The sequence below is a fragment of the Heptranchias perlo genome, unplaced genomic scaffold, assembly GCF_035084215.1.
Source record: "Heptranchias perlo isolate sHepPer1 unplaced genomic scaffold, sHepPer1.hap1 HAP1_SCAFFOLD_934, whole genome shotgun sequence".
NCBI classification, from domain to species: domain Eukaryota; kingdom Metazoa; phylum Chordata; class Chondrichthyes; order Hexanchiformes; family Hexanchidae; genus Heptranchias; species Heptranchias perlo.
In genome coordinates, this window is record NW_027139975.1 from 108 (window position 1) to 71,110 (window position 71,003).

General features: G+C 57.6%; 1 protein-coding gene across 2 annotated transcripts; it reads left to right on the plus strand.

Annotated features, from left to right (window-relative positions):
- Positions 1-31,821: 31,821 nt before the first annotated feature.
- Positions 31,822-43,772, plus strand: LOC137319933 (gametocyte-specific factor 1-like). 2 transcript variants are annotated; one of them, XM_067981809.1, is made up of 6 exons: positions 31,822-33,002; positions 34,982-35,089; positions 36,379-36,517; positions 38,617-38,703; positions 39,737-39,809; positions 43,069-43,772. In XM_067981809.1, exons 2-5 carry the CDS (start codon positions 34,997-34,999, stop codon positions 39,802-39,804), a joined length of 387 nt encoding a protein of 128 aa, XP_067837910.1. In that variant the 5' UTR covers positions 31,822-33,002; positions 34,982-34,996; the 3' UTR covers positions 39,805-39,809; positions 43,069-43,772. The 2 variants fall into 2 exon arrangements, with proteins under 2 accessions (XP_067837910.1, XP_067837909.1); XM_067981808.1 differs by lacking the exon at positions 31,822-33,002 and adding an exon at positions 33,015-33,644.
- Positions 43,773-71,003: the final 27,231 nt, after the last annotated feature.

Genomic DNA, 71,003 nt, shown 5'->3' on the forward strand with positions numbered 1-71,003 from the left:
ATTGGTAGAGGGGGATGCGGTGGTGAGAGGGGTACAGATTGGGAGAGGGGGATGGCTGGTGAGAGGTGCACAGATTGGTAGAGGGGGATGGGCTGGTGAGAGGGTCACAGATTGGTAGAGGGGGATGGGCTGGTGAGAGGGTCACAGATTGGGAGAGGGGGATGGGCTGGTGAGAGGGTCACAGATTGGGAGAGGGGGATGGGCTGGTGAGAGGGGCACAGATTGGGAGAGGGGGATGGGCTGGTGAGAGGGTCACAGATTGGTAGAGGGGGATGGGCTGGTGAGAGGGGTACAGATTGGGAGAGGGGGATGGGCTGGTGAGAGGGTCACAGATTGGGTAGAGGGGGATGGGCTGGTGAGAGGGGTACAGATTGGGAGAGGGGGATGGGCTGGTGAGAGGGTCACAGATTGGTAGAGGGGGATGGGCTGGTGAGAGGGTCACAGATTGGGAGAGGGGGATGGGCTGGTGAGAGGGGCACAGATTGGGAGAGGGGGATGGGCTGGTGAGAGGGTCACAGATTGGAGAGGGGGATGGGCTGGTGAGAGGGGCACAGATTGGGAGAGGGGGATGGGCTGGTGAGAGGGTCACAGATTGGTAGAGGGGGATGGGCTGGTGAGAGGGTCACAGATTGGGAGAGGGGGATGGGCTGGTGAGAGGGTCACAGATTGGTAGAGGGGGATGGGCTGGTGAGAGGGTCACAGATTGGTAGAGGGGGATGGGCTGGTGAGAGGGGCACAGATTGGTAGAGGGGGATGGGCTGGTGAGAGGGTCACAGATTGGTAGAGGGGGATGGGCTGGTGAGAGGGTCACAGATGGGAGGAGGGGGATGGGCTGGTGAGAGGGTCACAGATTGGGTAGAGGGGGGATGGGCTGGTGAGAGGGTCACAGATTGGTAGAGGGGGATGGGCTGGTGAGAGGGGTCACAGATTGGTAGAGGGGGATGGGCTGGTGAGAGGGGTCACAGATTGGTAGAGGGGGATGGGCTGGTGAGAGGGTCACAGATTGGGAGAGGGGGATGGGCTGGTGAGAGGGTCACAGATTGGGAGAGGGGGATGGGCTGGTGAGAGGGGCACAGATTGGGAGAGGGGGATGGGCTGGTGAGAGGGTCACAGATTGGGAGAGGGGGATGGGCTGGTGAGAGGGGCACAGATTGGTAGAGGGGGATGGGCTGGTGAGAGGGTCACAGAATTGGCGAGAGGGGGATGGGCTGGTGAGAGGGTCACAGATTGGGAGAGGGGGATGGGCTGGTGAGAGGGTCACAGATTGGGAGAGGGGGATGGGCTGGTGAGAGGGTCACAGATTGGTAGAGGGGGATGGGCTGGTGAGAGGGTCACAGATTGGTAGAGGGGGATGGGCTGGTGAGAGGGGCACAGATTGGGAGAGGGGGATGGGCTGGTGAGAGGGGTCACAGATTGGTGGAGGGGGATGGGCTGGTGAGAGGGGCACAGATTGGGAGAGGGGGATGGGCTGGTGAGAGGGGTCACAGATTGGGAGAGGGGGATGGGCTGGTGAGAGGGTCACAGATTGGGAGAGGAGGATGGGCTGGTGAGAGGGTCACAGATTGGGAGAGGGGGATGGGCTGGTGAGAGGGTCACAGATTGGTAGAGGGGGATGGGCTGGTGAGAGGGTCACAGATTGGGAGAGGGGGATGGGCTGGTGAGAGGGTCACAGATTGGGAGAGGAGGATGGGCTGGTGAGAGGGTCACAGATTGGGAGAGGGGGATGGCTGGTGAGAGGGGTCACAGATTGGGAGAGGGGGGATGGGCTGGTGAGAGGGTCACAGATTGGGAGAGGGGGATGGGCTGGTGAGAGGGGCACAGTTTGGTAGAGGGGGATGGGCTGGTGAGAGGGTCACAGATTGGGAGAGGAGGATGGGCTGGTGAGAGGGTCACAGATTGGTAGAGGGGGATGGGCTGGTGAGAGGGTCACAGATTGGGAGAGGGGGATGGGCTGGTGAGAGGGTCACAGATTGGTAGAGGGGGATGGGCTGGTGAGAGGGTCACAGATTGGGAGAGGGGGATGGGCTGGTGAGAGGGTCACAGATTGGGAGAGGGGGATGGGCTGGTGAGAGGGTCACAGATTGGGAGAGGGGGATGGGCTGGTGAGAGGGTCACAGATTGGTAGAGGGGGATGGGCTGGTGAGAGGGTCACAGATTGGTAGAGGGGATGGGCTGGTGAGAGGGGCACAGATTGGAAGGGGGATGGGCTGGTGAGAGGGTCACAGATTGGAGAGGGGATGGGCTGGTGAGAGGGTCACAGATTGGGAGAGGGGGATGGCTGGTGAGAGGGTCACAGATTGGGAGAGGGGGATGGGCTGGTGAGAGGGTCACAGATTGGGAGAGGGGGATGGGCTGGTGAGAGGGTCACAGATTGGTAGAGGGGGATGGGCTGGTGAGAGGGGCACAGATTGGTAGAGGGGGATGGGCTGGTGAGAGGGGCACAGATTGGTAGAGGGGGATGGGCTGGTGAGAGGGGCACAGATTGGTAGAGGGGGATTGGCTGGTGAGAGGGTCACAGATTGGGAGAGGGGGATGGGCTGGTGAGAGGGTCACAGATTGGTAGAGGGGGATGGGCTGGTGAGAGGGTCACAGATTGGAGAGGGGGATGGGCTGGTGAGAGGGTCACAGATTGGTAGAGGGGGATGGGCTGGTGAGAGGGTCACAGATTGGTAGAGGGGGATGGGCTGGTGAGAGGGTCACAGATTGGGAGAGGGGGATGGGCTGGTGAGAGGGGTCACAGATTGGGAGAGGGGGATGGGCTGGTGAGAGGGGTCACAGATTGGTAGAGGGGGATGGGCTGGTGAGAGGGGCACAGTTTGGTAGAGGGGGATGGGCTGGTGAGAGGGTCACAGATTGGTAGAGGGGGATGGCTGGTGAGAGGGTCACAGATTGGTAGAGGGGGATGGGCTGGTGAGAGGGTCACAGATTGGGAGAGGGGGATGGGCTGGTGAGAGGGTCACAGATTGGTAGAGGGGGATGGGCTGGTGAGAGGGGCACAGATTGGTAGAGGGGGATGGGCTGGTGAGAGGGGCACAGATTGGTAGAGGGGGATGGGCTGGTGAGAGGGTCACAGATTGGGAGAGGGGGATGGGCTGGTGAGAGGGTCACAGATTGGGAGAGGGGGATGGGCTGGTGAGAGGGGTCACAGATTGGTAGAGGGGGATGGGCTGGTGAGAGGGGCACAGATTGGTAGAGGGGGGATGGGCTGGTGAGAGGGGTCACAGATTGGGAGAGGGGGATGGGCTGGTGAGAGGGTCACAGATTGGTAGAGGGGGATGGGCTGGTGAGAGGGTCACAGATTGGTAGAGGGGGATGGGCTGGTGAGAGGGGCACAGATTGGGAGAGGGGGATGGGCTGGTGAGAGGGTCACAGATTGGGAGAGGGGGGATGGGCTGGTGAGAGGGTCACAGATTGGGAGAGGGGGATGGGCTGGTGAGAGGGGCACAGATTGGGAGAGGGGATGGCTGGTGAGAGGGTCACAGATTGGGAGAGGGGGATGGGCTGGTGAGAGGGTCACAGATTGGGAGAGGGGGATGGGCTGGTGAGAGGGCACAGATTGGGAGAGGGGGATGGGCTGGTGAGAGGGTCACAGATTGGTAGAGGGGGATGGCTGGTGAGAGGGTCACAGATTGGGAGAGGGGGATGGGCTGGTGAGAGGGTCACAGATTGGTAGAGGGGGATGGGCTGGTGAGAGGGTCACAGATTGGGAGAGGGGGATGGGCTGGTGAGAGGGTCACAGATTGGTAGAGGGGATGGGCTGGTGAGAGGGGCACAGATTGGGAGAGGGGGATGGGCTGGTGAGAGGGTCACAGATTGGTAGAGGGGGATGGGCTGGTGAGAGGGGCACAGATTGGGAGAGGGGATGGGCTGGTGAGAGGGTCACAGATTGGGAGAGGGGGATGGGCTGGTGAGAGGGGCACAGATTGGGAGAGGGGGATGGGCTGGTGAGAGGGTCACAGATTGGTAGAGGGGGATGGGCTGGTGAGAGGGGTCACAGATTGGTAGAGGGGATGGGCTGGTGAGAGGGGTACAGATTGGTCGAGGGGGATGGGCTGCGTGAGAGGGTCACAGATTGGGAGAGGGGGATGGGCTGGTGAGAGGGGTCACAGATTGGGAGAGGGGATGGGCTGGTGAGAGGGTCACAGATTGGAGAGGGGGATGGGCTGGTGAGAGGGTCACAGATTGGGAGAGGGGGATGGGCTGGTGAGAGGGTCACAGATTGGTAGAGGGGGATGGGCTGGTGAGAGGGTCACAGATTGGGAGAGGGGGATGGGCTGGTGAGAGGGATCACAGATTGGGAGAGGGGGATGGGCTGGTGAGAGGATCACAGATTGGGAGAGGGGGATGGGCTGGTGAGAGGGTCACAGATTGGGAGAGGGGATGGGCTGGTGAGAGGGTCACAGATTGGAGAGGGGGATGGGCTGGTGAGAGGGGCACAGATGGGAGAGGGGGATGGGCTGGTGAGAGGGTCACAGATTGGTAGAGGGGGATGGGCTTGGTGAGAGGGTCACAGATTGGTAGAGGGGGATGGGCTGGTGAGAGGGTGCACAGATTGGGAGAGGGGGATGGGCTGGTGAGAGGGTCACAGATTGGGAGAGGGGGATGGGCTGGTGAGAGGGGCACAGATTGGGAGAGGGGGATGGGCTGGTGAGAGGGGCACAGATTGGGAGAGGGGGATGGGCTGGTGAGAGGGTCACAGATTGGGAGAGGGGGATGGGCTGGTGAGAGGGTCACAGATTGGGAGAGGGGGATGGGCTGGTGAGAGGGGCACAGATTGGGAGAGGGGGATGGGCTGGTGAGAGGGTCACAGATTGGGAGAGGGGATGGGCTGGTGAGAGGGTCACAGATTGGAGAGGGGGATGGGCTGGTGAGAGGGTCACAGATTGGGAGAGGGGGATGGGCTGGTGAGAGGGTCACAGATTGGGAGAGGGGGATGGGCTGGTGAGAGGGTCACAGATTGGGAGAGGGGGATGGGCTGGTGAGAGGGTCACAGATTGGGAGAGGGGGATGGCTGGTGAGAGGGTCACAGATTGGGAGAGGGGGATGGGCTGGTGAGAGGGTCACAGATTGGGAGAGGGGGATGGGCTGGTGAGAGGGTCACAGATTGGTAGAGGGGGATGGGCTGGTGAGAGGGTCACAGATTGGTGAGAGGGGGATGGGCTGGTGAGAGGGTCACAGATTGGTAGAGGGGGATGGGCTGGTGAGAGGGGCACAGATTGGGAGAGGGGGATGGGCTGGTGAGAGGGTCACAGATTGGGAGAGGGGGATGGGCTGGTGAGAGGGTCACAGATTGGGTAGAGGAGGATGGGCTGGTGAGAGGGGCACAGATTGGTAGAGGGGGATGGGCTGGTGAGAGGGGCACAGATTGGTAGAGGGGGATGGGCTGGTGAGAGGGTCACAGATTGGGAGAGGGGGATGGGCTGGTGAGAGGGTCACAGATTGGGAGAGGGGGATGGGCTGGTGAGAGGGGTCACAGATTGGGAGAGGGGGATGGGCTGGTGAGAGGGTCACAGATTGGAGAGGGGGATGGGCTGGTGAGAGGGTCACAGATTGGGAGAGGGGGATGGGCTGGTGAGAGGGTCACAGATTGGTAGAGGGGGATGGGCTGGTGAGAGGGGTCACAGATTGGGAGAGGGGGATGGGCTGGTGAGAGGGTCACAGATTGGTAGAGGGGGATGGGCTGGTGAGAGGGTCACAGATTGGGAGAGGGGGATGGGCTGGTGAGAGGGTCACAGATTGGTAGAGGGGGATGGGCTGGTGAGAGGGTCACAGATTGGGAGAGGGGGATGGGCTGGTGAGAGGGTCACAGATTGGTAGAGGGGGATGGGCTGGTGAGAGGGGCACAGATTGGGAGAGGGAGATGGGCTGGTGAGAGGGTCACAGATTGGTAGAGGGGGATGGCTGGTGAGAGGGTCACAGATTGGGAGAGGGGGATGGGCTGGTGAGAGGGGCACAGATTGGTAGAGGGGGATGGGCTGGTGAGAGGGTCACAGATTGGTAGAGGGGGATGGGCTGGTGAGAGGGTCACAGATTGGTAGAGGGGATGGGCTGTGTGAGAGGGTCACAGATTGGGAGAGGGGGATGGGCTGGTGAGAGGGTCACAGATTGGTAGAGGGGGATGGGCTGGTGAGAGGGGTCACAGATTGGAGAGGGGATGGGCTGGTGAGAGGGTCACAGATTGGGAGAGGGGGATGGGCTGGTGAGAGGGTCACAGATTGGGAGAGGGGGGATGGGCTGGTGAGAGGGTCACAGATTGGTAGAGGGGGATGGGCTGGTGAGAGGGTCACAGATTGGGAGAGGGGGATGGGCTGGTGAGAGGGGCACAGATTGGTAGAGGGGGATGGGCTGGTGAGAGGGTCACAGATTGGTAGAGGGGGATGGGCTGGTGAGAGGGTCACAGATTGGGAGAGGGGGATGGGCTGGTGAGAGGGGTCACAGATTGGGAGAGGGGGATGGGCTGTGAGAGGGTCACAGATTGGGAGAGGGGGATGGGCTGGTGAGAGGGTCACAGATTGGAGAGGGGGATGGGCTGGTGAGAGGGTCACAGATTGGGAGAGGGGGATGGGCTGGTGAGAGGGTCACAGATTGGTGAGAGGGGGATGGGCTGGTGAGAGGGTCACAGATTGGTAGAGGGGGATGGGCTGGTGAGAGGGGCACAGATTGGGAGAGGGGGGATGGGCTGGTGAGAGGGTCACAGATTGGTAGAGGGGGATGGGCTGGTGAGAGGGTCACAGATTGGGAGAGGGGATGGCTGGTGAGAGGGGTCACAGATTGGTAGAGGGGGATGGGCTGGTGAGAGGGTCACAGATTGGAGAGGGGATGGCTGGTGAGAGGGTCACAGATTGGAGAGGGGATGGGCTGGTGAGAGGGTCACAGATTGGGAGAGGGGGATGGGCTGGTGAGAGGGTCACAGATTGGAGAGGGGGATGGGCTGGTGAGAGGGGTCACAGATTGGGAGAGGGGGATGGGCTGGTGAGAGGGTCACAGATTGGGAGAGGGGGGATGGGCTGGTGAGAGGGTCACAGATTGGGAGAGGGGGATGGGCTGGTGAGAGGGGCACAGATTGGGAGAGGGGGATGGGCTGGTGAGAGGGTCACAGATTGGGAGAGGGGGATGGGCTGGTGAGAGGGTCACAGATTGTAGAGGGGATGGGCTGGTGAGAGGGCACAGATTGGAGAGGGGGATGGGCTGGTGAGAGGGTCACAGATTGGTAGAGGGGGATGGGCTGGTGAGAGGGGTCACAGATTGGGAGAGGGGGATGGGCTGGTGAGAGGGTCACAGATTGGTAGAGGGGGATGGCTGGTGAGAGGGGTCACAGATTGGGAGAGGGGGATGGGCTGGTGAGAGGGTCACAGATTGGTAGAGGGGGATGGGCTGGTGAGTGGGTCACAGATTGGGAGAGGGGGATGGCTGGTGAGAGGGTCACAGATTGGGAGAGGGGGATGGGCTGGTGAGAGGGTCACAGATTGGAGAGGGGGATGGGCTGGTGAGAGGGTCACAGATTGGGAGAGGGGGATGGGCTGGTGAGAGGGGCACAGATTGGGAGAGGGGGATGGGCTGGTGAGAGGGTCACAGATTGGGAGAGGGGGATGGGCCTGGTGAGAGGGTCACAGATTGGGAGAGGGGGATGGGCTGGTGAGAGGGTCACAGATTGGGAGAGGGGGATGGGCTGGTGAGAGGTCACAGATTGGTAGAGGGGGATGGGCTGGTGAGAGGGTCACAGATTGGAGAGAGGGGATGGGCTGGTGAGAGGGTCACAGATTGGGAGAGGGGGATGGGCTGGTGAGAGGGTCACAGATTGGAGAGGGGGATGGGCTGGTGAGAGGGTCACAGATTGGGAGAGGGGGATGGGCTGGTGAGAGGGTCACAGATTGGGAGAGGGGGATGGGCTGGTGAGAGGGGTCACAGATTGGGAGAGGGGGATTGGGCTGGTGAGAGGGTCACAGATTGGTAGAGGGGGATGGGCTGGTGAGAGGGTCACAGATTGGGAGAGGGGGATGGGCTGGTGAGAGGGTCACAGATTGGGAGAGGGGGATGGGCTGGTGAGAGGGTCACAGATTGGTAGAGGATGCGGTGAGAGGTCACAGATTGGGAGAGGGGGATGGCTGGTGAGAGGGTCACAGATTGGGAGAGGGGGATGGGCTGGTGAGAGGGTCACAGATTGGTGGAGGGGGATGGGCTGGTGAGAGGGTCACAGATTGGGAGAGGGGGATGGGCTGGTGAGAGGGTCACAGATTGGGAGAGGGGGATGGGCTGGTGAGAGGGTCACAGATTGGGAGAGGGGGATGGGCTGGTGAGAGGGTCACAGATTGGGAGAGGGGGATGGGCTGGTGAGAGGGTCACAGATTGGTAGAGGAGGATGGGCTGGTGAGAGGGTCACAGATTGGGAGAGGGGGATGGGCTGGTGAGAGGGGCACAGATTGGTAGAGGAGGATGGGCTGGTGAGAGGGTCACAGATTGGGAGAGGAGGATGGGCTGGTGAGAGGGTCACAGATTGGTAGAGGAGGATGGGCTGGTGAGAGGGTCACAGATTGGGAGAGGGGGATGGGCTGGTGAGAGGGGCACAGATTGGGAGAGGGGGATGGGCTGGTGAGAGGGGCACAGATTGGTAGAGGGGGATGGGCTGGTGAGAGGGTCACAGATTGGGAGAGGGGGGTGGCCTGGTGAGAGGGTCACAGATTGGGAGAGGGGGATGGGCTGGTGAGAGGGTCACAGATTGGTAGAGGGGGATGGGCTGGTGAGAGGGTCACAGATTGGGAGAGGGGGATGGGCTGGTGAGAGGGTCACAGATTGGGAGAGGGGGATGGGCTGGTGAGAGGGTCACAGATTGGGAGAGGGGGATGGGCTGGTGAGAGGGGCACAGATTGGGAGAGGGGGATGGGCTGGTGAGAGGGTCACAGATTGGGAGAGGGGGGTGGGCTGGTGAGAGGGGTACAGATTGGGAGAGGGGGATGGGCTGGTGAGAGGGGCACAGATTGGGAGAGGGGGATGGGCTGGTGAGAGGGTCACAGATTGGGAGAGGGGGATGGGCTGGTGAGAGGGGTACAGATTGGTAGAGGGGGATGGGCTGGTGAGAGGGTCACAGATTGGGAGAGGGGGATGGGCTGGTGAGAGGGGTACAGATTGGGAGAGGGGGATGGGCTGGTGAGAGGGTCACAGATTGGGAGAGGGGGATGGGCTGGTGAGAGGGGCACAGATTGGGAGAGGGGGATGGGCTGGTGAGAGGGTCACAGATTGGGAGAGGGGGATGGGCTGGTGAGAGGGTCACAGATTGGGAGAGGGGGATGGGCTGGTGAGAGGGGTACAGATTGGGAGAGGGGGATGGGCTGGTGAGAGGGTCACAGATTGGGAGAGGGGGATGGGCTGGTGAGAGGGTCACAGATTGGGAGAGGGGGATGGGCTGGTGAGAGGGTCACAGATTGGGAGAGGGGGATGGGCTGGTGAGAGGGGCACAGATTGGGAGAGGGGGATGGGCTGGTGAGAGGGGCACAGATTGGTGGAGGGGGATGGGCTGGTGAGAGGGTCACAGATTGGGAGAGGGGGATGGGCTGGTGAGAGGGTCACAGATTGGGAGAGGGGGATGGGCTGGTGAGAGGGGCACAGATTGGGAGAGGGGGATGGGCTGGTGAGAGGGTCACAGATTGGGAGAGGGGGATGGGCTGGTGAGAGGGTCACAGATTGGGAGAGGGGGATGGGCTGGTGAGAGGGTCACAGATTGGGAGAGGGGGATGGGCTGGTGAGAGGGTCACAGATTGGTAGAGGGGGATGGGCTGGTGAGAGGGTCACAGATTGGGAGAGGGGGATGGGCTGGTGAGAGGGTCACAGATTGGTAGAGGGGGATGGGCTGGTGAGAGGGTCACAGATTGGGAGAGGGGGATGGGCTGGTGAGAGGGTCACAGATTGGGAGAGGGGGATGGGCTGGTGAGAGGGTAACAGATTGGGAGAGGGGGATGGGCTGGTGAGAGGGTCACAGATTGGTAGAGGGGGATGGGCTGGTGAGAGGGTCACAGATTGGGAGAGGGGGATGGGCTGGTGAGAGGGGCACAGATTGGTAGAGGGGGATGGGCTGGTGAGAGGGTCACAGATTGGTAGAGGGGGATGGGCTGGTGAGAGGGTCACAGATTGGGAGAGGGGGATGGGCTGGTGAGAGGGTCACAGATTGGGAGAGGGGGATGGGCTGGTGAGAGGGTCACAGATTGGTGGAGGGGGATGGGCTGGTGAGAGGGTCACAGATTGGGAGAGGGGGATGGGCTGGTGAGAGGGTCACAGATTGGTGGAGGGGGATGGGCTGGTGAGAGGGTCACAGATTGGTGGAGGGGGATGGGCTGGTGAGAGGGTCACAGATTGGTGGAGGGGGATGGGCTGGTGAGAGGGTCACAGATTGGGAGAGGGGGATGGGCTGGTGAGAGGGTCACAGATTGGTGGAGGGGGATGGGCTGGTGAGAGGGTCACAGATTGGGAGAGGGGGATGGGCTGGTGAGAGGGTCACAGATTGGGAGAGGGGGATGGGCTGGTGAGAGGGTCACAGATTGGGAGAGGGGGATGGGCTGGTGAGAGGGGCACAGATTGGGAGAGGGGGATGGGCTGGTGAGAGGGTCACAGATTGGGAGAGGGGGATGGGCTGGTGAGAGGGTCACAGATTGGGAGAGGGGGATGGGCTGGTGAGAGGGTCACAGATTGGTAGAGGGGGATGGGCTGGTGAGAGGGTCACAGATTGGTAGAGGAGGATGGGCTGGTGAGAGGGGCACAGATTGGGAGAGGGGGATGGGCTGGTGAGAGGGTCACAGATTGGGAGAGGGGGATGGGCTGGTGAGAGGGTCACAGATTGGTAGAGGGGGATGGGCTGGTGAGAGGGTCACAGATTGGGAGAGGGGGATGGGCTGGTGAGAGGGTCACAGATTGGGAGAGGGGGATGGGCTGGTGAGAGGGTCACAGATTGGGAGAGGGGGATGGGCTGGTGAGAGGGTCACAGATTGGGAGAGGGGGATGGGCTGGTGAGAGGGGTACAGATTGGTGGAGGGGGATGGGCTGGTGAGAGGGTCACAGATTGGGAGAGGGGGATGGGCTGGTGAGAGGGTCACAGATTGGGAGAGGGGGATGGGCTGGTGAGAGGGGCACAGATTGGTGGAGGGGGATGGGCTGGTGAGAGGGTCACAGATTGGGAGAGGGGGATGGGCTGGTGAGAGGGTCACAGATTGGGAGAGGGGGATGGGCTGGTGAGAGGGTCACAGATTGGTAGAGGGGGATGGGCTGGTGAGAGGGTCACAGATTGGGAGAGGGGGATGGGCTGGTGAGAGGGTCACAGATTGGTAGAGGGGGATGGGCTGGTGAGAGGGTCACAGATTGGGAGAGGGGGATGGGCTGCTGAGAGGGGCACAGATTGGGAGAGGGGGATGGGCTGGTGAGAGGGTCACAGATTGGGAGAGGGGGATGGGCTGGTGAGAGGGTCACAGATTGGTAGAGGGGGATGGGCTGGTGAGAGGGTCACAGATTGGTAGAGGGGGATGGGCTGGTGAGAGGGGTACAGATTGGTAGAGGGGGATGGGCTGGTGAGAGGGTCACAGATTGGGAGAGGGGGATGGGCTGGTGAGAGGGTCACAGATTGGGAGAGGGGGATGGGCTGGTGAGAGGGTCACAGATTGGTAGAGGGGGATGGGCTGGTGAGAGGGTCACAGATTGGTAGAGGGTGATGGGCTGGTGAGAGGGTCACAGATTGGGAGAGGGGGATGGGCTGGTGAGAGGGGTACAGATTGGGAGAGGGGGATGGGCTGGTGAGAGGGTCACAGATTGGGAGAGGGGGATGGGCTGGTGAGAGGGGCACAGATTGGGAGAGGGGGATGGGCTGGTGAGAGGGTCACAGATTGGTAGAGGGGGATGGGCTGGTGAGAGGGTCACAGATTGGTAGAGGGGGATGGGCTGGTGAGAGGGTCACAGATTGGTAGAGGGGGATGGGCTGGTGAGAGGGTCACAGATTGGTAGAGGGGGATGGGCTGGTGAGAGGGTCACAGATTGGTAGAGGGGGATGGGCTGGTGAGAGGGTCACAGATTGGGAGAGGGGGATGGGCTGGTGAGAGGGTCTCAGATTGGGAGAGGGGGATGGGCTGGTGAGAGGGGCACAGATTGGGAGAGGAGGATGGGCTGGTGAGAGGGGCACAGATTGGGAGAGGAGGATGGGCTGGTGAGAGGGGTACAGATTGGTAGAGGAGGATGGGCTGGTGAGAGGGTCACAGATTGGGAGAGGGGGATGGGCTGGTGAGAGGGTCACAGATTGGTAGAGGGGGATGGGCTGGTGAGAGGGGCACAGATTGGGAGAGGGGGATGGGCTGGTGAGAGGGTCACAGATTGGTAGAGGGGGATGGGCTGGTGAGAGGGGCACAGATTGGGAGAGGGGGATGGGCTGGTGAGAGGGTCACAGATTGGGAGAGGGGGATGGGCTGGTGAGAGGGTCACAGATTGGGAGAGGGGGATGGGCTGGTGAGAGGGTCACAGATTGGGAGAGGGGGATGGGCTGGTGAGAGGGTCACAGATTGGGAGAGGGGGATGGGCTGGTGAGAGGGTCACAGATTGGGAGAGGGGGATGGGCTGGTGAGAGGGGCACAGATTGGGAGAGGGGGATGGGCTGGTGAGAGGGGCACAGATTGGGAGAGGGGGTTGGGCTGGTGAGAGGGTCACAGATTGGGAGAGGGGGATGGGCTGGTGAGAGGGTCACAGATTGGGAGAGGGGGATGGGCTGGTGAGAGGGGTACAGATTGGTAGAGGGGGATGGGCTGGTGAGAGGGGCACAGATTGGGAGAGGAGGATGGGCTGGTGAGAGGGGCACAGATTGGGAGAGGGGGATGGGCTGGTGAGAGGGTCACAGATTGGGAGAGGGGGATGGGCTGGTGAGAGGGGCACAGATTGGGAGAGGGGGATGGGCTGGTGAGAGGGGCACAGATTGGGAGAGGGGGTTGGGCTGGTGAGAGGGTCACAGATTGGGAGAGGGGGATGGGCTGGTGAGAGGGTCACAGATTGGGAGAGGGGGATGGGCTGGTGAGAGGGTCACAGATTGGTAGAGGGGGATGGGCTGGTGAGAGGGTCACAGATTGGTAGAGGGGGATGGGCTGGTGAGAGGGGCACAGATTGGGAGAGGGGGATGGGCTGGTGAGAGGGGCACAGATTGGGAGAGGGGGTTGGGCTGGTGAGAGGGTCACAGATTGGGAGAGGGGGATGGGCTGGTGAGAGGGTCACAGATTGGGAGAGGGGGATGGGCTGGTGAGAGGGTCACAGATTGGGAGAGGGGGATGGGCTGGTGAGAGGGTCACAGATTGGGAGAGGGGGATGGGCTGGTGAGAGGGTCACAGATTGGTAGAGGGGGATGGGCTGGTGAGAGGGTCACAGATTGGGAGAGGGGGATGGGCTGGTGAGAGGGTCACAGATTGGGAGAGGGGGATGGGCTGGTGAGAGGGTCACAGATTGGGAGAGGGGGATGGGCTGGTGAGAGGGTCACAGATTGGGAGAGGGGGATGGGCTGGTGAGAGGGTCACAGATTGGGAGAGGGGGATGGGCTGGTGAGAGGGGCACAGATTGGGAGAGGGGGATGGGCTGGTGAGAGGGGCACAGATTGGTAGAGGGGGATGGGCTGGTGAGAGGGGCACAGATTGGGAGAGGGGGATGGGCTGGTGAGAGGGTCACAGATTGGGAGAGGGGGATGGGCTGGTGAGAGGGTCACAGATTGGGAGAGGGGGATGGGCTGGTGAGAGGGGCACAGATTGGTAGAGGGGGATGGGCTGGTGAGAGGGTCACAGATTGGTAGAGGGGGATGGGCTGGTGAGAGGGGCACAGATTGGTAGAGGGGGATGGGCTGGTGAGAGGGTCACAGATTGGTAGAGGGGGATGGGCTGGTGAGAGGGGCACAGATTGGTAGAGGGGGATGGGCTGGTGAGAGGGTCACAGATTGGGAGAGGGGGATGGGCTGGTGAGAGGGTCACAGATTGGGAGAGGGGGATGGGCTGGTGAGAGGGTCACAGATTGGGAGAGGGGGATGGGCTGGTGAGAGGGTCACAGATTGGGAGAGGGGGATGGGCTGGTGAAAGGGTCACAGATTGGGAGAGGGGGATGGGCTGGTGAGAGTGTCACAGATTGGGAGAGGGGGATGGGCTGGTGAGAGGGTCACAGATTGGGAGAGGGGGATGGGCTGGTGAGAGGGTCACAGATTGGGAGAGGGGGATGGGCTGGTGAGAGGGTCACAGATTGGGAGAGGGGGATGGGCTGGTGAGAGGGTCACAGATTGGTAGAGGGGGATGGGCTGGTGAGAGGGGCACAGATTGGTAGAGGGGGATGGGCTGGTGAGAGGGATCACAGATTGGGAGAGGGGGATGGGCTGGTGAGAGGGTCACAGATTGGGAGAGGGGGATGGGCTGGTGAGAGGGTCACAGATTGGTAGAGGGGGATGGGCTGGTGAGAGGGGCACAGATTGGGAGAGGGGGATGGGCTGGTGAGAGGGATCACAGATTGGGAGAGGGGGATGGGCTGGTGAGAGGGTCACAGATTGGGAGAGGGGGATGGGCTGGTGAGAGGGTCACAGATTGGGAGAGGGGGATGGGCTGGTGAGAGGGGCACAGATTGGTAGAGGGGGATGGGCTGGTGAGAGGGTCACAGATTGGGAGAGGGGGATGGGCTGGTGAGAGGGTCACAGATTGGTAGAGGGGGATGGGCTGGTGAGAGGGTCACAGATTGGGAGAGGGGGATGGGCTGGTGAGAGGGGCACAGATTGGGAGAGGGGGATGGGCTGGTGAGAGGGTCACAGATTGGTAGAGGGGGATGGGCTGGTGAGAGGGTCACAGATTGGAAGAGGGGGATGGGCTGGTGAGAGGGGCACAGATTGGTAGAGGGGGATGGGCTGGTGAGAGGGTCACAGATTGGTGGAGGGGGATGGGCTGGTGAGAGGGTCACAGATTGGGAGAGGGGGATGGGCTGGTGAGAGGGGCACAGATTGGTGGAGGGGGATGGGCTGGTGAGAGGGTCACAGATTGGTGGAGGGGGATGGGCTGGTGAGAGGGTCACAGATTGGGAGAGGGGGATGGGCTGGTGAGAGGGGTACAGATTGGGAGAGGGGGATGGGCTGGTGAGAGGGTCACAGATTGGGAGAGGGGGATGGGCTGGTGAGAGGGTCACAGATTGGGAGAGGAGGATGGGCTGGTGAGAGGGTCACAGATTGGGAGAGGGGGATGGGCTGGTGAAAGGGTCACAGATTGGGAGAGGGGGATGGGCTGGTGAGAGGGTCACAGATTGGTAGAGGGGGATGGGCTGGTGAGAGGGTCACAGATTGGTAGAGGGGGATGGGCTGGTGAGAGGGGCACAGATTGGGAGAGGGGGATGGGCTGGTGAGAGGGTCACAGATTGGGAGAGGGGGATGGGCTGGTGAGAGGGTCACAGATTGGTAGAGGGGGATGGGCTGGTGAGAGGGGCACAGATTGGTAGAGGGGGATGGGCTGGTGAGAGGGTCACAGATTGGTAGAGGGGGATGGGCTGGTGAGAGGGGTACAGATTGGTAGAGGGGGATGGGCTGGTGAGAGGGGTACAGATTGGTAGAGGGGGATGGGCTGGTGAGAGGGGCACAGATTGGGAGAGGGGGATGGGCTGGTGAGAGGGTCACAGATTGGGAGAGGGGGATGGGCTGGTGAGAGGGTCACAGATTGGTAGAGGGGGATGGGCTGGTGAGAGGGTCACAGATTGGTAGAGGGGGATGGGCTGGTGAGAGGGTCACAGATTGGTAGAGGGGGATGGGCTGGTGAGAGGGGTACAGATTGGTAGAGGGTGATGGGCTGGTGAGAGGGTCACAGATTGGTAGAGGGGGATGGGCTGGTGAAAGGGTCACAGATTGGGAGAGGGGGATGGGCTGGTGAGAGGGGTACAGATTGGTAGAGGGGGATGGGCTGGTGAAAGGGTCACAGATTGGGAGAGGGGGATGGGCTGGTGAGAGGGTCACAGATTGGTAGAGGGGGATGGGCTGGTGAAAGGGTCACAGATTGGTAGAGGGGGATGGGCTGGTGAGAGGGTCACAGATTGGGAGAGGGGGATGGGCTGGTGAGAGGGGCACAGATTGGGAGAGGGGGATGGGCTGGTGAGAGGGTCACAGATTGGGAGAGGGGGATGGGCTGGTGAGAGGGTCACAGATTGGTAGAGGGGGATGGGCTGGTGAGAGGGGCACAGATTGGGAGAGGAGGATGGGCTGGTGAGAGGGTCACAGATTGGGAGAGGGGGATGGGCTGGTGAGAGGGTCACAGATTGGTAGAGGGGGATGGGCTGGTGAGAGGGTCACAGATTGGGAGAGGGGGATGGGCTGGTGAGAGGGGTACAGATTGGGAGAGGGGGATGGGCTGGTGAGAGGGGCACAGATTGGTAGAGGGGGATGGGCTGGTGAGAGGGTCACAGATTGGGAGAGGGGGATGGGCTGGTGAGAGGGTCACAGATTGGGAGAGGGGGATGGGCTGGTGAGAGGGTCACAGATTGGGAGAGGGGGATGGGCTGGTGAGAGGGTCACAGATTGGTAGAGGGGGATGGGCTGGTGAGAGGGTCACAGATTGGTAGAGGGGGATGGGCTGGTGAGAGGGGTACAGATTGGTAGAGGGGGTTGGGCTGGTGAGAGGGTCACAGATTGGGAGAGGGGGATGGGCTGGTGAGAGGGTCACAGATTGGGAGAGGGGGATGGGCTGGTGAGAGGGTCACAGATTGGGAGAGGGGGATGGGCTGGTGAGAGGGTCACAGATTGGGAGAGGGGGATGGGCTGGTGAGAGGGGCACAGATTGGTAGAGGGGGATGGGCTGGTGAGAGGGTCACAGATTGGGAGAGGGGGATGGGCTGGTGAGAGGGTCACAGATTGGGAGAGGGGGATGGGCTGGTGAGAGGGTCACAGATTGGGAGAGGAGGATGGGCTGGTGAGAGGGTCACAGATTGGGAGAGGGGGATGGGCTGGTGAGAGGGTCACAGATTGGGAGAGGGGGATGGGCTGGTGAGAGGGTCACAGATTGGTAGAGGGGGATGGGCTGGTGAGAGGGTCACAGATTGGGAGAGGGGGATGGGCTGGTGAGAGGGTCACAGATTGGTAGAGGGGGATGGGCTGGTGAGAGGGTCACAGATTGGGAGAGGGGGATGGGCTGGTGAGAGGGGCACAGATTGGGAGAGGAGGATGGGCTGGTGAGAGGGTCACAGATTGGGAGAGGGGGATGGGCTGGTGAGAGGGTCACAGATTGGGAGAGGGGGATGGGCTGGTGAGAGGGGCACAGATTGGTAGAGGGGGATGGGCTGGTGAGTGGGTCACAGATTGGGAGAGGGGGATGGGCTGGTGAGAGGGTCACAGATTGGGAGAGGGGGATGGGCTGGTGAGAGGGTCACAGATTGGGAGAGGAGGATGGGCTGGTGAGATGGTCACAGATTGGTGGAGGGGGATGGGCTGGTGAGAGGGGCACAGATTGGTAGAGGGGGATGGGCTGGTGAGAGGGTCACAGATTGGGAGAGGGGGATGGGCTGGTGAGAGGGTCACAGATTGGGAGAGGGGGATGGGCTGGTGAGAGGGTCACAGATTGGTAGAGGGGGATGGGCTGGTGAGAGGGGCACAGATTGGGAGAGGGGGATGGGCTGGTGAGAGGGGCACAGATTGGTAGAGGGGGATGGGCTGGTGAGAGGGTCACAGATTGGTAGAGGGGGATGGGCTGGTGAGAGGGGTACAGATTGGTAGAGGGGGATGGGCTGGTGAGAGGGGTACAGATTGGTAGAGGGGGATGGGCTGGTGAGAGGGGCACAGATTGGGAGAGGGGGATGGGCTGGTGAGAGGGTCACAGATTGGGAGAGGGGGATGGGCTGGTGAGAGGGTCACAGATTGGTAGAGGGGGATGGGCTGGTGAGAGGGTCACAGATTGGTAGAGGGGGATGGGCTGGTGAGAGGGTCACAGATTGGTAGAGGGGGATGGGCTGGTGAGAGGGGTACAGATTGGTAGAGGGTGATGGGCTGGTGAGAGGGTCACAGATTGGTAGAGGGGGATGGGCTGGTGAAAGGGTCACAGATTGGGAGAGGGGGATGGGCTGGTGAGAGGGGTACAGATTGGTAGAGGGGGATGGGCTGGTGAAAGGGTCACAGATTGGGAGAGGGGGATGGGCTGGTGAGAGGGTCACAGATTGGTAGAGGGGGATGGGCTGGTGAAAGGGTCACAGATTGGTAGAGGGGGATGGGCTGGTGAGAGGGTCACAGATTGGGAGAGGGGGATGGGCTGGTGAGAGGGGCACAGATTGGGAGAGGGGGATGGGCTGGTGAGAGGGTCACAGATTGGGAGAGGGGGATGGGCTGGTGAGAGGGTCACAGATTGGTAGAGGGGGATGGGCTGGTGAGAGGGGCACAGATTGGGAGAGGAGGATGGGCTGGTGAGAGGGTCACAGATTGGGAGAGGGGGATGGGCTGGTGAGAGGGGCACAGATTGGTAGAGGGGGATGGGCTGGTGAGAGGGTCACAGATTGGGAGAGGGGGATGGGCTGGTGAGAGGGTCACAGATTGGGAGAGGGGGATGGGCTGGTGAGAGGGTCACAGATTGGGAGAGGGGGATGGGCTGGTGAGAGGGTCACAGATTGGTAGAGGGGGATGGGCTGGTGAGAGGGTCACAGATTGGTAGAGGGGGATGGGCTGGTGAGAGGGGTACAGATTGGTAGAGGGGGTTGGGCTGGTGAGAGGGTCACAGATTGGGAGAGGGGGATGGGCTGGTGAGAGGGTCACAGATTGGGAGAGGGGGATGGGCTGGTGAGAGGGTCACAGATTGGGAGAGGGGGATGGGCTGGTGAGAGGGTCACAGATTGGGAGAGGGGGATGGGCTGGTGAGAGGGGCACAGATTGGTAGAGGGGGATGGGCTGGTGAGAGGGTCACAGATTGGGAGAGGGGGATGGGCTGGTGAGAGGGTCACAGATTGGGAGAGGGGGATGGGCTGGTGAGAGGGTCACAGATTGGGAGAGGAGGATGGGCTGGTGAGAGGGTCACAGATTGGGAGAGGGGGATGGGCTGGTGAGAGGGTCACAGATTGGGAGAGGGGGATGGGCTGGTGAGAGGGTCACAGATTGGTAGAGGGGGATGGGCTGGTGAGAGGGTCACAGATTGGGAGAGGGGGATGGGCTGGTGAGAGGGTCACAGATTGGTAGAGGGGGATGGGCTGGTGAGAGGGTCACAGATTGGGAGAGGGGGATGGGCTGGTGAGAGGGGCACAGATTGGGAGAGGAGGATGGGCTGGTGAGAGGGTCACAGATTGGGAGAGGGGGATGGGCTGGTGAGAGGGTCACAGATTGGGAGAGGGGGATGGGCTGGTGAGAGGGGCACAGATTGGTAGAGGGGGATGGGCTGGTGAGTGGGTCACAGATTGGGAGAGGGGGATGGGCTGGTGAGAGGGTCACAGATTGGGAGAGGGGGATGGGCTGGTGAGAGGGTCACAGATTGGGAGAGGAGGATGGGCTGGTGAGATGGTCACAGATTGGTGGAGGGGGATGGGCTGGTGAGAGGGGCACAGATTGGTAGAGGGGGATGGGCTGGTGAGAGGGTCACAGATTGGGAGAGGGGGATGGGCTGGTGAGAGGGTCACAGATTGGGAGAGGGGGATGGGCTGGTGAGAGGGTCACAGATTGGGAGAGGGGGATGGGCTGGTGAGAGGGGCACAGATTGGGAGAGGGGGATGGGCTGGTGAGAGGGTCACAGATTGGGAGAGGGGGATGGGCTGGTGAGAGGGTCACAGATTGGGAGAGGAGGATGGGCTGGTGAGAGGGGTACAGATTGGTAGAGGGGGATGGGCTGGTGAGAGGGGTACAGATTGGTAGAGGGGGATGGGCTGGTGAGAGGGTCACAGATTGGGAGAGGGGGATGGGCTGGTGAGAGGGGTACAGATTGGGAGAGGGGGATGGGCTGGTGAGAGGGGCACAGATTGGTAGAGGGGGATGGGCTGGTGAGAGGGTCACAGATTGGGAGAGGGGGATGGGCTGGTGAGAGGGTCACAGATTGGTAGAGGGGGATGGGCTGGTGAGAGGGGTACAGATTGGGAGAGGGGGATGGGCTGGTGAGAGGGTCACAGATTGGTAGAGGGGGATGGGCTGGTGAGAGGGTCACAGATTGGTAGAGGGGGATGGGCTGGTGAGAGGGTCACAGTGATTGGGAGAGGGGGATGGGCTGGTGAGAGGGTCACAGATTGGGAGAGGGGGATGGGCTGGTGAGAGGGTCACAGATTGGTAGAGGGGGATGGGCTGGTGAGAGGGTCACAGATTGGGAGAGGGGGATGGGCTGGTGAGAGGGTCACAGATTGGTAGAGGGGGATGGGCTGGTGAGAGGGTCACAGATTGGTAGAGGGGGATGGGCTGGTGAGAGGGTCACAGTGATTGGGAGAGGGGGATGGGCTGGTGAGAGGGTCACAGATTGGGAGAGGGGGATGGGCTGGTGAGAGGGTCACAGATTGGTAGAGGGGGATGGGCTGGTGAGAGGGTCACAGATTGGTAGAGGGGGATGGGCTGGTGAGAGGGTCACAGATTGGTAGAGGGGGATGGGCTGGTGAGAGGGTCACAGATTGGGAGAGGGGGATGGGCTGGTGAGAGGGGTACAGATTGGTAGAGGGGGATGGGCTGGTGAGAGGGGCACAGATTGGGAGAGGGGGATGGGCTGGTGAGAGGGTCACAGATTGGGAGAGGGGGATGGGCTGGTGAGAGGGTCACAGATTGGTAGAGGGGGATGGGCTGGTGAGAGGGGCACAGATTGGGAGAGGGGGATGGGCTGGTGAGAGGGGTACAGATTGGGAGAGGGGGATGGGCTGGTGAGAGGGTCACAGATTGGTAGAGGGGGATGGGCTGGTGAGAGGGTCACAGATTGGTAGAGGGGGATGGGCTGGTGAGAGGGTCACAGATTGGGAGAGGGGGATGGGCTGGTGAGAGGGTCACAGATTGGGAGAGGGGGATGGGCTGGTGAGAGGGGCACAGATTGGGAGAGGGGGATGGGCTGGTGAGAGGGATACAGATTGGGAGAGGGGGATGGGCTGGTGAGAGGGTCACAGATTGGTAGAGGGGGTTGGGCTGGTGAGAGGGTCACAGATTGGTAGAGGAGGATGGGCTGGTGAGAGGGTCACAGATTGGTAGAGGAGGATGGGCTGGTGAGAGGGGTACAGATTGGGAGAGGGGGATGGGCTGGTGAGAGGGGCACAGATTGGTAGAGGGGGATGGGCTGGTGAGAGGGGCACAGATTGTTAGAGGGGGATGGGCTGGTGAGAGGGTCACAGATTGGGAGAGGGGGATGGGCTGGTGAGAGGGGCACAGATTGGGAGAGGGGGATGGGCTGGTGAGAGGGTCACAGATTGGGAGAGGGGGATGGGCTGGTGAGAGGGGCACAGATTGGGAGAGGAGGATGGGCTGGTGAGAGGGGCACAGATTGGGAGAGGGGGATGGGCTGGTGAGAGGGTCACAGATTGGTAGAGGGGGATGGGCTGGTGAGAGGGTCACAGATTGGTAGAGGAGGATGGGCTGGTGAGAGGGGTCCAGATTGGGAGAGGGGGATGGGCTGGTGAGAGGGGTACAGATTGGTAGAGGGGGATGGGCTGGTGAGAGGGGTCCAGATTGGGAGAGGGGGATGGGCTGGTGAGAGGGGCACAGATTGGGAGAGGGGGATGGGCTGGTGAGAGGGTCACAGATTGGGAGAGGGGGATGGGCTGGTGAGAGGGGCACAGATTGGGAGAGGGGGATGGGCTGGTGAGAGGGGCACAGATTGGGAGAGGGGGATGGGCTGGTGAGAGGGGCACAGATTGGTAGAGGGGGATGGGCTGGTGAGAGGGGCACAGATTGGGAGAGGGGGATGGGCTGGTGAGAGGGGCACAGATTGGTAGAGGGGGATGGGCTGGTGAGAGGGTCACAGATTGGGAGAGGGGGATGGGCTGGTGAGAGGGTCACAGATTGGGAGAGGGGGATGGGCTGGTGAGAGGGTCACAGATTGGGAGAGGGGGATGGGCTGGTGAGAGGGGCACAGATTGGTAGAGGGGGATGGGCTGGTGAGAGGGTCACAGATTGGTAGAGGGGGATGGGCTGGTGAGAGGGTCACAGATTGGGAGAGGGGGATGGGCTGGTGAGAGGGTCACAGTGATTGGGAGAGGGGGATGGGCTGGTGAGAGGGTCACAGATTGGTAGAGGGGGATGGGCTGGTGAGAGGGTCACAGATTGGGAGAGGGGGATGGGCTGGTGAGAGGGGCACAGATTGGGAGAGGGGGATGGGCTGGTGAGAGGGTCACAGATTGGTAGAGGAGGATGGGCTGGTGAGAGGGGTACAGATTGGGAGAGGGGGATGGGCTGGTGAGAGGGTCACAGATTGGGAGAGGGGGATGGGCTGGTGAGAGGGTCACAGATTGGTAGAGGGGGATGGGCTGGTGAAAGGGTCACAGATTGGGAGAGGGGGATGGGCTGGTGAGAGGGGTCACAGATTGGGAGAGGGGGATGGGCTGGTGAGAGGGTCACAGATTGGGAGAGGGGGATGGGCTGGTGAGAGGGGCACAGATTGGTAGAGGGGGATGGGCTGGTGAGAGGGTCACAGATTGGTAGAGGGGGATGGGCTGGTGAGAGGGTCTCAGATTGGGAGAGGGGGATGGGCTGGTGAGAGGGGTACAGATTGGGAGAGGGGGATGGGCTGGTGAGAGGGTCACAGATTGGGAGAGGGGGATGGGCTGGTGAGAGGGTCACAGATTGGTAGAGGGGGATGGGCTGGTGAGAGGGTCACAGATTGGGAGAGGGGGATGGGCTGGTGAGAGGGTCACAGATTGGTAGAGGGGGATGGGCTGGTGAGAGGGTCACAGATTGGGAGAGGGGGATGGGCTGGTGAGAGGGTCACAGATTGGGAGAGGGGGATGGGCTGGTGAGAGGGTCACAGATTGGGAGAGGGGGATGGGCTGGTGAGAGGGTCACAGATTGGGAGAGGGGGATGGGCTGGTGAGAGGGTCACAGATTGGGAGAGGAGGATGGGCTGGTGAGAGGGTCACAGATTGGTAGAGGGGGATGGGCTGGTGAGAGGGGCACAGATTGGGAGAGGGGGATGGGCTGGTGAGAGGGTCACAGATTGGTAGAGGGGGATGGGCTGGTGAGAGGGTCACAGATTGGTAGAGGGGGATGGGCTGGTGAGAGGGTCACAGATTGGGAGAGGGGGATGGGCTGGTGAGAGGGGCACAGATTGGGAGAGGGGGATGGGCTGGTGAGAGGGTCACAGATTGGTAGAGGGGGATGGGCTGGTGAGAGGGTCACAGATTGGTAGAGGGGGATGGGCTGGTGAGAGGGTCACAGATTGGTAGAGGAGGATGGGCTGGTGAGAGGGGTACAGATTGGGAGAGGGGGATGGGCTGGTGAGAGGGGCACAGATTGGTAGAGGGGGATGGGCTGGTGAGAGGGGCACAGATTGTTAGAGGGGGATGGGCTGGTGAGAGGGTCACAGATTGGGAGAGGGGGATGGGCTGGTGAGAGGGGCACAGATTGGGAGAGGGGGATGGGCTGGTGAGAGGGTCACAGATTGGGAGAGGGGGATGGGCTGGTGAGAGGGGCACAGATTGGGAGAGGAGGATGGGCTGGTGAGAGGGGCACAGATTGGGAGAGGGGGATGGGCTGGTGAGAGGGTCACAGATTGGTAGAGGGGGATGGGCTGGTGAGAGGGTCACAGATTGGTAGAGGAGGATGGGCTGGTGAGAGGGGTCCAGATTGGGAGAGGGGGATGGGCTGGTGAGAGGGGTACAGATTGGTAGAGGGGGATGGGCTGGTGAGAGGGGTCCAGATTGGGAGAGGGGGATGGGCTGGTGAGAGGGGCACAGATTGGGAGAGGGGGATGGGCTGGTGAGAGGGTCACAGATTGGGAGAGGGGGATGGGCTGGTGAGAGGGGCACAGATTGGGAGAGGGGGATGGGCTGGTGAGAGGGGCACAGATTGGGAGAGGGGGATGGGCTGGTGAGAGGGGCACAGATTGGTAGAGGGGGATGGGCTGGTGAGAGGGGCACAGATTGGGAGAGGGGGATGGGCTGGTGAGAGGGGCACAGATTGGTAGAGGGGGATGGGCTGGTGAGAGGGTCACAGATTGGGAGAGGGGGATGGGCTGGTGAGAGGGTCACAGATTGGGAGAGGGGGATGGGCTGGTGAGAGGGTCACAGATTGGGAGAGGGGGATGGGCTGGTGAGAGGGGCACAGATTGGTAGAGGGGGATGGGCTGGTGAGAGGGTCACAGATTGGTAGAGGGGGATGGGCTGGTGAGAGGGTCACAGATTGGGAGAGGGGGATGGGCTGGTGAGAGGGTCACAGATTGGGAGAGGGGGATGGGCTGGTGAGAGGGGCACAGATTGGTAGAGGGGGATGGGCTGGTGAGAGGGGCACAGATTGGGAGAGGGGGATGGGCTGGTGAGAGAGGCACAGATTGGTAGAGGGGGATGGGCTGGTGAGAGGGTCACAGATTGGTAGAGGGGGATGGGCTGGTGAGAGGGGCACAGATTGGTAGAGGGGGATGGGCTGGTGAGAGGGTCACAGATTGGTAGAGGGGGATGGGCTGGTGAGAGGGGTACAGATTGGGAGAGGGGGATGGGCTGGTGAGAGGGTCACAGATTGGGAGAGGGGGATGGGCTGGTGAGAGGGTCACAGTGATTGGGAGAGGGGGATGGGCTGGTGAGAGGGTCACAGATTGGTAAAGGGGGATGGGCTGGTGAGAGGGTCACAGTGATTGGGAGAGGGGGATGGGCTGGTGAGAGGGTCACAGATTGGGAGAGGGGGATGGGCTGGTGAGAGGGTCACAGATTGGTAGAGGGGGATGGGCTGGTGAAAGGGTCACAGATTGGGAGAGGGGGATGGGCTGGTGAGAGGGGTCACAGATTGGGAGAGGGGGATGGGCTGGTGAGAGGGTCACAGATTGGGAGAGGAGGATGGGCTGGTGAGAGGGTCACAGATTGGGAGAGGGGGATGGGCTGGTGAGAGGGTCACAGATTGGTAGAGGGGGATGGGCTGGTGAGAGGGGTACAGATTGGGAGAGGGGGATGGGCTGGTGAGAGGGGCACAGATTGGGAGAGGGGGATGGGCTGGTGAGAGGGTCACAGATTGGGAGAGGGGGATGGGCTGGTGAGAGGGTCACAGATTGGTAGAGGGGGATGGGCTGGTGAGAGGGTCACAGATTGGGAGAGGGGGATGGGCTGGTGAGAGGGGTACAGATTGGGAGAGGGGGATGGGCTGGTGAGAGGGTCACAGATTGGGAGAGGGGGATGGGCTGGTGAGAGGGTCACAGATTGGGAGAGGGGGATGGGCTGGTGAGAGGGTCACAGATTGGGAGAGGGGGATGGGCTGGTGAGAGGGTCACAGTGATTGGGAGAGGGGGATGGGCTGGTGAGAGGGGCACAGATTGGGAGAGGGGGATGGGCTGGTGAGAGGGGCACAGATTGGGAGAGGGGGATGGGCTGGTGAGAGGGTCACAGATTGGTAGAGGGGGATGGGCTGGTGAGAGGGTCACAGATTGGTAGAGGGGGATGGGCTGGTGAGAGGGGCACAGATTGGGAGAGGGGGATGGGCTGGTGAGAGGGGCACAGATTGGGAGAGGGGGATGGGCTGGTGAGAGGGTCACAGATTGGTAGAGGGGGATGGGCTGGTGAGAGGGGCTCAGATTGGTAGAGGGTGATGGGCTGGTGAGAGGGGTACAGATTGGGAGAGGGGGATGGGCTGGTGAGAGGGGCACAGATTGGGAGAGGGGGATGGGCTGGTGAGAGGGGCACAGATTGGGAGAGGGGGATGGGCTGGTGAGAGGGTCACAGATTGGGAGAGGGGGATGGGCTGGTGAGAGGGTCACAGATTGGGAGAGGGGGATGGGCTGGTGAGAGGGTCACAGATTGGGAGAGGGGGATGGGCTGGTGAGAGGGTCACAGATTGGGAGAGGGGGATGGGCTGGTGAGAGGGTCACAGATTGGGAGAGGGGGATGGGCTGGTGAGAGGGTCACAGATTGGGAGAGGGGGATGGGCTGGTGAGAGGGTCACAGATTGGTAGAGGGTGATGGGCTGGTGAGAGGGTCACAGATTGGGAGAGGGGGATGGGCTGGTGAGAGGGTCACAGATTGGGAGAGGGGGATGGGCTGGTGAGAGGGGCACAGATTGGGAGAGGGGGATGGGCTGGTGAGAGGGTCACAGATTGGGAGAGGGGGATGGGCTGGTGAGAGGGGTACAGATTGGTAGAGGGGGATGGGCTGGTGAGAGGGGCACAGATTGGTAGAGGGGGATGGGCTGGTGAGAGGGGCACAGATTGGGAGAGGGGGATGGGCTGGTGAGAGGGTCACAGATTGGGAGAGGGGGATGGGCTGGTGAGAGGGTCACAGATTGATAGAGGGGGATGGGCTGGTGAGAGGGGCACAGATTGGGAGAGGGGGATGGGCTGGTGAGAGGGTCACAGATTGGGAGAGGGGGATGGGCTGGTGAGAGGGTCACAGATTGGGAGAGGGGGATGGGCTGGTGAGAGGGTCACAGATTGGTAGAGGAGGATGGGCTGGTGAGAGGGTCACAGATTGGGAGAGGGGGATGGGCTGGTGAGAGGGGCACAGATTGGTAGAGGGGGATGGGCTGGTGAGAGGGGTACAGATTGGGAGAGGGGGATGGGCTGGTGAGAGGGTCACAGATTGGTAGAGGGGGATGGGCTGGTGAGAGGGGCACAGATTGGGAGAGGGGGATGGGCTGGTGAGAGGGTCACAGATTGGTGGAGGGGGATGGGCTGGTGAGAGGGTCACAGATTGGGAGAGGGGGATGGGCTGGTGAGAGGGTCACAGATTGGGAGAGGGGGATGGGCTGGTGAGAGGGTCACAGATTGGTAGAGGGGGATGGGCTGGTGAGAGGGTCACAGATTGGTAGAGGAGGATGGGCTGGTGAGAGGGGCACAGATTGGGAGAGGGGGATGGGCTGGTGAGAGGGGCACAGATTGGGAGAGGGGGATGGGCTGGTGAGAGGGTCACAGATTGGGAGAGGGGGATGGGCTGGTGAGAGGGTCACAGATTGGGAGAGGGGGATGGGCTGGTGAGAGGGGCACAGATTGGGAGAGGGGGATGGGCTGGTGAGAGGGGCACAGATTGGGAGAGGGGGATGGGCTGGTGAGAGGGTCACAGATTGGTAGAGGGGGATGGGCTGGTGAGAGGGTCACAGATTGGGAGAGGGGGATGGGCTGGTGAGAGGGGTCACAGATTGGGAGAGGGGGATGGGCTGGTGAGAGGGTCACAGATTGGGAGAGGGGGATGGGCTGGTGAGAGGGGCACAGATTGGTAGAGGGGGATGGGCTGGTGAGAGGGTCACAGATTGGGAGAGGGGGATGGGCTGGTGAGAGGGGCACAGATTGGGAGAGGGGGATGGGCTGGTGAGAGGGTCACAGATTGGGAGAGGGGGATGGGCTGGTGAGAGGGGCACAGATTGGTAGAGGGGGATGGGCTGGTGAGAGGGTCACAGATTGGGAGAGGGGGATGGGCTGGTAGAAGTTATGATGAACCTTTATAAAACACTGGTTCGGCCACAACTGGAGTATTGTGTCCAGTTCTGGGCACCGCACTTTGGGAAAGATGTGAAGGCCTTAGAGAGGGTGCAGAAGAGATTGACTGGAATGATTCCAGGGATGAGGGACTTTAGTTACGTGGATAGACTGGAGAATCTGGGGTTGTTCTCCTTGGAACAGAGATGGTTGCGAGGAGATTTGATCGAGGTGTTCAAAATCATGAAGGGTTTAGATAAAGTGAATCAAGAGAAACTGTTCCCATTGGCGGAAGGGTCAAGAACCAGAGGACACAGATTTAAGGTGATTGGCAAAAGAACCAAAGGTGACACGAGGAAAAACTTCTTTACACAGCGAGTGGTTAGGATCTGGAATGCACTGCCCGAGGGGGTGGTGGAGGCAGATTCAATCATGGCCTTCAAAAGGGAACTGGATAAGTACTTGGAAGGAAAAAATTGCAGGGCTTTGGGGATAGGGCGGGGGAGTGGGACTAGCTGGATTGCTCTTGCATAGAGCCGGCACAGACTCGATGGGCCGAATGGCCTCGCTCCGTGCTGTAACCTTTCTATGATTCCTGCCGCCACAGTACAGCTCCCCTTTAAGAGGTGCTGGCTGCCTTCATGTCGTGCCTGCCATTTCCAATATTGGGGCTCCCTCCTGATACGTGCAGCCAAAGGACTGCGCAGGTAGTGCTGGCAGCACGCAGCTCTGACTGAAATCATCAGGCAGCCCTATGATTCGATGAACAGCCCATCAATGCTTTCCACAGTCGTTAAAAAGATCCACCCTCTCCAGTCACCAGTCAGGAGATTTCCAAAGTACGCAAGGTGGGTCTGACCAGAACTGGACACAGTGCTCAAGGTGGGTCTGACCAGAACTGGACACAGTGCTCAAGGTGAGTCTGACCAGAACTGGACACAGTGCTCAAGGTGGGTCTGACCAGAACTGGACACAGTGCTCAAGGTGGGTCTGACCAGAACTGGACACAGTGCTCAAGGTGGGTCTGACCTGAACTGGACACAGTGCTCAAGGTGGGTCTGACCAGAACTGGACACAGTGCTCAAGGTGGGTCTGACCTGAACTGGACACAGTGCTCAAGGTGGGTCTGACCAGAACTGGACACAGTGCTCAAGGTGAGTCTGACCACAACTGGACACAGGACTCAAGGTGGGTCTGACCAGAACTGGACACAGTGCTCAAGGTGGGTCTGACCAGAACTGGACACAGCGTTCAAGGTGGGTCTGACCAGAACTGGACACAGTGCTCAAGGTGAGTCTGACCAGAACTGGACACAGTGCTCAAGGAGAGTCTGACCAGAACTGGACACAGTGCTCAAGGTGAGTCTGACCAGAACTGGACACAGTGCTCAAGGTGGGTCTGACCAGAACTGGACACAGGACTCAAGGTGGGTCTGACCAGAACTGGACACAGCGTTCAAGGTGGGTCTGACCAGAACTGGACACAGTGCTCAAGGTGAGTCTGACCAGAACTGGACACAGTGCTCAAGGAGAGTCTGACCAGAACTGGACACAGTGCTCAAGGAGAGTCTGACCAGAACTGGACACAGTGCTCAAGGTGGGTCTGACCAGAACTGGACACAGTGCTCAAGGTGGGTCTGACCAGAACTGGACACAGGACTCAAGGTGAGTCTGACCAGAACTGGACACAGTGCTCAAGGTGAGTCTGACCAGAACTGGACACAGTGCTCAAGGTGGGTCTGACCAGAACTGGACACAGTACTCAAGGTGAGTCTGACCAGAACTGGACACAATGCTCAAGGTGGGTCTGACCAGAACTGGACACAGTGCTCAAGGTGGGTCTGACCAGAACTGGACACAGTGCTCAAGGTGGGTCTGACCAGAACTGGACACAGTGCTCAAGATGGGTCTGACCTGAACTGGACACAGTACTCAAGGAGAGTCTGACCAGAACTGGACACAGTGCTCAAGGTGAGTCTGACCAGAACTGGACACAGTGCTCAAGGTGGGTCTGACCAGAACTGGACACAGTGCTCAAGGTGGGTCTGACCAGAACTGGACACAGTGCTCAAGGTGAGTCTGACCTGAACTGGACACAGTGCTCAAGGTGAGTCTGACCTGAACTGGACACAGTGCTCAAGGTGTGTCTGACCAGAACTGGACACAGGACTGAAGGTGGGTCTGACCAGAACTGGACACAGTGCTCAAGGTGGGTCTGACCAGAACTGGACACAGTGCTCAAGGTGGGTCTGACCAGAACTGGACACAGTGCTCAAGGTGGGTCTGACCTGAACTGGACACAGTGCTCAAGGTGGGTCTGACCAGAACTGGACACAGTGCTTAAGGTGGGTCTGACCAGAACTGGACACAGTGCTCAAGGTGGGTCTGACCAGAACTGGACACAGTGCTCAAGGAGAGTCTGACCAGAACTGGACACAGTGCTCAAGGTGGGTCTGACCAGAACTGGACACAGTGCTCAAGGTGGGTCTGACCAGAACTGGACACAGGACTCAAGGTGAGTCTGACCAGAACTGGACACAGTGCTCAAGGTGAGTCTGACCAGAACTGGACACAGTGCTCAAGGTGGGTCTGACCAGAACTGGACACAGTACTCAAGGTGAGTCTGACCAGAACTGGACACAATGCTCAAGGTGGGTCTGACCAGAACTGGACACAGTGCTCAAGGTGGGTCTGACCAGAACTGGACACAGTGCTCAAGGTGGGTCTGACCAGAACTGGACACAGTGCTCAAGATGGGTCTGACCTGAACTGCACACAGTACTCAAGGAGAGTCTGACCAGAACTGGACACAGTGCTCAAGGTGAGTCTGACCAGAACTGGACACAGTGCTCAAGGTGGGTCTGACCAGAACTGGACACAGTGCTCAAGGTGGGTCTGACCAGAACTGGACACAGTGCTCAAGGTGAGTCTGACCTGAACTGGACACAGTGCTCAAGGTGAGTCTGACCTGAACTGGACACAGTGCTCAAGGTGTGTCTGACCAGAACTGGACACAGGACTGAAGGTGGGTCTGACCAGAACTGGACACAGTGCTCAAGGTGGGTCTGACCAGAACTGGACACAGTGCTCAAGGTGGGTCTGACCAGAACTGGACACAGTGCTCAAGGTGGGTCTGACCAGAACTGGACACAGTGCTCAAGGTGGGTCTGACCAGAACTGGACACAGTGCTCAAGGTGGGTCTGACCAGAACTGGACACAGTGCTCAAGGTGGGTCTGACCAGAACTGGACACAGTGCTCAAGATGGGTCTGACCTGAACTGGACACAGTACTCAAGGAGAGTCTGACCAGAACTGGACACAGTGCTCAAGGTGGGTCTGACCAGAACTGGACATAGTGCTCAAGGTGGGTCTGACCAGAACTGGACACAGTGCTCAAGGTGGGTCTGACCAGAACTGGATACAGTGCTCAAGGTGGGTCTGACCAGAACTGGACACAGTGCTCAAGGTGGGTCTGACCAGAACTGGACACAGTGCTCAAGGTGGGTCTGACCAGAACTGGATACAGTGCTCAAGGTGGGTCTGACCAGAACTGGACACAGTGCTCAAGGTGGGTCTGACCAGAACTGGACACAGTGCTCAAGGTGAGTCTGACCAGAACTGGACACAGTGCTCAAGATGGGTCTGACCAGAACTGGACACAGTGCTCAAGGAGAGTCTGACCAGAACTGGACACAGTGCTCAAGGTGGGTCTGACCAGAACTGGATACAGTGCTCAAGGTGGGTCTGACCAGAACTGGACACAGTGCTCAAGATGGGTCTGACCAGAACTGGACACAGTGCTCAAGGTGAGTCTGACCAGAACTGGACACAGTGCTCAAGATGGGTCTGACCAGAACTGGACACAGTGCTCAAGGAGAGTCTGACCAGAACTGGACACAGTGCTCAAGGTGGGTCTGACCAGAACTGGACACAGTGCTCAAGGTGGGTCTGACCAGAACTGGACACAGTGCTCAAGGTGGGTCTGACCAGAACTGGACACAGTGCTCAAGGTGGGTCTGACCAGAACTGGACACAGTGCTCAAGGTGGGTCTGACCAGAACTGGACACAGTGCTCAAGATGGGTCTGACCTGAACTGGACACAGTACTCAAGGAGAGTCTGACCAGAACTGGACACAGTGCTCAAGGTGGGTCTGACCAGAACTGGACACAGTGCTCAAGGTGGGTCTGACCAGAACTGGATACAGTGCTCAAGGTGGGTCTGACCAGAACTGGACACAGTGCTCAAGGTGGGTCTGACCAGAACTGGACACAGTGCTCAAGGTAGGTCTGACCAGAACTGGACACAGTGCTCAAGGAGAGTCTGACCAGAACTGGACACAGTGCTCAAGGAGAGTCTGACCAGAACTGGACACAGTGCTCAAGGTGGGTCTGACCAGAACTGGACACAGTGCTCAAGGTGGGTCTGACCAGAACTGGACACAGTGCTCAAGGAGAGTCTGACCAGAACTGGACACAGTGCTCAAGATGGGTCTGACCAGAACTGGACACAGTGCTCAAGGTGAGTCTGACCAGAACTGGACACAGTGCTCAAGATGGGTCTGACCAGAACTGGACACAGTGCTCAAGGAGAGTCTGACCAGAACTGGACACAGTGCTCAAGGTGGGTCTGACCAGAACTGGACACAGTACTCAAGGTGAGTCTGACCAGAACTGGACACAGTGCTCAGGGTGGGTCTGACCAGAACTGGACACAGTGCTCAAGATGGGTCTGACCAGAACTGGACACAGTGCTCTGGGTGGGTCTGACCAGAACTGGACACAGTGCTCAAGGTGAGTCTGACCAGAACTGGACACAGTGCTCAAGATGGGTCTGACCAGAACTGGACACACTGCTCAAGGTGGGTCTGACCAGAACTGGACACAGTGCTCAGGGTGGGTCTGACCAGAACTGGACACAGTGCTCAGGGTGGGTCTGACCAGAACTGGACACACTGCTCAAGGAGAGTCTGACCAGAACTGGACACACTGCTCAAGGAGAGTCTGACCAGAACTGGACACAGTGCTCAAGGTGAGTCTGACCAGAACTGGACACACTGCTCAAGGAGAGTCTGACCAGAACTGGACACACTGCTCAAGGAGAGTCTGACCAGAACTGGACACACTGCTCAAGGTGAGTCTGACCAGAACTGGACACAGGACTCAAGGAGAGTCTGACCAGAACTGGACACACTGCTCAAGGTGAGTCTGACCAGAACTGGACACAGTGCTCAAGGTGAGTCTGACCAGAACTGGACACAGTGCTCAGGGTGGGTCTGACCAGAACTGGACACAGTGCTCAGGGTGGGTTGACCAGACCCCTGTACAGTTTGTTCCGGACTCCCTCTGACTTGTCCTCTCCTATTTTGTCTCTCTGTTGATTGCTGCTCCACCATCGCTGGACATGTTGAGCATTGGGACAGGTTTCAGACAAAGATCAAATTAAAAGTGGAAAAGTGTCTGTCAGTGGAAGATTCCAGAAAAGATACAGCAATCCTGGGCCTGGCAGAAGTTCGTTTCATGATATCAGAGTGAGTCTGACCAGGATGAGGTGTGGAAAGATTTCAGAATCAAGGGCAGCACTAACATTATCCCAATGTCTTGATCCCACGGATTAAGCAATGTGATAAACAGCTTCACTCATCATTTAATGAGATAAAAACGCCATCCCATCTCAGAGATCGGTGAAAACATTTCATCAGAAGATTAAAACCTGACTTGGCCAATGAAAGACAGCCAGGGGGACATCCCTAGTGAATAAATCAACCACAAACACCTGTCAGTTCATCGACTGTCCTTCCTGTCTGATTTAATGTCTCCAGTGCACTTTCTGAACATGCTCAGATCCAAGAAGATGGAAGTGCACCACTCGTGTTGTTTCCCCCAGTAGGCACGAGTCACCAGAATTGGCCTCCCCACACCTCAAGGTCCAAAGAAAGGTTCCAGCCAATTGTGATTGGACAACACTGCCACTGGGGCCCTGGAATATGGAAATCCCTGGGCTACAATTCGAGGATAGTGAATGTGAGGGGAGGGTCAGAGAGTGGTTGAAAAGCCATGGTCTCTTTCTTTCTTCATACCTGTACTAGCAGGAGGAGGGGGGACATTTTGTTGTTTTTGAAAGAGAGACAAGAGCAGCAGTTCAAACTGCACTGGGCCTTGACACCAGCCAGGTATGGATTTAGAAAACTCTCTTTTGAGGCTTGTATTTTTGATCTTTAAAAGTTGTGGTATGTTTAATGAATAAGAGATGGATTATATCTTATCTTTAGGCCTGAACTGGTCAGTTAGCAGAGACTGACTGACCGGTGAGACTACAAGCAGTAAATGCAGAATCTCTTTCCCCTCCCCCAATCCTGGGTGTGATTCTGAAACTTAAAATTCACATTAACAAGTTTAACTTTTAAACCCTGCTTTATTTTGTGTTTTCTTTTAAAAAGAAGTGACAGTTCGATGTTGTCCATTTAGATTCTAGATCCTGTGGTTCTAGGCCCCGGGCATTTTACTATTTTCAGAGATCGGAGGAGTCCTGAGTGTTCCTGCTGCCCTCGAGCTCTGAACTATTTGGACCTCTGGTCAGGTCGAAAGGAATGTTCAGATTCCCTCTCCTTTAAACCTCTGGCTGCCTCTTCCAGTCAAACCCTGTGGTTTTGTCGAACCCGGGGAATTCTGCAATAATGACCAGACTCTCTCAATCGACAGGTTCTAGCGAAAGAAAGCTTGGGGGGGGGAAAGACTGGGACGCCTTGCGTGAAGCAGGAAAAGATGCAATGCTGTGACCTCCAGGAGAGTCCAACACATGGCCCTCAATTTAGCCCTCCTCATGGTGAATCCAACCCATCGTACAGCCGCTCTTGCACTGTGTAAAACTCACTCACTCCAGCTCCTAGTGCCCAGGTCTCTCACGGCCAGTGATGACCCCCCCACCAAGGTAAACTTGTCAGATTGGCTGAGTCCAGTGACTGGAAAGTTGCTCGCTCTTCACCCAATCTCTAATATCTCCCTGTTTCTGTCGCAGGTTCATCGACCTGAAACGGCAACTCTGTTCCTCTCTCCACAGATCCTGCTGAGCATGTCCAGCATCTTCTGTTTTTTTATTTCAACCAATCTAATTGCAGTTTATGAACGGCCCTCAGCACCTTGAGGGCCGCTCCTGACACGAGAGAGATCAGAAAAGCCGATATAAAGAATGGAGAACAAATGTATGTTTTGTAACTTTAAAAAAATCTTGTAATCCCTGCACTGTTTTGAGATGAATGTAATGGACGTTCCCCACATTCCTGACTCAAAAGCAGGACGATGGGCCGAGTGGCCGCCACCTGTGCTGTACTTACTATGATCGAGCCGTTTGTTACTTTTACCTGGTGTGACTGGTCCCTGCAGGTGGCTGAGAGTTAAAATGGTGGCAGTGTGAGCCATTTTAACCCCCCTCCTGCTGGGCTGGCAGGGTTAAAATTGGGCCTGAAGTCTGGGCAATGTACCATGGATGATGATGTCTTTTTTCACTTAGACTGACCTGTACAACATGGATTCCAACCAACTCTTGGTCTGTCCCTACGACCAGAGCCACAGGATTCGAAGCAGCCGCTTCCCATACCACCTGGTGAAGTGCAGGAATGTAAGTACGTCTCACTGGGTGAGCTGTAGGCCTGCTGTCCGTTTACACGAGGGCTGTGGTTGACCTCGGGTCTGCTGTCCGTTTACACGAGGGCTGTGGTTGAGCTCGGGTCTGTTGTTCATTTACACGAGGGCTGTGGTTGCGCTCGGGTCTGCTGTCCCTTTACACGAGGGCTGTGGCTGTGCTCTGGTCTGCTGTCCGCTTGCACGAGGGCTGTGGCTGTGCTTGGGTCTGCTGTCTGCTTGCACGAGGGTTGTGGCTGTGCTCGGGTCTGCTGTCCACTTACACGAGGGCTGTGGCTGTGCTCGGGTCTGCTGTCTGCTTGCACGAGGGTTGTGGCTGTGCTCGGGTCTGCTGTCTGCTTACACGAGGGCTGTGGCTGTGCTCGGGTCTGCCGTCCGTTTACACGAGGGCTGTGGCTGCGCTCGGGTCTGCCGTCCGTTTACACGAGGGCTGTGGCTGCGCTCGGGTCTGCCGTCCGTTTACACGAGGGCTGTGGCTGCGCTCGGGTCTGCCGTCCGTTTACACGAGGGCTGTGGCTGTGCTCGGGTCACTCCATTTCCTGCAATAGGCAAAATAAAAACTTCAGATGCTGGAAATCAGAAAATGCTGCAAAGACTCAGCAGGGCGGGGAGGAGAAATAATCCCAGTTGTACCTTTTCAAACCTGGAAAGTAAGACGGGGACAGGTGTTAATACAATCGGAGAAAAGGGAGGAGAAAAGTTTTTTTTTTAAAAAGACAACATTCCCAGAGGGGAATCGGCAGCACCATTCCTGAATTTGTTGGTTTATTTTGCATCAACTTCCCTGTTTTTTGGAGAGGAATATTTCTATGGAAGAAAGATCCACGCCCGAAACATGACCTGGTCTGAACCCAGCCCCCCCCCACAGATCCTCACTGATCCGAGACTGTCCAGCATTTTGTCCCAGATTTTCTGCACTCGATTTGCCTGAGGCCTTGACACCTGACTCTTAAAGTCTCTGTGACATTACCTTTTACAAAGAGCTGGGTTTGGCACGTTTTTGAAGTAGGCGAGTCGATGGAGGGGGATCCTGTTCGGCCTGTTTGCAATCCAGAAAGGTCTCTGGTCTCCGAGTGGCACTCTGCTCGGGGGGAGGGGAGTTTGAACGGTTTCTGTGTGCGTCAGGCAAACTTGACTAAAACAGGCCCCAGATTGTCTGCAAAGTTTAAACCAAACCCAATCAGGGAGGGAAGGGAATGGACTTTGACCCCGTTTTTTAAAACATAAAGTCTAATTTCTGTCCACTTTTTTTTTTTTCCTTTTCAGAATCACCCTGAACTGGCACGCACGATCAAAATCTGCCCTTTTAATGCAAGGCACCGAATCCATAAACCTGAATTCAAACATCATCTTCTGCATTGTGAAGATGGCAAATCGGCTACAGAAGGCAACGGGCAGGGAACTGGTGAGATCACGAAGTGGCCTTTTAAACCAAAAGCCTGGTCAGAGGAGGGTTTTAAGGAGGAGCGAGGTGGTGAGGCAGAGGGATTTAGGGAACGAAATCGAGGGCCTTGCCAGCTGAAGGCACGGCCGCCAATGGTGGGGGAAGGAAGTCATGGATGCGCAATAGGCGAGAATCAGAGGAACGGAGAGTTTGAGGGAGTTGTAGGGCTGGAAGAGGTTACAGAGATAGGGAGGGGGTGAGGCCATGGAGGGATTTTAAAATTGCACCATTGGTGGACCAGGAGCCAATGTCGGTCAGCGAGCCCAGGGGGTGATGGGTGAACGGGACCTGATGCGAGTTAGGATACGGGCAGCAGAGTTTTGGGTGAGCTCAAGTTTATGGAGGGTGGAAGATGGGAGGCCGGCCAGGAGAGTGTTGGAATAGTCCAGTCTGGAGGTAACAAAGGCATGGATGAGGGTTTCAGCAGAAGATGAGCTGAGGCAGGGGCGGAGACGGGCGATGTTACAGAGGTGGAAGTAGGCGGTCTTGGTGATGGAGCGGATATGAGGTCAGAAGCTCATCTCAAGGTCAAATAGGTCACCAAGGTTGTGAACGGTCTGGTTCAGCCTCAGAGTGACCAGGGAGAGGGATGGAGTCGGTGGAGAGGGAACAGAGTTTGAGGCGGGGACAGAAGACAATGGCTTCAGTCTTCCCAATATTTAGTTGGAGGAAATTTTTGCTCCTCCAGTCGGACAAGCAGTGTGAGAAATGAGACAGTGGTGTGTTGGTGAGGTCGAGCTGGGTGTCATCAGCGTGCATACGATAGCTGACCCCATGTCTGTGTATGAAGTCGAGGCAGCATACAGAGAGAAATAGGAGGTGGGCCGAGGATAGATCCTTGGGGGAATCCAGAGGTAACGGTGTGGGAGCGGGAAGAGAAGCCATTGTAGGAGATTCTCTGGATACGACTCTAGGTAAGAGTGGAACCAGGCGAGGGCAGTCCCTCCCCGCTGGACGACAGAGGAGGGTAGTGTGGTCAACCGTGTCAAAGGCTGCAGACAGGTGGAGAAGGATGAGGAGGGATAGTTCACCACGGTCACAGTCACACAGAATGTCATTTATGAGTTTGATAAGGGCCGTTTCAGTACTGTGTCAGGGGCGGAGACCTGATTGGAGGGATTCAAGCATGGAGTTGCAAGGAAGGTGGGTACGGGTTAAGGAGAGGATAGGGAGGTTGACGATGGTACGATAGATTGCAAAGACAGAGGGGTCAAGGGTGGCTTTTTGGAAAGGGGAGTGATTGTGTTGGTTTTGAAAGCAAGAGGAACAATATCTGAGGAGAGGTGACTGTTTATAACATCGGTGAGCATGGGGGGGGAGCCAGGAAGGGAAGTTGGGTGGTCAGCACTTTAGTAGGAATGGGAGTCAAGGGAGCAGGAGGTGGGTCTCATGGACAGGGCGAGCTCGGAGAGGGCATGAGGGGAGATAGGAGAGAAACTAGAGAAAGATGGTTTGGGAGGGGTGGGAGAGCAGCTGAACAGATGGTCTCAAACTTAGTGATCAAGAAATTCATCAGCTTGCAATTTCTGGAGGGGAGCATTGGTCCAGGAGAGAGAGGTGGTTTTGTATCAATTTATTGCCAGTTGTATTGAACAGAAATTCAATGAGGGCAAAATCTCAAACTCAAAGGGGAATGTGAAATTCATCAGCTTTTCCACTACTGTTTCTTGTGTTAATTTGAGGTCCAAAGTTTTAAGAATTCCCCTGTCGCCTTCCTCTCCTGGCGATGTTGACTCTTCCTGAGGGATATGGTCCTGGTCATTCTCTGGCCCCGGCCCAGAGGCACTGAATCCTGCACAGACTGGGGACGGAGCATCTGGGCCCCTTCCTGCTTTGAGACTCTGTTCCACACTGGGGAAGAATATTTATTCATGCACACTTTTTAAAATAAAAACTACCACAATTTAATTTTCAGATTTAGATTGTTCATCTGAGAACTGTCCTTCTTTCCCACCAGAAAACCCTTTCAAATTCCATGTAGAAAGAATGATTCAGGCTGGATGAAAACTCCCAGATACCACCTGACATCCCTCCATTCATCTCTCTCTTCTTTTTTCCAGAATCGAAATATTCATTTGACCCAACAAACTTTGCCCCACAGCCTGATAACGGGGAGAGACTGCCCTGTGCTGAAAACTGGGATGAGGGTATGTATGACTTGCTGCATATCTCCATGTACCTCGAGGCTGGGAGATATTGAACCTCAGTCCTGCTCCTTCTGCGAGCTTTCCTCGATGACAATGAAGTGTTTGTATCTTCCTCTGGTCAGTTTTCTCCCCATCCCTTTTCTCTCGAAGGTTTTTGATTTTTGCCAGGGTAAAGTTGCAATGTCAGTCGCCCCTCTGTATCTTGTACATGTGACCGTTCTCGTGTGAGCCCGGATGGTGAGTGCTGAGCTGTTCCACCATGGAGGGTCATCGCAATCCCGGCCCCTCCCAAAATCCCCCACACATGCTGACTTTCCAATGGGATACTCGGGAGCAGGAGCCCTGGATTTCATTTCCCCTCTCCTCCTCTATCAAGTACCTTTGCCAGGGAGCCTTAATCCCCAAATCCTCTCTGATGTTGGAGATACTGTCGAAACTAGATAGTGAGTCAGTGTTACATGTCAAGAAAAATCTCCTCCCCTTACCCTTTTTCAAATTCTCCTGTCCTCTTTATCTGTTGTATTGCACGATGTTCTCACGTGGTGAATGTGCTTGCTCTTTACATCGCTGCTCCTTTCTGTCCCATCTTATCTCTTCCGATCAGTTCAAATGTGCTCCTTCACTTCACTCCTCCCCCACGCCTATTCTCTCACCGCCCCTTTTGTCTTTAGATTAGTTTGCTCCTGTACTCCTCCATTTTTGAGGATTGCTTGTTTAGTTCGCACTCCTTCCCTCTCCCCCGGTTTGTGCTTATCCTGCATATTATGGTCCGAGTTTTGTTTTTCAACTAAGCTTTCAGCAATTTAAACCCCACGTAATATCTTTTTTACTTCCTGTCTCAGTGTGTTGAAGCTTGCCTTTTTAAAAAAAATCATTTCTTTTTATCCTGGTGTGGATGTTAAATAATATTGTTATCCCATATCCCCACTGGTTCTAACTTCTATGTGATTGATAAATAAAGCAGGAAAAGCTTGGATGATTCAGGAACCTGTGACCGTTTATCAATTACTGTCTTGTTTTTTCCCCTCAATAGGAGAGGACGAGGCCTCTTCTCCTTTTATCTTTGGTGAGGGTAAATTTCTTAATGGCAAGAAGGTCTAGAGCAGGTGAGTATAGTGTTACTGTGGTGAAATAGATTGTATCCTTGTGTTTGAGATTCAGAGGGTCAGAGAAACCCTCAGGTCCTGTAATGGTACAAACTCTTGGTGTGAGTGAATCAGCATTAAATGTGATACTATAGAGGGATATGGGCCAAGTGCAGGCAATTGGGACTAGCTTAGTGGTATAAACTGGGCGACATGGACATGTTGGGCCGAAGGGCCTGTTTCCATGTTGTAACTTCTATGATTCTATGATATGCAAGTTCTATCTTTCTACATCTCTCAAACACTCCAAAGTGCTTCCCATACTGAGGTACTTTCTGAAGCAAAGTCACTATTTTGGGTTTTGTACATAAGGTCCCACTAACAGAGATGACTGGCCAGTTGAACTGTTTTGGTGATGTTGTTTGAGGAGAAATGATGGCCAGAAGACCAGGTGAACACTTAATTAGCGCCATTGGAACAGGCAGACAAGACCTTGCTTTAATGGACCCACTGAAGGATCACACCTTTGACGATGCAGCATTCCCTCCATATTTCATTGGTGTCGGTCCAGATTATGGGGTCAAGTCCTTGCATGACATTTGAACTTGGGACTTTTTGACCTGGCCAGAGTCCTCCAACTGTAGGAGAGCGTTGGGCAACAGTTGACCAGTGAAGCAAAAATCTCTTCCAGAAAGGATGACCACCTCTGTCTCATTTTTACACTGCAGTACACAGAAGGCACGTGAAGATCATTTTGTACAGCGCTCCACCAGATCTGTAACCACTTCAAAACTCCAGTAAACTGGTCAGACATAAGCTGCCCCTTCTGAACGCTCTCTCCTCCAACCACAGCTAGTGATGCAACATCTCCTCAGCTTTTGTGTTTTTCTCTGCGTGTATGAGCCTTACACTTGTTCCAAGTTACAGCTCAAAGCAAAATGGCTGTCCCTCCAAAGGTAGCCCTGCACATTAAAGCATACGTGTTAGATAGAATTACAACAAAAACAGGCCATTTGTCCCAACCAGTCCGTGTTGGTGTTTACCCTCCGCTGGAGCAGTATCCTAATCCCACGTGCCTGCCCTGTTCCCATATCCCTTTATTCCCCCTTCTCTCAACCCTCTATCTAACCTATCCTTAAAATGTTGACATGGTCTCTGCCTCAATCACTAACTCCAGTCGTGCAGTCCACAGCCTCACAATCCTCTGTAAAAGTTTCTCCTCTCTGTCCTAAATCTTTTGCATCATTGACTTCAATTGCGGAGATGCTGGCCATAATCTTCCAATCCTTTAGATACGGGGGGTGGTGTCAGAGGACTGGAGAATTGCAAACGTTACACCCTTGTTCAAAAAAGGGTGTAAGGATAAACCCAGCAACTACAGGCCAGTCAGTTTAACCTCGATGGTGGGGAAACTTTTAGAAACAATAATCCAGGACACAATTAATTGTCATTTGGACAAGTGTGGATTGATTAGGGAAAGCCAGCACGGATTTATTAAAGGCAAATCATGTTTAACTAACCTGATAGAGTTTTTTGATGAGTTAACAGAGAGGGTAGATGAGGGCAATGCAGTTGGTGTTGTGTATATGGACTTTCAAAGGGTGTTTGATAAAGTGCCGCATAATAGGCTTGTCAGCAAAATTGGAGCCCATGGAATAAAAGGGGCAGTGGCAGCATGGATACAGAATAAGTGACAGGAAACAGAGAGTAGAGGGAGGTGTACAGTGTTCCCCACAGACAGACAGACGGACGGATAACAAGTGCAAAGTGATATATTTTGGCAGGAAGAATGAGTTGAGGCAATATGAACTAGAGGGCACAATTCTAAAAGGGGTACAGGAACAGAGTGACCTGGGGGTATATGTACACAAATCGTTGAAGGTGGCAGGGCAGGTTGAGAAAGCGGTTAAAAAAGCATACGGGATCCTGGGCTTTATAAATAGAGGCATAGAGTACAAAAGCAAGGAGGTTATGATGAACCTTTATAAAACACTGGTTCGGCCACAACTGGAGTATTGTGTCCAGTTCTGGGCACCGCACTTTAGGAAAGATGTGAAGACCTTAGAGAGGGTGCAGAAGAGATTTACTAGAATGATTCCAGGGATGAGGGACTTGTTATGTGGATAGACTGGAGAAGCTGGGGTTGTTCTCCTTGGAACAGAGACGGTTGCGAGGAGACTTGATAGAGGTGTTCAAAATCATGAAGGGTTTAGATAAAGTGAATAAAGAGAAACTGTTCCCATTGGCGGAAGGGTCAAGAACCAGAGGACACAGATTTAAGGTGATTGGCAAAAGAACCAAAGGTGACACGAGGAAAAACTTCTTTACACAGCGAGTGGTTAGGATCTGGAATGCACTGCCCGAGGGGGTGGTGGAGGCAGATTCAATCATGGCCTTCAAAAGGGAACTGGATAAATACTTGAAGGGGAAAAAATTTGCAGGGCTATGGGGAAAGAGCGGGGGAGTGGGACTAGCTGGATTGCTCTTACAAAGAGCCAGCACAGGCACGGGCTCGATGGGCCGAATGGCGGCCTCCTGTGCTACAACAATTCTACGGAAAAGAAAATTGGTGGGGGGAATGAATTGGACGTCAGATTTCACTATCGCTGAAGACCAATTTCACCTGCTTTGGGCTTTTCAGCCTTGACAGGCGGTGTCTGCCAGGTGATCTTTACACAGGTGTATAAGAAGGGGAATGGAAAAGGTTAAATCCTGGATCGCTCACTTAAAATACGTTGGGACAAGAGGCCGTCCGTTCAAACAAGTGAAAGATAACTTGAGGACCGATGTCAGGAAATTCTTAGTGATCAACACATGGAACGGACTCTGGGATAGAAAACACACTCCTGTAATGGAGGAGTGTGGGATTATTCTCTGGATGGGTGAATTAAGATGGACTGAATGGTCTTCCTCGTTGGTTACCTATGATTAGTTCAGGGTAAATAATTTAATACTGAATCTCCTGAAGTGAGGGGGAAGTTGCTTTACTCCTAGGAGAGGTGAATCACTACATGTAAAAACTCACTATTTACCCTCCTTAAAATAGTCACTCCCCTCTTAAACGAGCAAACTGAGCAATGTTCTGCAAACATTGTCCAATCTCAGCACCAGTTTCTAGGCTCAAGTCTCTGTTTTGCACCTTTTTAGTAACTTTCTGCTGGTCGACCGTCTGCGTAAATGGAATCTCGCTGTTGAACATTGAGGTAACCGGGTGTGAGGATGATAAGTTCCCCCCCAACAGCTGCGATGACTAATGATCTGGATTTAACTTTGTTTTCAGAGCACGAGGATGTGACCGGATGTGTTTCACGAGGTGACCGTCTGTTGTCTTGCTCTGCGCCTGGTCCAAGGTTTTTCAAGGAGTCAGGAAATTTTGTATTTCTTAATTGTACATTTTAAAGGAAACCCCACATTTTGATAGCTAATTTTAACTGAGGGTTTTTATGGATTTTACATCTGCATGTGCTGGGAAAGGACTTTGATATGTGAGGGGAGATGTTCCAAGTCCCTGCAAGAGGTGAGAGACTGTGGATGCAGATCAGAAAATTGTGGGCCCTCACTTTTCCATCCACTCTACTCTGTGCAAGGAGTCAAACTCTACCATGTTCAGTTAATTCCAAGCATTGTTCTAATACTGGTATCTTTTAGATGTTAATTGTTTTATGGCTTGGCTGGAGCATGTGTTGAGATATTGCAGATGGGGAAACGTCCTCAGTACTGCACTGGGCATGTCGGCCTGGATTATGCACTGGAATGGGCCATGAGCTTCTGACTGACTGAGTGCTACCACTGAATCAAGGCTGACACATAAAGAAGGTAATTCCACCTTTCTCACTGTGCTGGATAAACCACTCCTTCTCACATATATGTTTGTTACGGTGTATCATGTTTTGTAGATTGATGATCTGTTGCCCATTTTATTTTCAAACTCTTTTATACAGAGCCAAACTAACCATTGACCTGTTAATTTTTGAATTAAAATACTGATGATATACGAGTTTTTTTTTAATGCAAAACTGGTGCAAGTTTTAAATGAGTAAGAATGTAAAACCCTGTCAAACCTCAAACATCTTGGAACATTTCATGGATAATCAGCTTGAGATGTAATGACTGTTCTGTGGACAACTATGACTGCTGTTTTGGGCAGAGATTCCTTCCCCTAGTAAAACAATAATGCAGCAAAGACCATTAATCACCATTTTTGGTGAATTTGGTTGAGGCATGAATATTGGTAGGAGACAGGACATTGAATTCGGGGACAGGGACTCGATAAAATTAACATAAGTAAAGCAACAGTAATGAAGAAAATAATAGCACTAAATAGTGACAAATCCCCAGGACCAGATGGTTTCCATCCCAGGGTTTTAAAGGAAGTAGGTGAGCACATTGCGGATGTCCTAACTATAATCTTTCAAAGTTCTCTAGATTCAGGAACTGTCCCTTTTAGATTGGAAAATTGCACATGTCACTCCGCTTTTTAAGAAAGGAGAGAGAGGGAAACCGAGGAATTATAGACCAGTTAGCCTAACATCTGTTGTGGGGAAATTGCTGGAGTCTATAATTAAGGATAGGGTGACTGAACACCTCGAGAATTTTCAGTTAATCAGAGAGAGCCAGCATGGATTTGTGAAAGGTAGGTCGTGCCTGACAAACCTGATTGAATTTTTTGAAGAGGTGACTAAAGTAGTGGACAGGGGAATGTCAATGGATGTTATTTATATGGACTTCCAGAAGGCATTTGATAAGGTCCTACGTAAGAGACTGTTAGCTAAGTTAGAAGCCCATGGAATCGAGGGAAAAGTACGGACTTGGTTAGGAAGTTGGCTGAGCGAAAGGCGACAGAGAGTAGGGATAATGGGTAGGTACTCACATTGGCAGGATGTGACTAGTGGAGTCCCACAGGGATCTGTCTTGGGGCCTCAATTATTCACAATATTTATTGACAACCTAGATGAAGGCATAGAAAGTCTCATATCTAAGTTTGCCGATGAGACAAAGATTGGTGGCATTGTAAGCAGTGTAGATGAAAACATAAAATTACAAAGCGATATTGATAGATTAGGTGAATGGGCAAAACTGTGGCAAATGGAATTCAATGTAGACAAATGTGAGGTCATCCACTTTGGACCAAAAACTGATAGAACAGGGTACTTTCTAAATGGTAAAAAGTTAAAAACTGTGGATGTCCAAAGGGACTTAGGGGTTCAGGTACATAGATCATTGAAGTGTCATGATCAGGTGCAGAAAATAATCAAGAAGGCTAATGGATTGCTGGTCTTTATATCGAGAGGACTGGAGTACAAGGGGGCAGAAGTTATGCTGCAGCTATACAAAACCCTGGTTAGACCGCACCTGGAGTACTGTGAGCAGTTCTGGGCACCGCACCTTTGGAAGGACATATTGGCCTTGGAGGGAGTGCAGCGTAGGTTTACTGGAATGATACCTGGACTTCAAGGGTTAAGTTATGAGGAGAGATTTCACAAATTGGGGTTGTATTCTCTGGAGTTTCGAAGGTTAAGGGGTGATCTGATCGAAGTTTATAAGATATTAAGGGGAACGGATAGGGTGGATAGAGAGAAACTATTTCTGCTGGTTGGGGATTTTAGGAGTAGGGGGCACAGTCTAAAAATTAGAGCCAGACCTTCCAGGAGTGAGATTAGAAAACATTTCTACACACAAAGGGTTGTAGAAGTTTGGAACTCTCTTCCGCAAACGGCAATTGATACTAGCTCAATTGCTAAATTTAAATCTGAGATAGATAGCTTTTTGGCAACCAAAGGTATTAAGGGATATGGGCCAAAGGCAGGTATATGGAGTTAGATCACAGATCAGCCATGATCTTATCAAATGGCGGAGCAGGCACGAGGGGCTGAATGGCCTCCTCCTGTTCCTATAACTCCCTGCTCTTCAAAAGGTCCTGTGGGATCTTTACCATCCAATATATTTCCTCCCATTGGAATGCTTTTAGCCCCTGGCACGCTGGGAACACCGTGGGGCAAGGGACAGGTTACTTGGTGGAAAGCTACACTGCTCTTGTTCAGCCGGAGGAAATTTGGACTTTGCCCACCTCAGGAACGGTGATGTGTTGTATGACATCATCATACCCCCATGTCCGATGGGTGGAAAAACATGTAGGAACTCTGCATACCAGGGATTATGCTTGCTTGCACTAGCCCTTTCGGTGAGGGTTTACTAAACTTTCTTTCTTCCTTTCTTCCCTATCCCTCCACTGAGTTGAGCCCCCAGGCCCTTAACCTGCACTACTCAGCACCTTTTAACATAGAGAAACGTCCCAAGACACTTCACAGAAGTGTCATTAGACAAAAAATAGACACTGAGCCAAAGAAGGAAGGGTACAGTAATGTAGTGATTGTTACTGCACTGGTAATCCAGAGGCCAGGACGATTAATCTGGAGAATGTGAATTAAAATAAAACCATGGCAGTTCTGCTCCATCACCAAGACCACCTACTTCCACCTCCGTAACATCGCCCGTCTCCACCCCTGCCTCAGCTCATCTGCTGCTGAAACCCTCATCCATGCCTTTGTTACCTTGACTATTCCAATGCTCTCCTGGCCGGCCTCCCATCGTCCACCCTCCGTAAACTCCAGCTCATCCAGAACTCCTGCTGCCCCTCGTATCCTAACTCTCACCGGGTCCCGTTCACCCATCACCACCTGTGCTCGCTGACCTACATTGGCTCCCGGTCCGGGAACGCCTCGATTTTAAAATTCTCATCCTTGTGTTCAAATCCCTCCCTGGTCTCGCCCCTCCCTATCTCTGCAATCTCCTACAACCTTCCAAGATCTCTACGCTCCTCCAATTCTGGCCTCTAGTGCACCCCCCATTTCCTTTGCCGCACCATTGGTGGATGTGCCTTCACACATCTAGGCCCTAAGCTCTGGAATTTCCTCCCTAAACCTCTTAGTCTTTCTCTCCTTCAAGACGCTCCTTAAAACCTACATATTTGACCAAGCTTGTAATCACCTGTCCTGATATCTCCTTCTTTGGCTTGGTATCAAATTTTTATCCAATTAAACTCCCGTGAAGCGCCTTGGGACATTTTCTGACGTTGGGGTTGCTTTGTAAGGAGAGTGCTGAGAGAGGCACAGAGGGAACCTGGAGGCTTATCCAAACAGGAGTCAAGCCTGGGACAACGGCAAGAGAGTAGGAAGGTTGATGAGCAGTGAAGGGTTGGGGTAGGAATTTGGAGGGGGCAAAGTACCCAAAGGAGAGAAATTAAAGGTGGCATAACTGGGTGACAGGATGAGGTGGAGACAGGAGAGAAGGTTCCAAAAGGGTTAAAATGAAGAGAAAGAAAAGGGAGATAGAAATAATGGGGTTGGGTTCAGAGCAGAAGCCAGAATGCGATGTGAATGGACACAAGAAGACTCGGCTTACTTGGCACAGCAATGATTAGGATAGATATTGTCCTGGTTTTAAATGGAGATTGCGAAGAGACCAGAAGAGAGAGTCCAAAGTGAGTCAGAGGTTGTGTGGGACAATGAAGGTGACTTGCAGATAGGGTGGAGGCAGGACCAAGACGACAGGAACAGGAGGAGGCCATTTCAATCCCTGGAGCCTGTTTGGGTATTTAATTAGGAGTGGGAACACTTTAGGTGTGTGTGTGACGAGAAAAGATGGGTTAATGTTCCAGGTAGAAGTGATCTGAAAAAGCGCCACACCGCAAACAAGAATCAGTGTGTTGCAGGGTGACTGATTGTACAATATTAATACACAGACACACAAACATCGAACTTATCTAAAAATGATCCATATTATAATACTGCCCAATGGAGGTTAATTAAAAGGAGACTGAGTGGGAGCACACGGGGAATTGGGATACCCCGGGAGTGGGAGCGCACGGGGAATTGGGATACACCGGGAGTGGGAGCGCACGGGGAATTGGGATACCCCGGGAGTGGGAGCGCGCTGGGAATTGGGATACCCCGGGAGTGGGAGCGCACGGGGAATTGGGATACCCCGGGAGTGGGAGCGCACTGGGAATTGGGATAACCCGGGAGTGGGAGCGCACTGGGAATTGGGATACCCTGGGAGTGGGAGCGCACTGGGAATTGGAATACCCCGGGAGTGGGAGCACACTGGGAATTGGGATACCCCGGGAGTGGGAGCACGCTGGGAATTGCGATACCCCGGGAGTGGGAGCACGCTGGGAATTGGGATACCCCGGGAGTGGGAGCACACTGGGAATTGGGATACCCTGGGAGTGGGAGCACACTGGGAATTAGAATAGACCGGGAGTGGGAGCATGCTGCGAATTGGGATACCCCGGGAGTGGGAGCACGCTGGGAATTGGGATACCCCGGGAGTGGGAGCACGCTGGGAATTGGGATACCCCGGGAGTGGGAGCACGCTGGGAATTGGAATACCCCGGGAGTGGGAGCACACTGGGAATTGGGATACCCCGGGAGTGGGAGCACGCTGGGAATTGCGATACCCCGGGAGTGGGAGCACGCTGGGAATTGGGATACCCCGGGAGTGGGAGCACACTGGGAATTGGGATACCCTGGGAGTGGGAGCACACTGGGAATTGGGATACCCCGGGAGTGGGAGCACACTGGGAATTGGGATCCCCCGGGAGTGGGAGCACACTGGGAATTGGGATACCCCGGGAGTGGGAGCACACTGGGAATTGGCATACCCCGGGAGTGGGAGCACACTGGGAATTGGCATACCCCGGGAGTGGGAGCACACTGGGAATTCGGATACCCCGGGAGTGGTAGCACACTGGGAATTCGGATACCCCGGGAGTGGGAGCACACTGGGAATTCGGATACCCCGGGAGTGGGAGCACAGTGGGAATTGGGATACCCCGGGACTGGGAGGATACTGGGAATTGGAATACCCCGGGAGTGGGAGCAGACTGAGAATTAGAATACCCTGGGAGTGGGAGCACATTGGGAATTGGGATACCCCGGGAGTGGGAGCACACTGGGAATTGGGATAACCCGGGAGTGGGAGCACACTGGGAATTGGGATACCCCGGGAGTGAGAGCACACTGGGAATTGGTATACCCTGGGAATGGGAGCACACTGGGAATTGGGATACACCGGGAGTGGGAGCACACTGGGAATTGGGATACACGGGGAGTGGGAGCACACTGGGAATTGGGATACCCCGAGTGTCGGAGCACACTGGGAATTGGGATACACCGGGAGTGGGAGCACATTGGGAATTGGAATACCCCGGGAGTGGGAGCACACTGGGAATTGGGATACACCGGGAGTGGGAGCACACTGGGAATTGGGATACCCCGGGAGTGGGAGCACACTGGGAATTGGAATACCCCGGGAGTGGGAGCACACTGGGAATTGGGATACACCGGGAGTGGGAGCACATTGGGAATTAGAATACCCCGGGAGTGGGAGCACACTGGGAATTGGGATACCCCGGGAGTGGGAGCACACTGGGAATTAGGATACCCCGGGAGTGGGAGCACACTGGGAATTGTGATACCCCGGGAGTGGGAGCACACTGGGAATTAGAATACCCCGGGAGTGGGAGCACACTGGGAATTGGGATACCCCGGGAGTGGGTACACGCTGCGAATTGGGATACCCTGGGAGTGGGAGCACGCTGGGAATTGGGATACCCCGGGAGTGGGAGCACGCTGGGAATTGGAATCCCCCGGGAGTGGGAGCACACTGGGAATTGGGATACCCCGGGAGTGGGAGCACACTGGGAATTGGGATACCCCGGGAGTGGGAGCACACTGGGAATTGGCATACCCCGGGAGTGGGAGCACACTGGGAATTGGCATACCCCGGGAGTGGGAGCACACTGGGAATTGGCATACCCCAGGAGTTGGAGCACACTGGGAATTCGGATACCCCGGGAGTGGGAGCACACTGGGAATTCGGATACCCCGGGAGTGGGAGCACACTGGGAATTGGCATACCCCGGGAGTGGGAGCACACTGGGAATTCGGATACCCCAGGAGTGGGAGCACACTGGGAATTGGGATACCCCGGGAGTGGGAGGATACTGGGAATTGGAATACTCCGGGAGTGGGAGCGCACTGGGAATTAGGAAACCCCGGGAGTGGGAGCACACTGGTAAATGGGATACCCCGGGAGTGGGAGCAGACTGAGAATTAGAATACCCTGGGAGTGGGAGCACACTGGGAATTCGGATACCCCGGGAGTGGGAGCACACTGGGAATTGGGATAACCCGGGAGTGGGAGCACACTGGGAATTGGGATAACCCGGGAGTGGGAGCACACTGGGAATTGGGATACCCCGGGAGTGGGAGCACACTGGGAATTGGGATACCCCGGGAGTGGGAGCACACTGGGAATTAGAATACCCCGGGAGTGGGAGCACACTGGGAATAGGGATACCCCGAGAGTGGGAGCACACTGGGAATTGGGATACCCCGAGAGTGGGAGCGCACTGGGAATTGGAATACCCCGGGAGTGGGAGCACACTGGGAATTGGGATACCCCGGGAGTGGGAGCACACTGGGAATTGGAATACCCCGGGAGTGGGAGCACACTGGGAATTGGGATACCCCGGGAGTGGGAGCGCACTGGGAATTAGAATACCCCGGGAGTGGGAGCGCACTGGGAATTGGGATAACCCGGGAGTGGGAGCGCACTGGGAATTGGGATACCCTGGGAGTGGGAGCACACTGGGAATTGGGATACCCTGCGAGTGGGAGCGCACTGGGAATTGGGATAACCCGGGAGTGGGAGCGCGCTGGGAATTGGGATACCCCGGGAGTGGGAGCACGCTGGGAATTGGGATACCCCGGGAGTGGGAGCACGCTGGGAATTGGGATACCCCGGGAGTGGGAGCACACTGGGAATTGGGATACCCCGGGAGTGGGAGCACACTGGGAATTGGGATACCCCGGGAGTGGGAGCACACTGGGAATTGGCATACCCCGGGAGTGGGAGCACACTGGGAATTGGCATACCCCGGGAGTGGGAGCACACTGGGAATTGGCATACCCCGGGAGTGGGAGCACACTGGGAATTCGGATACCCCGGGAGTGGTAGCACACTGGGAATTCGGATACCCCGGGAGTGGGAGCAAACTGGGAATTGGCATACCCCGGGAGTGGGAGCACACTGGGAATTCGGATACCCCGGGAGCGGGAGCACAGTGGGAATTGGGATACCCCGGGACTGGGAGGATACTGGGAATTGGAATACCCCGGGAGTGGGAGCACACTGGGAATTAGGAAACCCCGGGAGTGGGAGCACACTGGGAATTCGGATACCCCGGAAGTGGGAGCACACTGGGAATTCGGATACCCCGGGAGTGGGAGCACACTGGGAATTGGCATACCCCGGGAGTGGGAGCACACTGGGAATTCGGATACCCCAGGAGTGGGAGCACACTGGGAATTGGGATACCCCGGGAGTGGGAGGATACTGGGAATTGGAATACTCCGGGAGTGGGAGCACACTGGGAATTAGGAAACCCCGGGAGTGGGAGCACACTGGTAAATGGGATACCCCGGGAGTGGGAGCAGACTGAGAATTAGAATACCCTGGGAGTGGGAGCACACTGGGAATTCGGATACCCCGGGAGTGGGAGCACACTGGGAATTGGGATAACCCGGGAGTGGGAGCACACTGGGAATTGGGATAACCCGGGAGTGGGAGCACACTGGGAATTGGGATACCCCGGGAGTGGGAGCACACTGGGAATTGGGATACCCCGGGAGTGGGAGCACACTGGGAATAGGGATACCCCGAGAGTGGGAGCACACTGGGAATTGGGATACCCCGAGAGTGGGAGCGCACTGGGAATTGGAATACCCCGGGAGTGGGAGCACACTGGGAATTGGGATACCCCGGGAGTGGGAGCACACTGGGAATTGGAATACCCCGGGAGTGGGAGCACACTGGGAATTGGGATACCCCGGGAGTGGGAGCGCACTGGGAATTAGAATACCCCGGGAGTGGGAGCGCACTGGGAATTGGGATAACCCGGGAGTGGGAGCGCACTGGGAATTGGGATACCCTGGGAGTGGGAGCACACTGGGAATTGGGATACCCTGGGAGTGGGAGCGCACTGGGAATTGGGATAACCCGGGAGTGGGAGCGCGCTGGGAATTGGGATACCCCGGGAGTGGGAGCACGCAGGGAATTGGGATACCCCGGGAGTGGGAGCACACTGGGAATTGGGATACCCCGGGAGTGGGAGCACACTGGGAATTGGGATACCCCGGGAGTGGGAGCACACTGGGAATTGGGATACCCCGGGAGTGGGAGCACACTGGGAATTGGGATACCCCGGGAGTGGGAGCACACTGGGAATTGGCATACCCCGGGAGTGGGAGCACACTGGGAATTGGCATACCCCGGGAGTGGGAGCACACTGGGAATTGGCATACCCCGGGAGTGGGAGCACACTGGGAATTCGGATACCCCGGGAGTGGTAGCACACTGGGAATTCGGATACCCCGGGAGTGGGAGCAAACTGGGAATTGGCATACCCCGGGAGTGGGAGCACACTGGGAATTCGGATACCCCGGGAGTGGGAGCACAGTGGGAATTGGGATACCCCGGGACTGGGAGGATACTGGGAATTGGAATACCCCGGGAGTGGGAGCACACTGGGAATTAGGAAACCCCGGGAGTGGGAGCACACTGGGAAATGGGATACCCCGGGAGTGGGAGCAGACTGAGAATTAGAATACCCTGGGAGTGGGAGCACATTGGGAATTCGGATACCCCGGGAGTGGGAGCACACTGGGAATTGGGATAACCCGGGAGTGGGAGCACACTGGGAATTGGGATACCCCGGGAGTGGGAGCACACTGGGAATTGGGATACCCTGGGAGTGGGAGCACACTGGGAATTGGGATACACCGGGAGTGGGAGCACACTGGGAATTTGAATACCCCGGGAGTGGGAGCACACTGGGAATTGGAATACCCCGGGAGTGGGAGCACACTGGGAATTGGGATACCCCGGGAGTGGGAGCACACTGGGAATTGGGATACCCCGGGAGTGGGAGCACACTGGGAATTGGGATACCCCGGGAGTGGGAGCACACTGGGAATTGGGATACCCCGGGAGTGGGAGCACACTGGGAATTGGGATACACCGGGAGTGGGAGCACACTGGGAATTAGAATACCCCGGGAGTGGGAGCGCACTGGGAATTGGGATACTCGGGAGTGGGAGCGCACTGGGAATTAGAATACCCCGGGAGTGGGAGCACACTGGGAATTGGGATACCCCGGGAGTGGGAGCACACTGGAAATTAGGATACCCCGGGAGTGGGAGCACACTGGGAAACAGAATACCCCGGGAGTGGGAGCGCACTGGGAATTGGGATACCCTGGGAGTGGGAGCACACTCGGAATTGGGATACACCGGGAGTGGGAGCACACTGGGAATTGGGATACCCCGGTAGTGGGAGCACACTGGGAATTAGAATACCCTGGGAGTGGGAGCACACTGGGAATTGGGATACACCGGGAGTGGGAGCACACTGGGAATTGGGATACCCCGGGAGTGGGAGCACACTGGGAATTGGGATACCCTGGGAGTGGGAGCAGACTGGGAATTGGGATACACTGGGGGTGGGAGCAGACTGGGAATTGGGATACACTGGGGGTGGGAGCACACTGGGAATTGGGATACACTGGGAGTGGGAGCACACTGGGAATTAGAATACCCCGGGAGTGGGAGCACACTGGGAATTGGGATACCCCGAGAGTGGGAGCACACTGGGAATTGGGATACCCCGGGAGTGGGAGCACACTAGGAATTGGAATACCCCGGGAGTGGGAGGACACTGGGAATTAGAATACCCCGGGAGTGGGAGCACACTGGGAATTCGGATACCCCGGGAGTGGGAGCACACTGGGAATTGGGATACCCCGGGAGTGGGAGCACACTGGGAATTGGGATACCCCGGGAGTGGGAGCACACTGGGAATTAGGATACCCCGGGAGTGGGAGCACGCTGGGAATTAGAATACCCGGGGAGTGGGAGCACACTGGGATTTAGAATACCCCGAGAGTGGGAGCACACTGGGAATTGGAATACCCCGGGAGTGGGAGCACACTGGGAATTGGGATACCCCGGGAGTGGGAGCACACTGGGAATTGGGATACCCCGGGAGTGGGAGCACACTGGGAATTGGGATACCCCGGGAGTGGGAGCACACTGGGAATTAGAATACCCCGGGAGTGGGAGCACACTGGGAATTGGGATACCCCGGAAGTGGGAGCACACTGGGAATTAGAATACCCCGGGAGTGGGAGCACACTGGGATTTAGAATACCCCGAGAGTGGGAGCACACTGGGAATTGGAATACCCCGGGAGTGGGAGCACACTGCGAATTGGGATACCCCGGGAGTGGGAGCACACTGGGAATTGGGATACACCGGGAGTGGGAGCACACTGGGAATTGGGATACACCGGGAGTGGGAGCGCACTGGGAATAAGAATACCCCGGGAGTGGGAGCAGACTGGGAATTGGGATACCCCGGGAGTGGGAGGACACTGGGAATTAGGATACCCCGGGAGTGGGAGCACACTGGGAATTAGGATACCCCGGGAGTGGGAGCGCACTGGGAATTGGGATACCCCGGGAGTGGGAGCGCACTGGGAATTGGGATACCCTGGGAGTGGGAGCACACTCGGAATTGGGATACACCGGGAGTGGGAGCACACTGGGAATTGGGATACCCCGGTAGTGGGAGCACACTGGGAATTAGAATACCCTGGGAGTGGGAGCACACTGGGAATTGGGATACCCCGGGAGTGGGAGCACACTGGGAATTGGGATACCCTGGGAGTGGGAGCACACTGGGAATTGGGATACCCCGAGAGTGGGAGCACACTGGGAATTAGAATACCCTGGGAGTGGGAGCACACTGGGAATTGGGATACCCCGGGAGTGGGAGCACACTGGGAATTGGGATACCCCGGGAGTGGGAGCACACTGGGAATTAGAATACCCTGGGAGTGGGAGCAGACTGGGAATTGGGAAACACTGGGGGTGGGAGCACACTGGGAATTGGGATACCCCGGGAGTGTTAGCACACTGGGAATTAGAATACCCCGGGAGTGGGAGCACACTGGGAATTGGGATACCCCGGGAGTGGGAGCACGCTGGGAATTGGGATACCCCGGGAGTGGGAGCACGCTGGGAATTGGGATACCCCGGGAGTGGGAGCACGCTGGGAATTGGGATACCCCGGGAGTGGGAGCACACTGGGAATTGGGATACCCCGGGAGTGGGAGCACACTGGGAATTGGGATACCCCGGGAGTGGGAGCACACTGGGAATTGGCATACCCCGGGAGTGGGAGCACACTGGGAATTGGCATACCCCGGGAGTGGGAGCACACTGGGAATTCGGATACCCCGGGAGTGGTAGCACACTGGGAATTCGGATACCCCGGGAGTGGGAGCAAACTGGGAATTGGCATACCCCGGGAGTGGGAGCACACTGGGAATTCGGATACCCCGGGAGTGGGAGCACAGTGGGAATTGGGATACCCCGGGACTGGGAGGATACTGGGAATTGGAATACCCCGGGAGTGGGAGCACACTGGGAATTAGGAAACCCCGGGAGTGGGAGCACACTGGGAAATGGGATACCCCGGGAGTGGGAGCAGACTGAGAATTAGAATACCCTGGGAGTGGGAGCACATTGGGAATTCGGATACCCCGGGAGTGGGAGCACACTGGGAATTGGGATAACCCGGGAGTGGGAGCACACTGGGAATTGGGATACCCCGGGAGTGGGAGCACACTGGGAATTGGGATACCCTGGGAGTGGGAGCACACTGGGAATTGGGATACACCGGGAGTGGGAGCACACTGGGAATTAGAATACCCCGGGAGTGGGAGCACACTGGGAATTGGAATACCCCGGGAGTGGGAGCACACTGGGAATTGGGATACCCCGGGAGTGGGAGCACACTGGGAATTGGGATACCCCGGGAGTGGGAGCACACTGGGAATTGGGATACCCCGAGAGTGGGAGCACACTGGGAATTGGGATACCCCGGGAGTGGGAGCACACTGGGAATTAGGATACACCGGGAGTGGGAGCACACTGGGAATTAGAATACCCCGGGAGTGGGAGCACACTGGGACTTGGGATTCCCCGGGAGTGGGAGCACACTGGGAATTAGGATACCCCGGGAGTGGGAGCACACTGGGAAACAGAATACCCCGGGAGTGGGAGCGCACTGGGAATTAGAATACCCCGGGAGTGGGAGCACACTAGGAATTGGGACACCCCGGGAGTGGGAGCACACTGGAAATTAGGATACCCCGGGAGTGGGAGCACACTGGGAATTGGGATACACCGGGAGTGGGAGCACACTGGGAATTGGGATACCCCGGGAGTGGGAGCACACTGGGAATTGGGATACCCTGGGAGTGGGAGCAGACTGGGAATTGGGATACACTGGGGGTGGGAGCAGACTGGGAATTGGGATACACTGGGGGTGGGAGCACACTGGGAATTGGGATACACTGGGCGTGGGAGCACACTGGGAATTAGAATACCCCGGGAGTGGGAGCACACTGGGAATTGGGATACCCCGAGAGTGGGAGCACACTGGGAATTGGGATACCCCGGGAGTGGGAGCACACTAGGAATTGGAATACCCCGGGAGTGGGAGGACACTGGGAATTAGAATACCCCGGGAGTGGGAGCACACTGGGAATTAGGATACCCCGGGAGTGGGAGCACACTGGGAATTGGGATACCCCGGGAGTGGGAGCACACTGGGAATTGGGATACCCCGGGAGTGGGAGCACACTGGGAATTAGGATACCCCGGGAGTGGGAGCACGCTGGGAATTAGAATACCCGGGGAGTGGGAGCACACTGGGATTTAGAATACCCCGAGAGTGGGAGCACACTGGGAATTGGAATACCCCGGGAGTGGGAGCACACTGGGAATTGGGATACCCCGGGCGTGGGAGCACACTGGGAATTGGGATACCCCGGGAGTGGGAGCACACTCGGAATTGGGATACCCCGGGAGTGGGAGCACACTGGGAATTAGAATACCCCGGGAGTGGGAGCACACTGGGAATTGGGATACCCCGGGAGTGGGAGCACACTGGGAATTGGGATACCCCGGGAGTGGGAGCACACTGGGAATTAGAATACCCCGGGAGTGGGAGCACACTGGGATTTAGAATACCCCGAGAGTGGGAGCACACTGGGAATTGGAATACCCCGGGAGTGGGAGCACACTGCGAATTGGGATACCCCGGGAGTGGGAGCACACTGGGAATTGGGATACACCGGGAGTGGGAGCACACTGGGAATTGGGATACACCGGGAGTGGGAGCGCACTGGGAATAAGAATACCCCGGGAGTGGGAGCAGACTGGGAATTGGGATACCCCGGGAGTGGGAGGACACTGGGAATTAGGATACCCCGGGAGTGGGAGCACACTGGGAATTAGGATACCCCGGGAGTGGGAGCGCACTGGGAATTGGGATACCCCGGGAGTGGGAGCGCACTGGGAATTGGGATACCCTGGGAGTGGGAGCACACTCGGAATTGGGATACACCGGGAGTGGGAGCACACTGGGCATTGGGATACCCCGGTAGTGGGAGCACACTGGGAATTAGAATACCCTGGGAGTGGGAGCACACTGGGAATTGGGATACCCCGGCAGTGGGAGCACACTGGGAATTGGGATACCCTGGGAGTGGGAGCACACTGGGAATTGGGATACCCCGAGAGTGGGAGCACACTGGGAATTAGAATACCCTGGGAGTGGGAGCACACTGGGAATTGGGATACCCCGGGAGTGGGAGCACACTGGGAATTGGGATACCCCGGGAGTGGGAGCACACTGGGAATTAGAATACCCTGGGAGTGGGAGCAGACTGGGAATTGGGAAACACTGGGGGTGGGAGCACACTGGGAATTGGGATACCCCGGGAGTGGTAGCACACTGGGAATTAGAATACCCCGGGAGTGGGAGCACACTGGGAATTGGGATACCCCGGGAGTGGGAGCACACTGGGAATTGGGATACCCCGGGAGTGGGAGCACACTGGGAATTAGAATACCCCGGGAGTGGGAGCACACTGGGAATTGGGATACCCCGGGAGTGGGAGCACACTGGGAATTGGGATACCCCGGGAGTGGGAGCACACTGGGAATTGGGATACCCCGGGAGTGGGAGCACACTGGGAATTGGAATACCCCGGGAGTGGGAGCACACTGGGAATTGGGATACCCCGGGAGTGGGAGCGCACTGGGAATTGGGATACCCCGGGAGTGGGAGCACACTCGGAATTGGGATACACCGGGAGTGGGAGCACACTGGGAATTGGGATACCCCGGGAGTGGGAGCACACTGGGAATTAGAATACCCGGGGAGTGGGAGCACACTGGGAATTGGGATACCCCGGGAGTGGGAGCACACTCGGAATTGGGATACCCCGGGAGTGGGAGCACACTGGGAATTAGAATACCCCGGGAGTGGAAGCACACTGGGAATGAGAATACCCCGGGAGTGGGAGCACACTGGGAATTGGGATACCCCGGGAGTGGGAGCACACTGGGAATTGGGATAACCCGGGAGTGGGAGCACACTGGGAATTAGGATACCCCGGGAGTGGGAGCACACTGGGAATTAGAATACCCCGGGAGTGGGAGCACACTGGGAATTGGGAAACCCGGGAGTGGGAGCACACTGGGAATTGGGATACCCCGGGAGTGGGAGCACACTGGGAATTAGAATACCCCGGGAGTGGGAGCACACTGGGAATTAGGATACCCGGGGAGTGGGAGCACGCTGGGAATTAGAATACCCCGGGAGTGGGAGCACGCTGGGAATTGGGATACCCCGGGAGTGGGAGCACGCTGGGAATTAGAATACCCCGGGAGTGGGAGCACGCTGGGAATGAGAATACCCCGGGAGTGGGAGCACACTGGGAATTGGGATACCCCGAGAGTGGGAGCACACTGGGAAGTGGGATACCCCGAGAGTGGGAGCATGCTGGGAATTGGAATACCCCGGGAGTGGGAGCACACTGGGAATTGGGATACCCCGGGAGTGGGAGCACACTGGGAATTAGAATACCCCGGGAGTGGGAGCACACTGGGAATTGGGATACCCCGAGAGTGGGAGCACACTGGGAATTGGGATACCCCGGGAGTGGGAGCACACTGGGAATTAGAATACCCCGGGAGTGGGAGGATACTGGGAATTGGAATACCCCGGGAGTGGGAGCACACTGGGAATTAGGAAACCCCGGGAGTGGGAGCACACTGGGAAATGGGATACCCCGGGAGTGGGAGCAGACTGAGAATTAGAATACCCTGGGAGTGGGAGCACATTGGGAATTGGGATACCCCGAGAGTGGGAGCACACTGGGAATTGGGATACCCCGAGAGTGGGAGCACACTGGGAATTGGGATACCCCGAGAGTGGGAGCACACTGGGAATTGGGATACCCCGAGAGTGGGAGCACGCTGGGAATTGGAATACCCCGGGAGTGGGAGCACACTGTGAATTGGGATACCCCGGGATTGGGAGCAGACTGAGAATTAGAATACCCCGAGAGTGGGAGCACATTGGGAATTGGGATACCCCGAGAGTGGGAGCACACTGGGAATTGGGATACCCCGAGAGTGGGAGCACACTGGGAATTGGGATACCCCGAGAGTGGGAGCACACTGGGAATTGGGATACCCCGAGAGTGGGAGCACGCTGGGAATTGGAATACCCCGGGAGTGGGAGCACACTGTGAATTGGGATACCCCGGGATTGGGAGCACACTGGGAATTAGAATACCCGGGGAGTGGGAGCACACTGGGAATTAGAATACCCCGGGAGTGGGAGCACACTGGGAATTGGGATACCCCGAGAGTGGGAGCACACTGGGAATTGGGATACCCCGGGAGTGGGAGCACACTGGGAATTGGCATACCCCGGGAGTGGGAGCACACTGGGAATTAGAATACCCCGGGAGTGGAAGCACACTGGGAATTGGGATACCCCGGGGGTGGGAGCAAACTGGGAATTGGGATACCCCGGGTGTGGGAGCACACTGGGAATTAGAATAGCCCGGGAGTGGGAGCACACTGGGAATGAGAATACCCCGGGAGTGGGAGCGCACTGGGAATTGGGATACCCCGGGAGTGGGAGCGCACTGGGAATTGGGATACCCTGGGAGTGGGAGCACACTCGGAATTGGGATACACCGGGAGTGGGAGCACGCTGGGAATTAGAATACCCCGGGAGTGGGAGCACACTGGGAATTGGGATACCCCGGGGGTGGGAGCAAACTGGGAATTGGGATACCCCGGGGGTGGGAGCACACTGGGAATTAGAATAGCCCGGGAGTGGGAGCACACTGGGAATTAGAATAGACCGGGAGTGGGAGCACGCTGCGAATTGGGATACCCCGGGAGTGGGAGCACGCTGGGAATTGGGATACCCCGGGAGTGGGAGCACGCTAGGAATTGGAATACCCCGGGAGTGGGAGCACACTGGGAATTGGGATACCCCGGGAGTGGGAGCACACTGGGAATTGGGATACCCCGGGAGTGGGAGCACACTGGGAATTGGGATACCCCGGGAGTGGGAGCACACTGGGAATTGGGATACCCCGGGAGTGGGAGCACACTGGGAATTGGGATACCCCGGGAGTGGGAGCACACTGGGAATTGGGATACCCCGGGAGTGGGAGCACACTGGGAATTGGGATACCCCGGGAGTGGGAGCACACTGGGAATTGGGATACCCCGGGAGTGGGAGCACACTGGGAATTGGGATACCCCGGGAGTGGGAGCACACTGGGAATTGGGATACCCCGGGAGTGGGAGCACACTGGGAATTGGGATACCCCGGGAGTGGGAGCACACTGGGAATTGGCATACCCCGGGAGTGGGAGCACACTGGGAATTCGGATACCCCGGGAGTGGGAGCACACTGGGAATTCGGATACCCCGGGAGTGGGAGCACACTGGGAATTCGGATACCCCGGGAGTGGGAGCGCACTGGGAATTGGGATACCCTGGGAGTGGGAGCACACTCGGCATTGGGATACACCGGGAGTGGGAACATACTGGGAATTGGGATACACCGGGAGTGGGAGCACACTGGGAATTGGGATACCCCGGGAGTGGGAGCACACTGGGAATTGGGATACCCCGGGAGTGGGAGCACACTGGGAATTGGGATACCCTGGGAGTGGGAGCAGACTGGGAATTGGGATACACTGGGAGTGGGAGCACACTGGGAATTAGAATACCCCGGGAGTGGGAGCACACTGGGAATTGGGAAACCCGGGAGTGGGAGCACACTGGGAATTGGGATACCCCGGGAGTGGGAGCACACTGGGAATTAGAATACCCGGGGAATGGGAGCTCACTGGGAATTGGGATACCCCGGGAGTGGGAGCACACTGGGAATTGGGATACCCCGGGAGTGGGAGCACGCTGGGAATTAGAATACCCGGGGAGTGGGAGCACGCTGGGAATTAGAATACCCAGGGAGTGGGAGCACACTGGGAATTGGGATACCCCGGGAGTGGGAGCACACTGGGAATTAGAATACCCGGGGAATGGGAGCACACTGGGAATTGGGATACCCCGGGAGTGGGAGCACACTGGGAATTGGGATACCCCGGGAGTGGGAGCACACTGGGAATTAGAATACCCCGGGAGTGGGAGCACACTGGGAATTGGGATACCCCGGGAGTGGGAGCACACTGGGAATTAGAATAGCCCGGGAGTGGGAGCACACTGGGAATTGGGATACCCCGGGAGTGGGAGCACACTGGGAATTAGAATACCCCGGGAGTGGGAGCACACTGGGAATTGGGATACCCCGGGAGTGGGAGCACACTGGGAATTAGGATACCCCGGGAGTGGGAGCACACTGGGAATTAGAATACCCCGGGAGTGGGAGCACACTGGGAATTGGGATACCCCGGGGGTGGGAGCACGCTGGGAATTAGAATACCCGGGGAGTGGGAGCACACTGGGAAGTGGGATACCCCGGGAGTGGGAGCACACTGGGAATTGGGATACCCCGGGAGTGGGAGCACACTGGGAATTAGGATACCCCGGGAGTGGGAGCACACTGGGAATTGGGATACCCCGGGAGTGGGAGCACACTGGGAATTGGGATACCCCGGGGGTGGGAGCACGCTGGGAATTAGAATACCCGGGGAGTGGGAGCACACTGGGAAGTGGGATACCCCGGGAGTGGGAGCACACTGGGAATTGGGATACCCCGGGGGTGGGAGCACACTGGGAATTAGAATACCCGGGGAGTGGGAGCGCACTGGGAATTAGAATACCCCGGGAGTGGGAGCACACTGGGAATTGGGATACCCCGGGAGTGGGAGCACACTGGGAAGTGGGATACACCGGGAGTGGGAGCACACTGGGAATTGGGTTACACCGGGAGTGGGAGCACACTGGGAATTAGAATACCCCGGGAGTGGGAGCACACTGGGAATTAGAATAGCCCGGGAGTGGGAGCAAACTGGGAATTGGGATACCCCGGGAGTGGGAGCACACTGGGAATTAGAATACCCCGGGAGTGGGAGCAAACTGGGAATTGGGATACCCCGGGAGTGGGAGCACACTGGGAATTAGAATAGCCCGGGAGTGGGAGCACATTGGGAATTGGGATACCCCGGGAGTGGGAGCACACTGGGAATTGGGATACCCCGGGCGTGGGAGCACACTGGGAATTAGAATACCCCGGGAGTGGGAGCACACTGGGAATTGGGATACCCCGGGAGTGGGAGCGCACTGGGAATTAGAATAGCCCGGGAGTGGGAGCACACTGGGAATTGGGATACCCCGGGAGTGGGAGCACACTGGGAATTAGAATACCCCGGGAGTGGGAGCACACTGGGAATTAGGATACACCGGGAGTGGGAGCAGACTGGGAATTGGGATACCCCGGGAGTGGGAGCACACTGGGAATTAGAATACCCCGGGAGTGGGAGCACACTGGGAATAGGGATACCCCGGGAGTGGGAGCACACTGGGAATTGGGATACCCCGGGAGTGGGAGCACACTGGGAATTAGAATACCCCGAGAGTGGGAGCACACTGGGAATTAGAATAGCCCGGGAGTGGGAGCACACTGGGAATTGGGATACCCCGGGAGTGGGAGCGCACTGGGAATTAGAATAGCCCGGGAGTGGGAGCACACTGGGAATTGGGATACCCCGGGAGTGGGAGCACACTGGGAATTAGAATACCCCGGGAGTGGGAGCACACTGGGAATTGGGATACCCCGGGAGTGGGAGCACGCTGGGAATTGGGATACCCCGGGAGTGGGAGCACACTGGGAATTGGGATACCCCGGGAGTGGGAGCACACTGGGAATTGGGATACCCCGGGAGTGGGAGCACACTGGGAATTAGAATACCCCGGGAGTGGGAGCACACTGGGAATTAGAATACCCGGGGAGTGGGAGCGCACTGGGAATTAGGATACCCCGGGAGTGGGAGCACACTGGGAATTGGGATACCCCGGGAGTGGGAGCACACTGGGAATTGGGATACCCCGGGAGTGGGAGCACACTGGGAATGAGAATACCCGGGGAGTGGGAGCACACTGGGAATGAGAATACCCCGGGAGTGGGAGCACACTGGGAAGTGGGATACCCCGGGAGTGGGAGCACACTGGGAATTAGGATACCCCGGGAGTGGGAGCGCACTGGGAATTGGGATACCCCGGGAGTGGGAGCACGCTGGGAATTAGAATACCCGGGGAGTGGGAGCACACTGGGAATTAGAATAGCCCGGGAGTGGGAGCAAACTGGGAATTGGGATACCCCGGGAGTGGGAGCACACTGGGAATTGGGATACCCCGGGAGTGGGAGCACACTGTGAATTGGGATACCCCGAGAGTGGGAGCACGCTGGGAATTAGGATACCCCGAGAGTGGGAGCACACTGGGAATTAAAATACCCCGGGAGTGGGAGCAAACTGGGAATTGGGATACCCCGGGAGTGGGAGCACACTGCGAATTGGGATACCCCGGGAGTGGGAGCACACTGGGAATTGGGATACCCCGGGAGTGGGAGCACACTGGGAATTGGGATACCCCGGGAGTGGGAGCACACTGGGAATTGGGATACCCCGGGAGTGGAAGCACACTGGGAATGAGAATACCCCGGGAGTTGGAGCACACTGGGAATTGGGATACCCCGAGAGTGGGAGCACACTGGGAATTGGGATACCCCGGGAGTGGGAGCACACTGGGAATTGGGATACCCCGGGAGTGGGAGCACACTGGGAATTGGGATACCCCGAGAGTGGGAGCACATTGGGAATTGGGATACCCCGGGAGTGGGAGCGCACTTGGAATTGGGATACCCCGGGAGTGGGAGCACACTGGGAATTGGGATACCCCGGGAGTGGGAGCGCACTGGGAATTGGGATACCCCGGGAGTGGGAGCACACTGGGAATTGGGATACCCCGAGAGTGGGAGCACACTGGGAATTGGGATACCCCGGGAGTGGGAGCACACTGGGAATTGGGATACCCCGGGAGTGGGAGCGCACTGGGAATTGGGATACCCCGGGCGTGGGAGCACACTGGGAATGAGAATACCCCGGGAGTGGGAGCACACTGGGAATTGGAATACCCCGGGAGTGGAAGCACACTGGGAATTGGGATACCCCGAGAGTGGGAGCACACTGGGAATTGGGATACCCCGGGAGTGGGAGCACACTGGGAATTGGAATACCCCGGGAGTGGAAGCACACTGGGAATTGGGATACCCCGAGAGTGGGAGCACACTGGGAATTGGGATACCCCGGGAGTGGAAGCACACTGGGAATGAGAATACCCCGGGAGTGGGAGCACACTGGGAATTGGGATACCCTGGGAGTGGGAGCACACTGGGAATGAGAATACCCCGAGAGTGGGAGCACACTGGGAATTGGGATACCCCGGGAGTGGGAGCACACTGGGAATTGGGATACCCCGAGAGTGGGAGCACACTGGGAATTAGAATACTCCGGGAGTGGGAGCACACTGGGAATTAGAATACCCCGGGACTGGGAGCAGACTGGGAATTGGGATACCCCGGGAGTGGGAGCACACTGGGAATTAGAATACCCCGGGAGTGGGAGCACACTGGGAATTGGGATACCCCGGGAGTGGGAGCACACTGGGAATTGGGATACCCCGGGAGTGGGAGCACACTGGGAATTAGAATACCCCGAGAGTGGGAGCACACTGGGAATTGGGATACCCCGGGAGTGGGAGCACACTGGGAATGAGAATACCCCGGGAGTGGGAGCACACTGGGAAGTGGGATACCCCGGGAGTGGGAGCACACTGGGAATTAGGATACCCCGGGAGTGGGAGCGCACTGGGAATTGGGATACCCCGGGAGTGGGAGCACGCTGGGAATTAGAATACCCGGGGAGTGGGAGCACACTGGGAATTAGAATAGCCCGGGAGTGGGAGCAAACTGGGAATTGGGATACCCCGGGAGTGGGAGCACACTGGGAATTGGGATACCCCGGGAGTGGGAGCACACTGTGAATTGGGATACCCCGAGAGTGGGAGCACGCTGGGAATTAGGATACCCCGAGAGTGGGAGCACACTGGGAATTAAAATACCCCGGGAGTGGGAGCAAACTGGGAATTGGGATACCCCGGGAGTGGGAGCACACTGCGAATTGGGATACCCCGGGAGTGGGAGCACGCTGGGAATTAGAATACCCGGGGAGTGGGAGCACACTGGGAATTAGAATAGCCCGGGAGTGGGAGCAAACTGGGAATTGGGATACCCCGGGAGTGGGAGCACACTGGGAATTGGGATACCCCGGGAGTGGGAGCACACTGTGAATTGGGATACCCCGAGAGTGGGAGCACGCTGGGAATTAGGATACCCCGAGAGTGGGAGCACACTGGGAATTAAAATACCCCGGGAGTGGGAGCAAACTGGGAATTGGGATACCCCGGGAGTGGGAGCACACTGCGAATTGGGATACCCCGGGAGTGGGAGCACACTGGGAATTGGGATACCCCGGGAGTGGGAGCACACTGGGAATTGGGATACCCCGGGAGTGGGAGCACACTGGGAATTGGGATACCCCGGGAGTGGAAGCACACTGGGAATGAGAATACCCCGGGAGTTGGAGCACACTGGGAATTGGGATACCCCGAGAGTGGGAGCACACTGGGAATTGGGATACCCCGGGAGTGGGAGCACACTGGGAATTGGGATACCCCGGGAGTGGGAGCACACTGGGAATTGGGATACCCCGAGAGTGGGAGCACATTGGGAATTGGGATACCCCGGGAGTGGGAGCGCACTTGGAATTGGGATACCCCGGGAGTGGGAGCACACTGGGAATTGGGATACCCCGGGAGTGGGAGCGCACTGGGAATTGGGATACCCCGGGAGTGGGAGCACACTGGGAATTGGGATACCCCGAGAGTGGGAGCACACTGGGAATTGGGATACCCCGGGAGTGGGAGCACACTGGGAATTGGGATACCCCGGGAGTGGGAGCGCACTGGGAATTGGGATACCCCGGGCGTGGGAGCACACTGGGAATGAGAATACCCCGGGAGTGGGAGCACACTGGGAATTGGAATACCCCGGGAGTGGAAGCACACTGGGAATTGGGATACCCCGAGAGTGGGAGCACACTGGGAATTGGGATACCCCGGGAGTGGGAGCACACTGGGAATTGGAATACCCCGGGAGTGGAAGCACACTGGGAATTGGGATACCCCGAGAGTGGGAGCACACTGGGAATTGGGATACCCCGGGAGTGGAAGCACACTGGGAATGAGAATACCCCGGGAGTGGGAGCACACTGGGAATTGGGATACCCTGGGAGTGGGAGCACACTGGGAATGAGAATACCCCGAGAGTGGGAGCACACTGGGAATTGGGATACCCCGGGAGTGGGAGCACACTGGGAATTGGGATACCCCGAGAGTGGGAGCACACTGGGAATTAGAATACTCCGGGAGTGGGAGCACACTGGGAATTAGAATACCCCGGGAGTGGGAGCACACTGGGAATTGGGATACCCCGGGAGTGGGAGCACACTGGGAATTGGGATACCCCGGGAGTGGGAGCACACTGGGAATTAGAATACCCCGAGAGTGGGAGCACACTGGGAATTGGGATACCCCGGGAGTGGGAGCACACTGGGAATTAGAATACCCCGGGAGTGGGAGCACACTGGGAATTGGGATACACCGGGAGTGGGAGAACATTGGGAATTGGGATACCCCGGGAGTGGGAGCGCACTGGGAATTGGGATACCCCGGGAGTGGGAGCGCACTGGGAATTGGGATACCCCGGGCGTGGGAGCACACTGGGAATGAGAATACCCCGGGAGTGGGAGCACACTGGGAATTGGAATACCCCGGGAGTGGAAGCACACTGGGAATTGGGATACCCCGAGAGTGGGAGCACACTGGGAATTGGGATACCCCGGGAGTGGGAGCACACTGGGAATTGGAATACCCCGGGAGTGGAAGCACACTGGGAATTGGGATACCCCGAGAGTGGGAGCACACTGGGAATTGGGATACCCCGGGAGTGGAAGCACACTGGGAATGAGAATACCCCGGGAGTGGGAGCACACTGGGAATTGGGATACCCTGGGAGTGGGAGCACACTGGGAATGAGAATACCCCGAGAGTGGGAGCACACTGGGAATTGGGATACCCCGGGAGTGGGAGCACACTGGGAATTGGGATACCCCGAGAGTGGGAGCACACTGGGAATTAGAATACTCCGGGAGTGGGAGCACACTGGGAATTAGAATACCCCGGGAGTGGGAGCACACTGGGAATTGGGATACCCCGGGAGTGGGAGCACACTGGGAATTGGGATACCCCGGGAGTGGGAGCACACTGGGAATTAGAATACCCCGAGAGTGGGAGCACACTGGGAATTGGGATACCCCGGGAGTGGGAGCACACTGGGAATTAGAATACCCCGGGAGTGGGAGCACACTGGGAATTGGGATACACCGGGAGTGGGAGAACATTGGGAATTGGGATACCCCGGGAGTGGGAGCGCACTGGGAATTAGGATACCCCGGGGGTGGGAGCGCACTGGGAATTGGGATACCCCGGGAGTGGGAGCGCACTGGGAATTGGGATACCCCGGGAGTGGGAGCACACTCGGAATTGGGATACACCGGTAGTGGGAGCACACTGGGAATTGGGATACCCCGGGAGTGGGAGCACACTGGGAATTAGAATACCCCGGGAGTGGGAGCAGTCTGGGAATTGGGATACACTGGGGGTGGGAGCACACTGGGAATTGGAATACACTGGGAGTGGAGCAGACTGCGAATTGGGATACACTGGGAGTGGGAGCACACTGGGTATTGGGATACCCTGGGAGTCGGAGCACACCGGGAATAGACTGGGAGTGGGAGCACACTGGGAATTGGGATACCCTGGGAGCTGGACAAACACTGGGAACGTGAATACACTGGGGGAGGGAGCACACTGGGAATTGGAATACACTGGGAGCGGGAACAGACTGGGGGAACACCCTGGCAGGGGGAGCATCCTGATAGGGGGAGTACTATACTCAGGGACGGGGGGGGGGGGGGAGAGGGGGAGTACGGTCTCGGGGGGGGAGGGGAGGGGAGGGAGTGGGAATACTGGTCACGGAGGGAGGGGGAGGGGGAGTACCAGTCTCAGGGGAAGGGGGAGTGCGAGGGGGAGTACCGGTCATGGAGGGAGGGGGAGGCCGAGGGGAGGGAGTGGGAATACCGGTCATGGAGGGAGGTGGAGGGGGAGTACCAGTCTCAGGGGGAGGGGGAGGGGGAGTGCGAGGGGGAGTAACCGTCTCGGGGGGGGAAAGGGGGGAGAACCGGTCTGGGGAGGGGTAGGGGGAAGGGGTGGGGGAGAACCGGTCTGGGGAGGGGGAGGGTGTGGGGGAGAACCGGTCTGGGGAGGGGGGAGGGAGAGTACCGGTCTGGGGGGAGGGGGAGGGAGAATACCGGTCTGGGGGAGGGGAGGGAGAATACCGGTCTGGGGGAGGGGGAGGGAGAATACCGGTCTGGGGGGAGGGTGAGGGGGAGGGGGAGTACCGGTCTGGGGGGAGGGGGAAGGGGAGGGGGAGTACCGGTCTGGGGGAGGGGGAGGGGGAGGGAGAATACCGGTCTGGGGGGAGGGTGAGGGGGAGGGGGAGTACCGGTCTGGGGGGAGGGGGAGGGCGAGGGAGAGTACCGGTCTGGGGGGAGGGGGAGGGGGAGTACCGGTCTGGGGGGAGGGGGAAGGGGAGGAGGAGTACCGGTCTGGGGGAGGGTGAGGGGGAGGGGGAGTACCGGTCTGGGGGGAGGGGGAGGGCGAGGGAGAGTACCGGTCTGGGGGGAGGGGGAGGGGGGAGTACCGGTCTGGGGGAGGGGGAAGGGGAGGGGGAGTACCGGTCTGGGGGGAGGGTGAGGGGGAGGGGGAGTACCGGTCTGGGGGGAGGGTGAGGGGGAGGGGGAGTACCGGTCTGGGGGGAGGGGGAGGGGGAGGGGGAGTACCGGTCTGGGGGAGGGTGAGGGGGAGGGGGGAGTACCGGTCTGGGGGAGGGTGAGGGGGAGGGGGAGTAACGGTCTGGGGGAGGGGGAAGGGGAGGGGGAGTACCGGTCTGGGGGAGGGGGAAGGGGAGGGGGAGTACCGGTCTGGGGGGAGGGTGAGGGGGAGGGGGAGTACCGGTCTGGGGGAGGGTGAGGGGGAGGGGAGTAACGGTCTGGGGGAGGGTGAGGGGGAGGGGGAGTACCGGTCTGGGGGGAGGGTGAGGGGGAGGGGGAGTACCGGTCTGGGGGGAGGGTGAGGGGGAGGGGGAGTACCGGTCTGGGGGGAGGGGGAGGGGGAGGGGGAAGGTGTTTGGGGGGAGGGGGAGGGGGAAGGTGTTTGGGGGAGGGGGAGGGGGAAGGTGTTTGGGGGAGGGGGAGGGGGAGGGGGAGGGGGAAGGTGTTTGGGGGGAGGGGAGGGGGAGGTGTTTGGGGGAGGGGGAGGGGGATGGGGAGGTGTTTGGGGGGAGGGGGAGGGGGAGGGGGAGGGGGAAGGTGTTTGGGGGGAGGGGGAGGGGGAGGTGTTTGAGGGGAGGGGGGGGGGAAGGTGTTTGGGGGGAGGGGGAGGGGGAGGTGTTTGGGGGGAGGGGGAGGGGGAGGTGTTTGGGGGGAGGGGGAGGTGTTTGGGGGAGGGGGAGGTGTTTGGGGGAGGGGGAGGTGTTTGGGGGGAGGGGGAGGTGTTTGGGGGGAGGGGGAGGTGTTTGGGGGGAGGGGGAGGTGTTTGGGGGGAGGGGGAGGTGTTTGGGGGGAGGGGGAGGGGGAAGGTGTTTGGGGGGAGGGGGAAGGTGTTTGGGGGGAGGGGGAAGGTGTTTGGGGGGAGGGGGAGGGGGAGGTGTTTGGGGGGAGGGGGAAGGTGTTTGGGGGGAGGGGGAGGGGGAAGGTGTTTGGGGGGAGGGGGAGGGGGAGGGGGAAGGTGTTTGGGGGGAGGGGGAGGGGGAAGGTGTTTGGGGGGAGGGGGAGGGGGAAGGTGTTTGGGGGGAGGGGGAGGGGGAGGTGTTTGGGGGGAGGGGGAGGGGGAGGGGGAAGGTGTTTGGGGGGAGGGGGAGGGGAGGGGGAGGTGTTTGGGGGGAGGGGGAGGGGGAAGGTGTTTGGGGGGAGGGGGAGGGGGAAGGTGTTTGGGGGGAGGGGGAGGGGGAAGGTGTTTGGGGGGAGGGGGAGGGGGAGGTGTTTGGGGGGAGGGGGAGGGGGAGGTGTTTGGGGGGAGGGGGGAGGGGGAGGTGTTTGGGGGGAGGGGGAGGGGGAGGTGTTTGGGGGGAGGGGGAGGGGGAAGGTGTTTGGGGGGAGGGGAGGGGGAAGGTGTTTGGGGGGAGGGGGAGGGGGAAGGTGTTTGGGGGGAGGGGGAGGGGGAGGTGTTTGGGGGGAGGGGGAGGTGTTTGGGGGGAGGGGGAGGGGGAAGGTGTTTGGGGGGAGGGGGAGGGGGAAGGTGTTTGGGGGGAGGGGGAGGGGGAGGTGTTTGGGGGGAGGGGGAGGGGGAGGTGTTTGGGGGGAGGGGGAGGGGGAGGGGGAAGGTGTTTGGGGGGAGGGGGAGGGGGAGGGGGAGGTGTTTGGGGGGAGGGGAGGGGGAAGGTGTTTGGGGGGAGGGGGAGGGGGAGGTGTTTGGGGGGAGGGGGAGGGGGAGGTGTTTGGGGGGAGGGGGAGGGGGAGGTGTTTGGGGGGAGGGGGAGGGGGAGGTGTTTGGGGGAGGGGAGGGGG

What these genes read in the sequence shown, in the direction of transcription:
- LOC137319933 (XM_067981809.1), top strand. Translation starts at nt 34,997, where the DNA reads ATGGATTCCAACCAACTCTTGGTCTGTCCCTACGACCAGAGCCACAGG. An exon ending in ACCTGGTGAAGTGCAGGAAT is followed by an intron (nt 35,090 to 36,378) that starts GTAAGTACGTCT and finishes TTTCCTTTTCAG; the next exon opens with AATCACCCTGAACTGGCACG. An exon ending in AGGCAACGGGCAGGGAACTG is followed by an intron (nt 36,518 to 38,616) that starts GTGAGATCACGA and finishes TCTTTTTTCCAG; the next exon opens with AATCGAAATATTCATTTGAC.